This window comes from Pyrus communis, chromosome 7, assembly GCF_041283825.1.
Source record: "Pyrus communis isolate YQ-2024b chromosome 7, ASM4128382v1, whole genome shotgun sequence".
Classification (NCBI taxonomy): Eukaryota; Viridiplantae; Streptophyta; class Magnoliopsida; order Rosales; family Rosaceae; genus Pyrus; species Pyrus communis.
The window spans coordinates 7,774,916-7,844,450 of NC_142571.1; the positions used below are offsets into that span (position 1 = coordinate 7,774,916).

At 37.5% G+C, this 69,535-nt stretch overlaps 2 long non-coding RNA genes and 3 pseudogenes across 5 annotated transcripts; 4 read left to right on the plus strand and 1 right to left on the minus strand.

The window, feature by feature from the left end:
* Window positions 1-1,205: 1,205 nt before the first annotated feature.
* On the minus strand, window positions 1,206-2,624 carry LOC137733457 (uncharacterized). The gene is made up of 2 exons (XR_015963921.1): window positions 2,577-2,624; window positions 1,206-1,582 (listed from the first exon to the last, which is right to left on the minus strand). It is a non-coding gene; the product is annotated as an uncharacterized LOC137733457 (long non-coding RNA).
* Window positions 2,625-16,011: 13,387 nt separating this feature from the next.
* LOC137734206 (cytochrome P450 714C2-like) lies at window positions 16,012-26,347 on the plus strand (annotated as a pseudogene).
* On the plus strand, window positions 20,658-23,091 carry LOC137718821 (uncharacterized). 2 transcript variants are annotated; one of them, XR_015964790.1, is made up of 5 exons: window positions 20,658-21,187; window positions 21,794-21,950; window positions 22,194-22,348; window positions 22,600-22,695; window positions 22,903-23,091. It is a non-coding gene; the product is annotated as an uncharacterized LOC137718821 (long non-coding RNA). The 2 variants fall into 2 exon arrangements; XR_015964789.1 differs by having other exon boundaries at window positions 21,843-21,950.
* Window positions 26,348-30,148: 3,801 nt separating the features above from the next.
* On the plus strand, window positions 30,149-31,849 carry LOC137733446 (cocaine synthase pseudogene; annotated as a pseudogene). Its single transcript, XR_015964020.1, has one exon. The product of XR_015964020.1 is annotated as a cocaine synthase pseudogene (transcript).
* Window positions 31,850-59,436: 27,587 nt separating this feature from the next.
* Window positions 59,437-61,421, plus strand: LOC137734208 (cocaine synthase pseudogene; annotated as a pseudogene). Its single transcript, XR_015964032.1, has one exon. The product of XR_015964032.1 is annotated as a cocaine synthase pseudogene (transcript).
* The last annotated feature ends 8,114 nt before the right edge of the window (window positions 61,422-69,535 follow it).

Consider the following 69,535-nt stretch of genomic DNA (forward strand, 5'->3'; position numbering starts at 1 on the left):
ATTCAGCAACCCATGAAAATTATTTCCAATATGACTGTTACAAAATCAATAACCACATCATAAACGTGTAACTTCAAAAACACGAAGAACTTCGAAAAGAACTAAGTCAACCAAAAACAATTAAAGAACTAAATTTGACAAAGAAACACACTTGAGAATTAGGACAGTAGCATAAACGAACACACATTAATAGGTAACATACATAATTATTATCAAACACACAACACTTTACGAAAGCAGCAAAAGGCTAACTAAAGAAGAAACCAACTATTACAAACACTAAAACATTGCTTACAAAAAGCGCCAAAAAAATGTCAATGAGTTGTCCAGGAAGGAAAAAGCAGGGTGAAAACAGATAATCAAGTACTTTCCCACACTGCAAATGCATAAACCAAAAAGAAAAACACTCACTAAGTCAATTTTAATAAGTTAACAAAGAAACAAAAGATTACTATCTTTTTCGGGTGACATAAGCATAAAGTCTTCTTTTTATTTTCATCCACAAATATAACGTTATAAACTGAAGAGTTGTCATTTATTTGTTTACACTATGCACCACAGAAAAAATTACAAATCTTGAACAAACAAACAATATATGGTGTCAAAAAGCTAAAAAACTTGTAATACTCAATCGATAACAATATTATCAAGTTCAAAAGAAAAATGAACTTGCTTTATCAATCATAGGATTTACCACTTAAACATAGTTTGTTACAACAGGAACATGGACAAATTTAAACAAACAAATCCAGGTACAGTTCGGAGTTACATATGATAAAAATTAGCATAAATTAAAAACTAAATACCTCAGACGATGATAGGAGCAACCTTGGGAGTTAATTTAGTATGAAACATACAGTTTGCAAATGTTAGTAAAGCTAATTCCTCAGCTGATGTTTAAAGTGGGAAGCGCTTAAAAAATAAAACAAAAATTTGATCATCAATAAATGGAAAGAAAGACCAATAGGATACAATTTCACAACCAAAACGCTTGATCCATGCTAATTATAAATAGGTGCACATACACTTTTCTTTCGTTTTGATACAAATATGTCTCCAGCTATTTTTACAATCTCTATAATAATTTATAAAATATCAATTTACAAATATTATGTCTCTTGAAAAACATACTAACACCAATCTCTCTCTCTCTTTCTTTTTTTTTATTTTTATTATTTTTATTTTTTTGTGTGTGTGTGTGTGTGTGTGTGTGTGTGTGTGTGTGTGTACAAATTAGGTCATCATTCCATTAAAATACACCATTTCTTCTGTGTTTCCTATCTTTCATTTTGCCACCACTGATGGCAGTCATTACTTACTCAGCCAATAACCCACAATAACACCATATGTCAAACACTTGACATCTTTTAAAATCATTTTCTTACAAACAAATACAACCATAAGCTTACCATTACCAAGCTTATTACCAATAAAAGACATCTTATATTAAAACACCAAACAAAAACTAAACACAACACTACACATGACTTTCACAACACAGAAACGTAGAAAATTTCCTTCAGCATAAGGCTTAAACAGAAAAGACAAAAAGACTTACCTTCAACACACATGGGTTCCAAGCCTGCACATAAAAGCAGCAAAAAAACGAAGTTCAGACTTTGACGAAACTTAAAACAAAAGGAAACTTGTAAGTTCATTCTTAAAATGATCATCCAGCATATAAATTTTCAACATCAAATTACTCAAACAAATATGAATTAAATCTCGCTGTCATCAAACCTATCACCTAAAACGAACACCGTGCTCAGCAAAAAAGATACTTAAATGAAGAACACTTTTAAGGATTCAAATAAACAACACTGCATCTCAAACATTTGACACTTATAAAACCTGCATGACCTTTAAAAAATCTAACCACCTCGTTTAAAATCAATTCTCCACAAAGTGCATTATAAAAACTTGGATTCCATAATCTAAATTCCTGCTTTGCCCCTCAGAAGTCAGAGCAAGAAAGAAGCCATGTTTGAGTCAGTTCCAACTGTTAAATATTAGTACTTTCTCACAAAATCTTTATCTAAAATGAATATATAAATTTTCTTTTTAAAAAAATGCTAAGCACAATAGTTAACAAAGAGGTAAATCTATCTTTATTTACATGAAGAAAATAATACTACATTGTGATATTGATTAGCGATGATAGCTGAAGTAATATTGTCATAAATTTTTTGTGTCGCTTTTTTATTTGAATAATAAATGTTAACATAAAAAATATAAAAAATTAAATACCCTTATGATCAATCTACTTGGATCTTTATCATGCTAGATGTTTCATCTACATGGAAAACACTTGAAAACTCGAGGTATCAAAGCTAACATTTTAATCTAAAAGCCTAGAAATCATAAGAAAACAAATGTTGAGACGACAGTAATCTCAGACAGCAATTTCTAACAAAAATTTGACCATAAAACTGCAAAACCATCTCTCAATCAGTATTTTTCATCTTATAAAGCAACTAAACTGTTACCAAGGCTTCAAATCCTTAGGAGAAATCATTTTTCTACCAAAAAAAATTAAAAGGAAGAAAAGGTAAAGAAAAGTACGAATACATGCATACCTCAATTATGAAAATAAAGAGGAAACCATTTTTCACCAAGCTCTTCCTGTCAAAAGGAACAACAAACGGAGAAAAACAAATCATGGATTCCCAATATAAAACTTCGTTCTTCATGTATAAATTCAAGGTGTGTGTGCAAAGCTACTCACTTTAGATTCAAATGGGGCTTCATAAAAAAATTATTATTAATCATTTATCTTATGGTGTTGAATCAGGACTCAGAACACACAAAAATAAAAACATCCACCTCTGGAAAACCCCCAAAGGGAGAACGAAAAAACACTCACCTTTAATACACACAAAGCTTCCAAACCTGCACACAAAAACACCAAACAACCCAAGATCAGCTTCCAACGAAACCAAGAACAAAAGCATAGAAAAAATTCACACGGAACAAAATCGAAAACCCATACCCAAAAACTTAAGACAACAATAAAACCCCCAAATTTTCAAAACACATACCTAAACAGGAAACCCATTCGCATAATTGAAAACCACAGAAAACAAAACCAAAGACCTGTAATGAGAAACGCAGACAACTCACTAGGAGAATTTAGCTCTTGCAAGTTGAAAATCTGTCGACCCAATGCACCAACCCAAATAACCCATACAGGTTGATGAATTTTCCCCCAACAAAGTAACCGCACACCAGCAGACCCAAAAAGGAGCAAATGGTAGCAAAACAAAACATAGCAAGGGTTCAAAAATGAAAGAAAGCGATACGCGAGAGCAGGAGAAGCTGAGAAGAACAACGAAAAAACATGAAAAGGCAAGAAATTAAAAAACCAAAATACCCCCACACTATTTATGGAATAGAACAATATAAACACTATTTCTAAAACTTTGCGGTACATTCTCCATATAAACGTGACAGATGCGTTATTTTCTATTACAAGTGTGCATTTGTTATGTCTCACTAATTCATAAAAAATAAGACAAACTAATTCAAAAAAATTTTCTTTCTAATAAAAAGTCATTTTTAAAGGTATAATGAATAGTATCAGCAAAGGTATAAATGTGGTTTTTCGTTAAAAGTAAACAGTATCGGAAGTGTTTTGTTAAACCTCTCAATTAAAGATATAGAGCGAGAGTGACACACCAACAAACAACGAGCATTGCTGTAACCTTCTCTCTCTAGGTGAGTCTGGGTTCCCATTCTCTCATCACCCCTCTCTTCCTCCTAATCTGCAAAAATCTGCCACTAATCTCCTTTTCATTTCTTGGAATTTGTCACACAAATTTGCAAAGAACTCGATCATCACCTTTCCCCTCATTTTTATTTTCGAAAAATGTTACACACTGTCGCCATCAATAAAATGATTCAATTCAATCTATCATCAATATCATGCATGCTTGATTTACTTTAGAAAATGGATGCATGGTTTAAATTCCGTACTAATTGAAGGAATTCTTGAGATATTTATGCCTATATTTCAAAATGGATATAAGACTAGTTTCCTAGTTCGAGCCAGGCACTGGTTAAGCAAGAATCTACATTCTTTTTCTGTAATATTGTCGATTTCAATTTGTTTTCATGACCTCTGAGACTTAAATTTTCCTTAAATTTGATACTTCTCATTTCAAAATCACCATTTGCTTCTTTGAGATCCATATAGCCTTGTATTTGGGTTCGATTCTGGAAGAAGGTGGCTAACTGATTGTTATGGCGGAGGGAGAAGAAGGAGACGAATACGTAGAGAGAGAAACGGAAAAGAGAGGATGAAGATGGTGGGTTAATGCTTCTTGGGTTTGATGGAGGGGAATAGCAGGAAATAAAAGTAAATAAATAGAGCCTATTGGGTCGGCTATCAATTATCTCATAATATTTGTGAATTGGCTAACGGGCTTCGGTTAGGATCTGTTGGGGTAATTATGAAAATAGATTTTATTGCGGGTAATTCGGCTCATGTTTTTTAAGTTTATAGGGCTGGTACATAAAAAGAAGGTCTAATCGGATAAATGGTTTTCGTGGTGATAAGGAAATCGGAAAGTAATCTCCGTGGTAAAAAAATTAGGATCTAAACCCTTATGGCGTAGTTCGTTAACAAATTTAGTCCAAAAGTGATTTTTTGTTAAATGTTCGTGAAATACAAGGGTAAAAACGTATTTTGATGCGTGACTCAAATTCCCTGAACTTTTCCTTGCTCCATTCCCCGACTTTGTTATCATCGAACTTAGCTTGGTTTGCCCACTCCCTCATTCACATTATCGAAGCTAGCTTCCTCATCTCCCTTGGGTGTGTGGAAAGACGCAGATGAGGGAGCTAACTCCAATATCCTTGAGGTCCTCCAATGTTAACATGGGCAATACCTCATCATCCAGCTCATGAATTTCGAACACCGGCGCATACCGCCCTAACCCTAACCCATTGAGCCAAACCCTAACCCCATCTTCCCCACACCTTCCTCTTCCTTCATTCCCAATTCTATCCCCACTTGTCCCTCTACAATTCCAATCCCTGGCATCTTTATCCGGCCCGGATAGCTCAATACCATCATGGTTATCCCTACCCTCCGAAATCCTGGTCCTAATGGGTCTTCTACTTCCATGGTAAAGCAGCTCCCTTCCATTGGCATGCCCTTCCACATCCAAATTCTTCGAACTATTAATTGCCTTGCCCATCCACACATCGGATAAACGGTCTCCGTGGCGATAAGTAATCAAAAAGTAGAGAGACGAGGAAGGAGACAAGGAAGAAGAAGGCACACGTCAATGTATATTTTTACCCTTGCATATAACAGACATTTAACGGAAAAATCATTTTGAACTAAATTTGCTAACGGACTACACTACGAGGGTTTAAATCCTAATTTTTTTTTTACCACGGGGGCTGTAGACATCGAAATTTCACTAAAATAAATGTTAACCAATGTATTAAAATTACAACATTTATTTACTTCACCAACCTCATACACTTACTTCACCTACAACATCCACTTACTTCACCTACAACCTCCACTCACTTCACCTACAACCTCCACTTACTTCACCTACAACCTCCACTCACTTCACCAAAAAAATGAATGGTGGTGATTCACTCTCAAAACCTATAAATAGGCTTCTCCATCAAGAGGAATAGAAAACCAATTCACAAATACATTTCTCTACTCCCAAAATGGAAGAGAATACTCCCCATCAAGAGGGGACCAAAACCTTGAAGCCTTAAAGTTCTAAAGCTCTCAAGAAAATCCCGAAGGATCAAGAAAGCACTCTTCGTTCTTCGTCAAATCCTTCTTCAAGATCAAGCCCCAATGGCCCTTGAAGAACTCCCACCAACTCAAGATCAAGCCCCGACGGCCCCTTGAAGAAAGTGTTCATCATTCATCATCCGTTCATCCTAAGATCAAGCCCCAACGACCCTTTGGATCAACAACCTCAACAAATCCACACATCCAATCGTTCTTCAAGATTAAGCCCAAAAGCCCTTGAAGATCTGCTCATCCATCAACCTTTAAGATCAAGCCCAAAAGCCCTTGAAGAAATCCATACACCCATTCTTCAAGATCAAGCCCAACGCCCCTTGAAGATCTATTCATCAACTGTTCATCCTAAGATCAAGCCCCAACGGCCCTTTGGATCAACAACCTCAACAAACACATACACCCATTCTTCAAGATCAAGCCTAAAAGCCCCCTTGAAGATCCGTTCATCAACTGTTCATCCTTAGATCAAGCCCCGACGGATCAACAACTCATCCACAAACCTACACCCTACGAAGATAGAATCAGAGGACCAAATTTGAGAGAGATCGTAACCCCAAAATCATTAAACACAAAAATATTATTTTGTACACGTATTCTTGTTTCTTGTTTCAGGAATTTTTCGTGTTCACAAATTTGGCACGCTCGGTGGGACAATCTCTACCTCTCATCTTTGTCTCTGTTCAAGATATTCACGCACACTCCATGGTTTCAAACAAAGAACAAGTCATGACCATCGGCGCTACCTCCATTGAAAAAAACAACTGGTTCAGATGAAGGAAACAATTACAAGGCTGATAAAGACTGCGGAGGAGAAAAAAACTTGCAAACCACCAGACTCATTAACCGTCTGGAGGCGCAGCATGGCGTCAAAGTGAAACCAAGTTCTCTTCCAACTAAGAGGACCGAAGAAGGCTTCAACCCAAACGCCTACAAACTCATGTCAAAGGCCGGGTACGACTTCGCTTCTTCTGAGGTGGCTGGAAAGAAGGTTTCAAACACTGTCAATGACAAAGAACGTAACCTCACCAAAACTCAAAAGAAGTTGAAGGAGCATGGTTACGGAGTTGACAACAACAAAGCCGGACTTGGCTTCACACCAAATGCACCCGTGAAGATTTCAAGCAAAGTGAAGAAAGCTAGCGCTCAACACATCAGCGTGAGCATTGAACAAGACCAAAAAGAGCCTAAACCCGCCCCTCGAACGTCGGTCTTCGATAGGATGAGCCATTCAAGCTCCAGAATTTCAGTGCTTAATCGCATTGGTAGTCAAGACCGAACCTCTGTTTTCAAGAGGCTTAACGCGCCAACATCCCAAAGCTCTGTTTTTGAAAGGTTGTTAAAGCCTAAGAAACAAAGCAACACAGCTATCTCTCCTCTGCGACGATCAGCTTCGGAAAGATTTGAAGATAATGAGAAGCCTTTTGGAAAGAGGAAGACAACACCAAAGGAAGAAAAGTTCGATGGGTTAGCAGAAAAAGGCGACGTTTGAAGCTTGATTCCTTCAAGGATGAAGCGCCAAGCAATCCTAGAGGTCGACACAAAAGGACCATTGAAGGTAAGGAGGCGCATCATCGTCCACACTGGCAAATCTTCATGCCAACAAACCCAAGAGAACGGCACTGAAGATGAAATCCCTAAGAAAGATGTCACTTCTGGCTCTTTCGACTCAAAGTCTTCACCTCGACTGTTGGGGGCATGCTCCAAGTCAAGTGAAATTGAAGGATGGACTCATGTCACTCCGAAGAAACTGCACGAGAAACATATGTCTTCTCCACAAGTGCACCAATCAGAAAGGAGGGAAAGCAGCTTTCGCCAACCTCCAAAGCAATGTGAAAATGTTGAAGATAAGAAAATTTCAACACAAAGATCGTTCATGCGGGATCTTTTCTTCCTCGAAGACTTATTCAATTTCTCGATCAAGGCTCCTTGCTATGAAGATTGTGAGGAATGCATTTCGAAGATCGCTTCGAAGAATTTGGACAAGCAGTAACCATCTTGTCCACAAGTTTATCAGTCGAAAAGGGGGCAAAACAGCTCTTGTCAACCTCCAGAACAATGTGAAAGTGTTGGAGATAATGAAATTTCGACACAAAGATCGTCCATCCCCATTACAATGTGCGACCTCTTCCCAGAAGACTTCTTCAATTACTCGGTCAAGGCTCCTTCCTATGAAGATTGCGAGGAATGCCTCTCCCAGATCGCTTGACAAATCCACAACAACAACCAAAGCTCCTCGCTCGCACGAGCCTAAAAGGCGACAACAAACGCTCCTTGCCTGCATGAGCTGAAACTGCAAACGGCACCAAAAGCTCCTTGTCTGCACGAGTTGAAACTACAAACGACACCAAAAGCTCCTCATCCGCACGAGCCTAAAAGGCAATAGCCAAAAGCTCATTGCTTGCACGAGTTGAAGCTGCAAACGGCAATAAAAGCTCCTCGCTCGCACGAGCCTAAAAGGCGACAACAAAAGCTCCTTGCCTGCATGAGCTGAAACTGCAAACGGCACCAATAGCTCATTGTCTGCACGAGTTGAAACTGCAAACGACATCAAAAACTCCTCACTCGCATGAGCCTAAAAGGCGCCAACAAACGCTCCTTGCCTGCATGAGCTGAAACTGCAAACGGCACCAAAAGCTCCTTGTCTGCACAAGTTGAAACTGCAAACGACACCAAAAGCTCCTCGCTCGCACGAGCCTAAAAGGCGACAACAAACGCTCATTGCCTGCATGAGCTGAAACTGCAAACGGCACCAAAAGCTCCTCGCTCGCATGAGCCTAAAAGGCGACAACAAACGCTCATTGCCTGCATGAGCTGAAACTGCAAACGGCACCAAAAGCTCCTTGTTTGCACGAGTTGAAACTGCAAACGACACCAAAAGCTCCTCATCCGCACGAGCCTAAAAGGCAATAGCCAAAAGCTCATTGTCTGCACGAGTTGAAACTGCAAACGACACCAAAAGCTCCTCGTCCACACGAGCCTAAAAGGCAATAGCCAAAAGCTCCTTGCCTGCATGAGCTGAAACTGCAAACGGCACCAAAAGCTCCTTGTCTGCACGAGTTGAAATTGCAAACGACACCAAAAGCTCCTCGTTCGCACGAGCCTAAAAGGCGACAACAAACGCTCCTTGCCTGCACGAGCTGAAACTGCAAACGGCACTAAACGCTCCTGGCCCGCAAGAGCATAAACTGTGTACGGCAAAATCATTATCAAAATCACCAAAAAAAAAAAAAAAGAAAAAAAGAAAGGAAATAACACATCTTGGTGATATATATGTTTTATCTATATTCAGCACAATACACTGAATAAAATAAAGCATGTCCATTGATCTCCGAGAAATTACAAGTGCGTACAAAAAAAAAAAAAAAAAAAAAAAAAAAGATGGAGCTTTCACAAAGGTTGTTCACGTGAAGCCCCACTACTTGGCAAAACTCCAGGAGCGGGAGGCATCGAAGATAGATCATTCGAGGCCTCAATACTTGGTGGAACGCTAGATGACGCAGGAAAAAGGTGCCTCTGGAAGAAAGCCGCAAGCCTTTGACGGTCACTTTGAATTCGACCTTCAGATTCTTGCAGCTGATCAAGCTTCCTTTTCATGCTCGTCGAATAATTATTTGCAAGCACGTGCAAACCTCTATTCTCGCGCTTAAGCTGTTGGATCTCTTGTTTAAGATTTTCCACCTCCGCCATCAATGATTCAACTTGACGGGATCGAGCAAGTAGGCGTTGGCCCATGTTGGACACGGGGCCCGCACACTGAACACTGAGAGCTAGGGACTCTTGAACGGCCAACTCATCGGACCGTCCTGAAAGCAGCCTACTATCTCTAGGAGTGAGGAGGTTCCTAGCTACTATTGTAGCTATTGTTGCATCCTTCATCACGGAGTCTTCACCTGTAAGAGGGCCACTAGAAGATAAGAAAGACGGGCACCATACATTACCCTGACGCGGCGCACCCGTATCACTGCTGAGACTCAAATCTAAGCAAATGTTAGATAGGTTAGCCATTTTCAAAGGTGTTAAAAGATAAGGGTTGGATGGAGTAAAATCTCAAAGGGCCGTTAAAACAAAATACACCGGTGACGATTTTCACGAATGGGCAATCTTCAAAGTGTGCATGTTGAAGGTGATCAATACCTCTATAAAAGGAGAGGCGACACAACCACCGATTCAAAAAATTGAAGAGACACCACTCTTCAAATCTTAAAAGCCGGATTTTCCTGCGTAAAGTTCGGCAACGCTCTTCAGACACAATCTCGGCTTTTCAGATAACACGTGCAACTTTGTCAAAGATCTCTGTCAAAGTTGAAAACGCGTGGAGGTCATTATCCCAACTACCACACTTTTTCCGACAAGCGTGGGTGACAAAGCCGCATCCGCACTACTACTTGCCATTAAAATTTCTATATATGTCAACATTCATGGCAAGGCATACATCCAAAAACGCATGACTCTTCTTCTCGGCCGAGAATGTAGCTGCAACCAAACCTCTCAACATGCTCAGTTTTCTTCTTCCCTTGAAAACACCTATTCAACCAAGTCTTCAGAAGCAAAAGTATCTCATATCATCAAGGGCGAAAGCAAAGGTATCTCATATCATGCTTTTTCCCTGTCTTTTCCTTTGCCCTTGTTCTTGCCTCCAAGACAAAGAGAAAGAAAGCAATCAGTCGGAACCCGAAATCAAACTTCCGATCTGGAACTGATTGCCCAGAACCTTTGCCTGGTTGCTTACCTAGCATTGCTCTCGAGTGCTCGTCTTCAACTATTGGTGAGTCTTGAATTCCCTCAGCGCAGACTTCAGGACAGGCGACGAAGTGTCGGCTCTTTACACTGAAGCTGCCAAGCATAGATGAATCGCTGAGAAGTGATGCCTTGAAAGACCATTTAAAGGCAAAGGGTTGCGCACCACCTCGGTTATGTAAAAGAAACAAGCAGAGAAAAATGCGGTACAAGGAGCTGGAACAAACTGCTGAAGCACGACGCCTTCCCCTGCAGCACCATCCAGACAGAAGAGTTTAAGTCAAATCCAAGCTCGACATCATTGTTCTAATCAAAGAGCTCGAGAAGCCTCAACAACCCTCCGCTAGCGCCGTCACCAAAGAGCAAAGCCTCGCCGCGCGACGCCGTTAAATCGTCAATACTTCTTCAAAAAGAAAAAGTATCTCATATCATGTTTTCTCCATGTCCTTCCCTTTGTCCTTGTTCTTACTCGCAGGGCAAAGAGAAAGAGAGCAATCAGCCGGCACTTGGAGTCAGTCTTCCGATCTGGAACCGACTACCTGGAATCTATTCCCTGGTTGCTTACCTAGCGTTGCTCTCGAGTAGTCATCTTCAACGGTTGATACACTTCCAGAGAAGGGACCACATCTGCTTGGAGAATAGCTAAGACGAGTGACAATGAAACATCAATCTTGTGGATCGTCAGCAAACGCAACAACTGCATATGCTGAGTCATCCTCTAACCCTCTTCAAATATGAATTGGAAAGATTGAGCAAAGAAACAGGTCATCACCTCTACCTCGTGCTTGCCTGCCATGTGTCTGAATCCTGAAACCACTTATGGTCCTATTTTCACTCAAGATCAAGCCTCGATGGCCCTTGAAGAAATCACAAGTCCGATTCAAAATCAAGTGTTCACCACCCGTGAATCAAATTCAACTCCAGATAAAAGGAGTAAGTTTAGACCTTCGGGGGAAACCAAAAGAATCCTCCAGCCCAATTCAAGATTAAGCCTGTGGAAAATCAACGATTGGAGGAAACCAGAAAATCTTCCAGTCGAACTCAAGATCAAGCCTCGATGACCCTTGAAGAAATCACAAGTCCGATTCAAAATCAAGTGTTCACCACCCTTGAATCAAATTCAACTCCAGATAAAAGGAGTAAGTTCAGACCTTCGGGGGAGACCAAAAGAATCCTCCAGCCCAGTTCAAGATTAAGCCTGTGGAAAATCAACGATTGGAGGAAACCAGAAGATCTTCCAGTCGAACTCAAGATCAAGCTTCGATGGCCCTTGAAGAAATCACAAGTCCGATTCAAAATCAAGTGTTCACCACCCTTGAATCAAATTCAACTCCAGATAAAAGGAGTTAAGTTCAGACCTTCGGGGGAGACCAAAAGAATCCTCCAGCCCAGTTCAAGATTAAGCCTGTGGAAAATCAATGATTGGAGGAAACCAGAAAATCTTCCAGTCGAACTCAAGATCAAGCCTCAATGGCCCTTGAAGAAATTTCTAGCCCAATTCAAGATCAAGCCTCGACGGCCCTTAGGTTGACATCTACATTAAGGGACTTCAAAACGCATCTTCTACACGTGACAAGCACATGTCTACGACGCGCCTTGAAGTGGGGGCATTTGTAGACATCGAAATTTCAGTAAAATAAATGTTAACCAATGTATTAAAATTACAACATTTATTTACTTCACCTACAACATCCACTTACTTCACCTACAACCTCCACTCACTTCACCTACAACCTCCACTTACTTCACCTACAACCTCCACTCACTTCACCAAAAAAATGAATGGTGGTGATTCACTCTCAAAACCTATAAATAGGCTTATCCATCAAGAGGAATAGAAAACCAATTCACAAATACATTTCTCTACTCCCAAAATGGAAGAGAATACTCCCCATCAAGAGGGGACCAAAACCTTGAAGCCTTAAAGTTCTAAAGCTCTCAAGAAAATCCCGAAGGATCAAGAAAGCACTCTTCGTTCTTCGTCAAATCCTCCTTCAAGATCAAGCCCCAACGGCCCTTGAAGAACTCCCACCAACTCAAGATCAAGCCCCGACGGCCCCTTGAAGAAAGTGTTCATCATTCATCATCCGTTCATCCTAAGATCAAGCCCCAACGACCCTTTGGATCAACAACCTCAACAAATCCACACATCCAATCGTTCTTCAAGATTAAGCCCAAAAGCCCTTGAAGATCTGCTCATCCATCAACCTTTAAGATCAAGCCCAAAAGCCCTTGAAGAAATCCATACACCTATTCTTCAAGATCAAGCCCAACGCCCCTTGAAGATCTATTCATCAACTGTTCATCCTAAGATCAAGCCCCAACGGCCCTTTGGATCAACAACCTCAACAAACCCATACACCCATTCTTTAAGATCAAGCCTAAAAGCCCCCTTGAAGATCCGTTGATCAACTGTTCATCCTTAGATCAAGCCCCGACGGCCCTTTGGATCAACAACTCATCCACAAACCTACACCCTACGAAGATAGAATCAGAGGACTAAATTTGAGAGAGATCGTAACCCCAAAATCATTAAACAGAAAAATATTATTTTGTACACGTATTCTTGTTTCTTGTTTCAGGAATTTTTCGTGTTCACAGGGGCTACTTTCCAATTACCTTATCACCACGGGAACCGTTTATTCGATTAGGCCTAAATAGAAGGTTAAATCTCAAGTCTTTTTGGTTAAATAAAAGTTTATGGTTGTTTTTGGTTAAAAAAAAGTTGGCTCAGTCTCTTTTCATCAAAGCTTCTTTTGTTGTAAGGCAAGCCCTTGACGACATTGAGCTCAACAACACTGTAATTCTGAAAGGAACAAACATTCAGATTCCAGTCCCAGTACTGCAGCAACAGCCTGAAATCTGGGGCTCTGATGCCCTTGAATTCAATCTGAAAAGATTTAAGCATGGAATTGTTGGGGCTTTCAAGTGTCCCCAGGTTTACATGCCATTTGGATTTGGTCCTTGGATTTGTTTTAGGCAACACTAATTGCGTGTCAGTAGTTGTGTTTCTGCAGCAGTGTAGTTGCAATCATATGTATGGGTAGGGCACATAGATTTGCAACACCTGTGTTTCAATTTTTTTTAGAGCTGATTTTCACACATCATTTTTGGTTTCTTACCCACCCTTTTTTAATTTCTTTCATTATCAAACAAAAGCAACTGACATGGTACATAAAGGGTTTGCATGACAAGCTAGTAAGCTTGTATGAATCAACTATATATATGAACTTTATCCAACTAATAAGTTAATATTTCTGAAGCCCAATTATACCAATAGGTTGTTAGTGAAAGGAGGGTGGTGATCATACTTTATCAGTTTATTTATCCTTTCCAAACCTTAACAAAAAATTAGATGCTAAACTGCAAGGAAAGGTTAGAAGTAGACCCGGCAGTTTCTTACACGACATGATGACACGACAAGAAAACAACATGAAAATAACGGATTTCGGATCAACACGATAATTAATCGGGTCATTATCTGGTGACCCGTTAAGAACCCGTTAATAATGGGTACTTAACAGGTATACACGCGGGTAACACGTGGGTAACCCGTTTTGACCCGTTAAGAAAAATAAATTCTAATTTTAAAGTTTAAATACTAAAAATTTTATTATAAAATACAATAGCCATATTGTATATATTGTTATATTCTGTATTAAATATATATTTTTGTATTATTATTCTATTAAGTTAAAAAAACTAAGTTTAATTCATTTATTTATTTTTATTATGAGAGTTTCTTATTATCATTAATAGGATAAATTTTACTTAACCTGTTGTTGTCCAAAATTAAAATCAACTAGTATAGTATTAGTATAGGAAATAAGACATCCCTACAAGTATGAAAAATGTGAAAGAATATATAAACACTCGTGATTCATCATTCTTCCACGAGTAGACAATGGTTACACTTACATTATCGTTTAGATTTTTAAAACCCTCCAAACCGTCATAAATAATATTTTTTATTTGAGTGTAAAAGTAATAAAATTAATAATAATTATTGTAGAAGTGTAAGAAATGTAAAAAAAAAAAAAAAAAAAAAAATATAATCACTCGTAGTGACAAGCTTTACAACTTTCTTGAATGGGCCAACTTCGAAATCTGACACTATAATCCATAAACCTTAAATTTGTATTTAACCATCAATTGTCGTTTAGGCCTTTATTCTTTATATTGAATTTCATTTTAAAAATTTTATGTTTTGAAAACATGATCTTCTGGGGGATGTAGGAAGATGAATGGTTTGGATCTTTGATATCACGTCTCGATATTTCTGGTTAATTGAAATATGAGTCGATGTTATATGGTTTGTAAAGACTTTATAAACACCAAGCAATATTTTCACTAACGGTAAAACTCTGAACTAAATATCAACGATCCAAACCATTTATCTTCCTGTATCCTCTAATAGATCATGTTTTCAAAAAAGAAAATCTGAAAAAACAAAATTTGATGAGAAAAATGAAGCATAAATGTAAATAACAATCGATGGTTAAATTTTAATCTATGATTTATATGATTATAGTGGCACATTTCAAAGTTAATCTTTCACGAAAGTTGTAAAGCTTGTCATTACGAGCGTTTATATATTTTTTCTATATTTTTCACACTTCTACATTAATTAAAAAAAAAACTATTAAAGACTTTACTTAAACAATAGCCATAGAATAATTGAGAAGAGAGTGCTAATGTAGAAAGCCTCACTGAAAATATCATCAATATAACTCTTGAAGATAATATATCAAGCCAAAGTTCCGATACCATTTCCCATGGTGATTGATGAAAATTGAAGAGTTTGATTGTAAGAAAATGTGCAAGGTTCCAAACCTTGAAACATAACTCCCTTAATTTTGCAAATATTTTGAACATTTGATATTTTGTAATGTTCTATTGTTTTATTATTATTTATTATGCTCTTATTTTGGGTATGTAAATATGTAATACTTGAAAGACAAATGCGTTTTCATGTTTTGAATGTGATAAATGGTATGTATATACATATTTAGTATTATGTTTTTTATTTGATTATTTATTGGTTTAAAGTATATTTTCCTTAACGGGTAACGAGTCGAGTCATATTATCTGTTAATATTATCGGGTCGGGTTATTTTACCCGTTTATTTTAACGGATGTTACACGACACGACCCGTTAAGATATCGGGTATGATACGAAAACGATATGAACACAGAAAATACCACACGAATACCAGGTCTAGTTAGAAGAGGCCAAAAACAAAAGGATGCTATATGTCGATTTAATCCAGCTAAAATATTAATATTGCTAAACTCATCAATATTAAAACGGATGTTGCTACTTTATTACTCTTCATTTGTCCCTTCGCTACTTAATAAAAAAAAAAAAAAAAAAGAGTTGTTTTTAGTTTGCCAAAAAATTTAAAAAGAGTTGTTTGAGTTTCGAAGAGTCCGAAGAGAGATACCGAGTAGAAAAGAAAGAAAGAAAGAAAGAAAGAACGAAAGAGGAGGCAACAATGGCAGCAGCAAAGATAGTACTATCGACGTTGTTGGGTGGATTTGTGATATTGTTTTTGTTTCTCTACGAGACTTTGGTTTTAAAGCAAAGGAGGCAGATATCAAAGCTTGAAAAGCAAGGAATCAGAGGGCCTCCCTCTTCATCAATTATCTTTGGAAATATCCCGGACATGAAAAGGTTCAAGCTCGAGGTGATGAAGAAGTCAACAGCTGCAGAACCCAGTAGTAGTCCGATCTCGAAAGACCATCGTGTTTCCATTAGTCATGAATGGCATTCGACCCTCTTCCCTCATCTGGTGCAATGGCGAAACGAATATGGTAAATCCCATTTCCGTAAATATCTTAAAGTTTGCACTCTCAAATGTTGGTTATTGGTCCGAGAAAATCGGAATACTCCTTTAAAACTTTGACTCAATTTGAGCTTTGGTCATTAACTAAAAATCCATGAGTATTAGTGTACGAGCTTGTAACAATGGGAGGCAATGGTTCTTTTGAGAAACATCGTTAGAACTGTTGTCCACAATAATGGATTTAAAGGGGCTAAATAAGGGACGAAAGTTCTAACCAAGTTATCCAAAAAGACCATTGCTCCACATTGTGGTAAATTAGGAGCCAATACTTTTTAGTTCAGGACCAATGTCCCAATGCACCTACAGTTCAAGACCAATGCTCAATATGGTTTGTAAGAAAGAAAAGAATGAAAAATTGGAGAATCTGCTCTTCACAGCTTTCGGGAGTGAGCAATGCTTTTCATTAATCTTGGAGGTAACTCTCCAATCGTACACCTTCTAATATGACAATTTTGACTAGAGCAAGTCTCTACCTATTGTAGATATTCATACACGAGACCAGAAAACTAGAGAATGTAGGACAAAAGACTTTGCAACTATCCGATGCACACACATTAATTTGTCAAAGCTCTTATTTATCCTAAGTTACAAGACATTAACAAAGGGGAAGTGTTGTAGAATGAGATTTTTGGAGTGCCAATAACAATTCCATAACAAAAACATTTCAGAGTTTTTAAGGATCAAAAGCAAATATTCTTGTCCAAAATTACAACTTGAAATATAAGAAGTCCTGCTAAAATTAACCAGACATTCTTTTTTCCTTTTCTTTGGACCAAGTAGTAGTACACATATATTTACTTTGATTGTCAGATGGTCATTGAAATATAACAAGTGCTCTTGTAGATGTAATTTGATTTAAAAGAGTGCTCTTCCTTACTAGTATCTTTTTATCCTTCAACAGATAAAAGAAAGCCACCCAAATCTTCATCATTTATGCAAATCCTGTGTATATGTATTGGTTGCAGGGCCAATCTTCATGTATTCAACTGGAATCATTCAACATGTAAGTGTTTCAGATTTGGATACGGTGAAGGAACTTAGCCTGACATATTTGAACTTAGGGAAGCCTGCTTACAAATAGTCTAAGGATCGCAAGCCTCTGTTAGGCCAAGGCATTCTATCTTCAAACGGCCCAATTTGGTCTCACCAAAGGAAGATTATTGCTCCCGAGTTCTACTCCGACAAGGTTAAGGTGAATCACTAAATCTCATACCAGAAGTAATTCTAAATGTAAGATATCACTTGGATGCATGTTTATTTTTATGCATTTTCGCATATTTTATTTATAATCAAATGGATCCAACTTCACTGTTTAATTTCAAGGGTATGGTGGATTTGATGGTGGCCTCTACAACAATGATGGTAGGATCCTGGTAGCACAAAATCGAAAGTAAGGGAGGAAGTTCAGTCTTTAGAGTGGATAATGATTTGAGAAGCTTGTCAGCAGATATCATATCTAGAGTATCCTTTGGAAGTAATTCTTTAAAAGGGGAAGTAGTTTTTTTAAAGCTCAGAACTCTTCAGAAAATCATATTGAATGGAAACATCGGGGTTCCTGGTGCAAGGTGTATATATTTATTACAAGAAATCCAATGTTCATTAGACTACATATTGGCATGATCTCGTCTGTGTGCTAGATCTCATCAGTCGAAGGATCTAGTTCAAATAGTTTTACTATGTACATGAGACATAAATCATGACTATTTCTGCATTCTGCATTCGCCTTGTCATACTCATTTTTCATAATTAAATGTCTCAAAAAAAAATGCTAGATACTTGCCAACGGAAAACAACAGACGGATAGGGAGATTAGAGAAAGAGATCAACTCAATGATATTAGAGGCTGCGAAGCAACGCAGTACTGAAGCTACTCATGAGAAGGACCTTACGCAAATGATACTAGAGGGAGGCAAAAATTATGATGATAACCTATTTTCAGGTTACTCCTGTGATAGTTTTGATAGGGATTTTACTATTTGCAAAAGTAGGGATAAAAATACTTTAAATACTTGGAAAAGTACAAAGTTATCGTAGTATAACAGCTCTAGCAATGTCATTCTCCACAGGGATTGAATGAATAATTTGTATCAAATCAAATCTTAATTAATTACTTAAAACAAAGTTTGAGAAAAAGTTGATTTTTGATTTCAAGTAATAAAAACGAATTTAATAGAAAATAATTAAATAAAGTGATAAAATAAAATAAACTAAAAGAAAATAGTTTTTGAAAATTAAATTGTAAAAGCCTAGGGTTTCACCGTCACCTTAACAGTCCTATGTAGTTCTTACAATTACTTATGAATTACACATGCATATTTTGAAGGTTAGGTTTTCCTAATATATGCCTACTTGGACCCCCAACATAGAGCGTTTATTAAACATGCAAGCCGTGATATTCAGATCAAATCTAGACATGCATGACTCATTAAGTTTTGTGAAACCTTTTGAAAAACTATACAACCCGTAAGACGTGGTATTCATCCTAAGTGAACTTGCACATATTAATCACAAGAAGCCTTCGTTAATTTCAGGGACTGACCTCTGACCAAAATTGCATCAAATTACTTTGATAAAGATCCTAGTGGTAGCTAAGCATTAAGATAAGTACATAGTTTAAACTGGTAATTAATAATTCAAAATCTACATGCATAATATCATAATCTAATTGAAAAGAAACTACATATTCTTGTTGAGACTGGTGGCCTCGTCCTAGCAAACAAGAATTAGTTACTAACAACTATAAAACAAAATATTAATAAAAAATAAGGATAAAAAACACCTTGAAAATAAACTTGAATTCAAAAGCTCTCTAAAGTGTGTGCGCGTTCTCTTCTTTCCCCTCTCCTCTCTCACCAAAAAACCCTAATGGCTAAAAAGCTTTATTTATACTATTAGAATATAAAACCCTACCTAGAAAAGGTCTTAGAATAAAACTAGGAAACCAAATAAATTAAAATAAATTAGGAAACATAATCCTAAATTGACTAGTAAAATTCTCCCAAAATCTGCACAGCCTCAAAACAACGACGCTTCTGGATCTTCAAGACTCCAAAACAGGCCCAAAATGGCTAGCATTAAAGCTTAAGATGTCCCGAACATAATTGTAGGAGGCCTCGAACCCAAAAGACATCATCTTGGACGTCAAAAAGCCCAAAGAAGCCCAAAATGTTAGCACTGCACGCTGCTCCTTTATTTGATCGCCATAAATAATCTGCTTGGTAGAAAATTATGAAACTTTGACATGATAAAGTCAATAAACTCACAAACATCATCCAATTGGAATCACTTCAAAATTCATCCGTTTCATCACGTTTTGCACCAGAGGAAGCTTGAATGTCCTACATTAAGAATATGAATCAAAGTACAAAAAATTCTCACAAAATAACCAATAAATTAATACTAAGAATAGGGTAAAATATATAGTATAAAATCGACTCATCAAGTTTCATAGTGGATAATTGCAAAAGTATTTACTTTGCTGGCCACGAAACCACTGCCGTCACAGCATCATGGAGCTTGAGGTTGTTAGCTACACATCCAGAGTGGCAAGCTCGTGTCCGTGCTGAGGTGCTTGAAATTTTCAGGGATGGTATTCACCATGATGCTGATATGTTTCGAAGCATGAAAACTGTATGTTACTTTACACACACAATAAATCTTCATGTATTTTGCTCAATGCAGATGCTCTGTTGACGTCCTGTTTCAAACTATTTTCGCAGTGCTGCTAAATGCGCTCTTTATGGGTTTGATATAAAAATAGATAAAAGTTGGGTGACTTTAGCTCAAGTGCTTCTTGAAGAAGCACATGCTAGGTGCTTCTTGAAGAAGCATAGTTTTAGGCAGTGAATATGTGTTGAATATTAGTCAAAAAATGTTTAGGACAGTACTTGCACTACAAGAAAAATGGCCTATGGATACAAAATTGAGGACACAATTAATTATTTTGTGGGTAACTAACCAATTTTACACACAAAAAAAATTGTATTTGTTTCCTTTGTATAAAGGCACTAATTAATGTGCCCATTCTTCTACAAATTTGGCACAAATATATTTTCAAGACATCATTATAAAAATAATGGACTCAAATTATCATTTGTGCCAACATTTTACTTCTAAAGACACAATTATTTATTTTTTATTATTTTTCAAATACTTAAGGCCCACACATACCCCACTTTCTCTGCATTTCTGTCTCTCTCAGTTAACCCACCCACACCCCACTTTCTCTGCATTTCTGTCTCTCTCAGTTAACCCACCCACACCCCACTTTCCTCCTTAACCCACCCACACGCCACACCCCACTTCCCTCTCTCTCCCTTTAACCCCTCCCTCTGTCTCTCTACCCAAATTCTCTCTATCTCAACCAAACAAAATCTATGCATCTCTCTCTACCACTCTCACTTCTCTCAGATCTGAGATTTTCTTTCGTTTTTTTCTTGGAAAAACACCTGTACATCAGATTTGAGAAACACCAACGCCTCCGCATCTCTCTCTATCTCAATCGATCCGTCTCTCCCTCTCGTTGCATCTCACGCTCAGATCCCAACTGTCTGTCGTTTGAGAAAGAACTTGAAGAAATGCAAGAGAAGCTTCAGGCAACGAGGCTTTAGAAGGAGAAACCGAGAAGCTCCTTAATAAGGAGGAGATCTTGAAGTTCAAGAAGGAAGAGCTCCAAACAAAGGGCCAAGAGCAAGACAAGCTTCAGATGGAGTTGAAGAAGCTGCAGGACTTCAAACTCGTCGAGTCAGTTAAGTCTGAGATCGGATCTAAGATTCTGAGGAAGCACCATCGTCTTCACTATTCCTCAGATCAATGCCATAAGGAGGTAGTTGTTTTATATTTTTCCTAATTAGCAATCAAGTTTTCCTTTTTTTTTGTTTACTTTTTCAAATTTATCGTAATTTTTTGGGATTCCACAGTATTTGGAGGCAAAGGGGTTTAGATGGTTTAGGGGTTCGTTTTTGACCTTTGATACCTTGTGATCGATCAACTGGAATTTCAAAATTGGATAGTCTGTATTTTTGTTAGCTAGCTGTAGAGTTGTATGATAAGCTTGGAGGTATTTGAGCTCATCTCAGTTAAATTTATACAATTATGTCCTATAATTTTTTAAGTTTTGAAAACCTGAGAGAAACAGAGTTCATTACCCTGTGGTTTTTCACGTGGGATGTAACCCTACCTCTATACTTCTGCAATTTTAAAACATTATCTTATTATGACTTTAAAGTTTTTGTTAATTAATTCTTTTTAATCAAATAATATCTGCATTAGTTTCCTTTCCATATTTCTAGTGTTCTAGAATTTTTAGTTTGTGTGTAATGTTTGAATTGATTGTATTAAAATTGGTTGTGATTTTTTCTTTCTTTTGTATTACAGTACAACAAAGACATAATCTAATCTATAAAGTTGTTTGTTTACATTCTTTGATCAGGAGCTGCTAATCAGTTATTAACACAACTTTATATTGTTGGGTATTTAAGGACTTATCATTGTCGTGATCATCAGTACCTATATGGCTATCTAGCTTGTGGCCTTGCTGGTCTCTCTACCGGTATGGCTATCAGCATTGTCAATGATGTTGGTGTTAGGTAATATCTCTCTTTCTCTTGGAAAGGATTGGCCTTGCTCTTGCTAAGGGTGTAGATATCATATCTCTTCAATTGTTTCTTAATTTATTTTTTGCACTTGCTCCTTTGATCAATTATTTAGCTACATATATCAGAGTCATGATATGATGTGCATTTTCAGGTGAACATTTTCAGTATTATTTTAGATAGTATACAATACCAAATAATGTATTGAAATTTGATATTCTGAACTGAATTCGTCAGATTGTAAATCAGCATGAAGCTACAAGTAGCAACATTGTCAGGCACAAGGAGTTTAATCTTCAAACACTTGGAATTGGTGGCTTAGGTGCTGGGTTTGCAGATATATTTCGAAGAGCTTTTGTATCCCATGTTTTCCCTCCTCACGTGACAAATAAGTAAGATAACTGATTCTTCTAGTTGCGCTGATATCTTTTTGGTATAACTTTATACCACACTCCTTTTTGGAAAGACATTGAACCATGTCGAATCATGATTTAACACATCATTTTGATGCTAGTACATTATTTTAACAAAGCTATTTGAGCATGTCTGAATGATTTTGGATATGCAACTTATCCTTAGAGATAAGTTAGCTATTATCTGCATTGGTGATTGATGAGATTTCTGTTTTTGTGAACTGTGCTAGATTGTTAATGGCCCTGAAGTTTTGAGCAAGTTGGTGAAACTAAGAAAAATGTTAGGAATCTATTTGCTGATGCTGAGAATGATCAAAGGGCTTGCGGTAAGGGAAATATATACATGTCAAGTGCACTTAGGCTGGTTTTTCAATAATTTCTAATCTCATTATGTCCTTAATTCCCCTGGAGACCAGAGTGGTTTGCATGCGATAATCTTTGATGAAATGGATGCTATTTGTAAGGTATAAATATTTCCTAGTCTATGCTTTTTACTAAGATTCTTATTCAACTACGATTTATTTTCAATTCAGAAAAAGTTGTGGGACTCTCAGTTTAAGCAAGAGAATGTGGTTTAAGTGAGCTTCATTGCACGAAGAACTTAGGTCCATCGGCTGCAGTGTTGTGGGGGAGGATAGGATTCTGAAGGACTTGGTTGTAAATAACTGAAATACGTGTATATTGTGGGATTTGTTGATTTAAAAGAAAATTCAATTTTTCTACATTAATAATTTTTTTTTAAATAGAACCTATTGGGCACGATTTGAAAATTGTGCACGTATGATCCTGTCACCTGACAATTTGACATGGTTGTCAGAATTAAGACACAAATAGGCTGTTATATGTGCTGAACTCTTTGAGCACAAATAGCGATATTGTGTGCTATCAGCAATGGTGACGCCCATAGAGGGCACAGACATAAAGATAGTAGCTGCACTGTTGCTATTGGTCTATGAGCACAATTGTTGGTGCTTTTTGATCTCAAAGGGCACAGATAATTTATTGTGTGCAGTGCTCATTTTTTTTGTAGTGTTGGTTACTGACTAATCAGTACCAAAGTACTTTACAAATGTTTATAGGGACAATAGTTTTAGTAATAAATGCAATACTCAATAAAACATATATACTTAGGTAATGAAAGCAGTATGTTACTATACGTGTACAAATTCATAATAAGTTTTTATTGAGGCGATCGCTTGAGTCTATTGGCTACCAAGTACTGATTTCATTTTAAACCCATTTATATATGTTGGCAGTTGAATATGGTGATTCAAGAAACCAGGTGGATGACTTCTTTTATGGAGCACATCCAAGTGGCAGTTTTGTAAAATCAAATATTTTGGTAGTATTGGAGATGTGACACCCTACTCCTTTTTGAACCTAATTATTTGTTTCAAAATGTGAACTATGGTTATGAGCCATTTCTGGTGACGGATTAACAATTCGAAGCAAGCAAGTCAGCTAGTCAAGATAATTTTGTTTATTTTTTTAAAGGTGCATTTTGTTATTGATATGTTATGGACACGTAATCGTTATTATATATGATGGCTCATAACTTTTTTTTTATTTTTTAATTTTTTTTATTTTATACAAATGATATTCTACTTTAAATTATTCTAAATTGTAGAAATAAAGATTCAAACTCGAGTATAGTTAGACGTATATTCTCTCTAACCAATGTAGTCACATTCGTAGCTTTTCGTTTTTTTATACGCTTTAGTAAAAAAATCTAATTGTCTATAGTCTCATATTTACATTCAAATTATTTTGTTTAAAGACTCATATTTACAACGAGTTTCTAAGTAAAATGTAATTATCAATCCGAAAAGATTTAAGCTTCACAACATCGTAGTTCCCAAGGGAACGAACATTCAGATTCCAGTCCCAATATTGCAGCAACTGCCTGATGTCTGGGGCCCTGACGCCCTTCAATTCAATCCGAAAAGATTTAAGCATGGAATCGTTGCTACCTGCAAGTCTCCTGAGGCTTATCTGCCACTTGGATTTGGTCCTTGGATTTGTGTTGGCAAAAACTTAGCAATGACAGAATTGAAGGTGATTCTGTCTCTTATTCTTTCCAAGTTTTGCTTCTCAATCTCCCCGGCATACCAGCACTCGCCAGCTTGTAGGTTGGTCATTGAACCTGAGCACGGAGTAATTCTCCATCTTAAGAGAGTGTGACAGCAGTTGTGTTTCTGTAGAGGGTGTAATCGCATGTTAGACGGCTGATTTATCGTAGGGCTTATAGATTGGCAGTTATTACACCTGTACACTGTAAACATTAAAACAAAAAGTTGTCTAGACGTCTTTCAATTTGGATGAATTTAAGTTATTAAGTTTTTACTTTATTTTGGTGTATGTTCTATGTTTCGTTGGCAGAATAATAACGGAAGTTGTTCAGTGAAAAGGCTTGTTTTGTTCATCATCTAGGTAAGATGTCCTTCTATCGGCTTGCAATTATAAGGAAAGAAATTATAAGATCATAAGATTACACGCATTCATAAGGATCATAGGTTAGGTAAGTTTAGAAGGGTCACAATAATTTTATATGCGAGGAAAGTATGATATCTCTAAGAGGTGCCACATGCCGAAGTATGTTGGCAACGACAGGTTTTATATTTTTTTACCAACACCCAAAAAAAGTGGAGACTAAACATGTCACTGTACCAAATAGTCATCGGAGGTAGGATTTCCTTGTAAAACATCTATCTGATCATAGGTTGCATGCGTTTACGAGGGTCATAGGTTACAAGAACTACTAAGAATCATACGTATACATGAGCCTTGGAGGATAATACTCATGTGTTTAAGCGATGAAATATGAAATGGTTGTGGTAACCTTGTTAAAAATCAATTTTACATGTATGGATTTGACCGACCTAACAAATAAGTATTTCTTAAGTCCAATAATTCAGATTCCAATTCTATATATATTTGAACAAACTTGAATGTACATGGGATAATCCATTAGTGAGAAGAGCTCTGTGATCTCATATAGTTAATTAGTGTTTGTGCTTTCAAACCCCAGAGGGTGCTACTTAACAATCATAAAACAAACAAATGGTTGTTAGATATAAGGAATATCAGAAGACCCCAAGCAAGTAAAAGATAACACAAGTAGTCCAATTCTTTTAAATACAATAATATTATGTATTGCTAAAACAAAGAAGGAAGGAAGAAAGAAGAAAGAAATAATGGCAGCAGCAAGGATGACAGTATATATCAGTGTTTCTAGGTGGGCTTTTGCTATTGATGTTATACATTTATGATTCTTTGGTTTTAAAGCCAAAGAGGCTAAGATCAAAGCTTGGGAAGCAAGGAATCAGAGAGGGCCTTCTCCTTCATCAATTCTCTTTGGAAATATCATCTATTTAGTCAAATAATTTTGTAGGTACCAAACTCCAATGAAAAAAGCTAAACTCTGCACATGAATGCAGTATGCATTCCACTAATATATATAGATTATGAAAACTGATTTCTTTTCTACCAAAATGATATGAACTTCATTTTAAACTCATTACGAATATGTTGACGGTTGAATATTTTGATTCAAGAAACTTTGCGCCTGTATCCACCAGCAGCATTTGTTGTAAGGCAAGCCTTTGACGACATTGAGCTCAACAACATTGTAATTCCGAAAGGAACAAACATTCAGATTCCAATTCAGATTCCGGTCTCAATACTGCAGTAACAGCCTGAAATCTGCGGCTCTGATGCCCTCGAATTCAATCCGAAAAGATTTCAGCATGGAATTCTTGGGGCTTACAAGTATCCCCAGGTTTATATGCCATTTGGATTTGGTCCTAGGATTTGTTTTGGGCAACACTTTGCCGTGACAGAGTTGAAGGTGATTCTGTCTCTTATTCTATCCAAGTTTTGCTTCTCACTCTCGCTTGCATACAAACACCGCCCAGTTTTCAGGTTGGTTATTGAACCTGAACATGGAGTAATCTCCATGTGAGGAGAGTGCGACAGTAGTTGTGTTATTGCAGCAGTGTAATTGTGTGTTTTTATGGGTAGGGCAGATAGATTTGCAACACCTGTGTTTCAATGTGTACATTGAAAGAAAATGTAATCTAGATGTGTCTCTTTTTGGATGTAATTTGCAATGTGTAATTGTGTAAGTTTTAAATTTTTCTTAGAGCTGATTTTCACACAAAATTTTTTGTTTTTTACACACCCTTTTTAATCTCTGTTATTGGATTGAATAAATCAAATAAAAACAACTGGCATGATCTAAAAATGGTTAGCGTGACAAGCTAATAAGCTTAAATGAATCAACTTTATATATGAACTTTATCCAACTAATGAGTTAATATTTCTGAAGTCCAATTATACAAACAAGTTGTTAGTGAAAGGAGGGTGGTGATCGTACTTTATCAGTTTATTTGTCCTTTCCAAACCTTACCAAAATAATTAGATGCTAAACTGTAAGGAACAATTAGAAGAGGCCAAAAGCAGAAAGATGCTAATACTATTCATCTAGTTTTATTATGGTAATTGTAATTGGTTCTCTAAAATTCTCATTTTCCACTAACATTTCAACTAATAAAATTTATGTTTCAACATTTTTAACCATTTAAAGATCTATTTTAATAAGAAATAACATTTGACAATTCGGTTAAAAAAACATAAAATTTGACATAAGACTTCAGTTGCCACGTCATCCATTAATTTTAATTTGATTATTCTAATTTGATGTTTCCTTTAAGATGGTCTCAAGTTTCAGTTATTTGGCACCTCTCTCTCTCTCTTTGTTTCTCTCTCATTTTAGAAAATATCATCATTTATTATTTACATATAATAGTGAAAATTGTTTTTTTTTTTTTTTTTTTTTTTTTTTTTTTTTTTTTTGAGAAAGTTCAAGATTCATTGATTCGTAAAATCGAAACACTTACATATCAAAGGATAGGGTGCCCAACAGTGGGCCTTGATAAACACTTAGCTGGGGATTTCAACCCGATCTGAGAGAAAAAGAGCGTCCTGTACCAAATTCAAAGCTGCAATAACCAAACTTGCATCACCTTCAAACTCAACCATATTGGCTTCCCATTTTTGAGTAAACAGCACCGCCGCCCATGCTGCTTCCATCTCTGCGTGCAGGGGTGAGGTCACTCCAAGAATTTGCATAGCCATTGCCGCCACAAACTCACCCAAATGGTCACGAACAATAACTTCCACCCCGCCGATTCCTTCATTCTCCACCCAGGGCCCATTGAAATTACATTTAAGCCAATGATTCACCGGTTTCTTCCACTTCTGCACCTCACGAGAGCTTATGAATTTCTTCCCATGCCATTTCTTGAACTCATGTAGCCAAGCCGTTGTCCTATATTGAATTTCCATGGTGGCATGACCTTCCCAGTCCATACGAATGCATTTCTTTCCTTCCAGATACTCTAGACAGTCATTAGCAATAAGTCAAAACTTTCTCGTGCCAAAGAAGATGCCTTGTTTGCCAACCAATCATTCCAACCATCTTGTCGTCGATCTCTCCCCTTGAGTCCCAACGGACTCGCAAACCACACTGCAGCAGCCATGAGACAGTATCTCATGATGTGTTCAATGGTTTCTTCCTCTTCATTACAAAATAAACATGTTGGCGTGATACACCTCTTGAAAAGATTAACTCTTCTAGATAAAGCATTCGAACAACTTCGCCAAACACAAATCTTAACTTTACCCGGCACGCAAGCCCTCCAAAGAAACTTTGTCTCTAGTACCATTGATGTCATGCCTCGATCCCAACATACATCTGGATCGACACGTGATGTCACCAAGTACCCGTATATCTAACATACCCCGCCTTCGGGATATGGACAAAGCACAACTCAAGATTCGAATTACGTAGTAATTTTCGCATACTTTATGGTTGCATTTAACCTCCTCGTTAGATTGCCTTCATACCCTCAGACGGGATCAAGCCATTCGTAGTTCACCATTTGTTAAACTTTGAACTTCTCGTAAAACACTTCCTAGCAGAAAACATAAGAGTTCCACACTACAGTCATCTTGCCATTCACACACACACACACACACACACACACATGCTTTCCAACACCATTCCATAATCACATTAATTAATAACTCATACAATACACCAAAATGCAGGGCTAGAGCAACACAGTTCAGCCGAAGCCTACATCTCTAAAGCTTTCTCAATTTAGACTGAATCCAACGAATCAATGAAGTCAAGGAATGTGATTTCAGACCACTCAACGAAATCCAACGACATTGGGTTCCGGACCACTCAATGAAACCAAAATTATTCTATCCAATAAAGCATGGGTGTGCAAAGCTGTGGAAAGACAGCAGAGCATGGGTGTGTGCAAAGCTGTCTTTCATGTGTTTGAAAGGCAGAGCTGGGGGATCCCATCCGAACCCCATATATTATTGTATCCACAATAAAAAACAGGAGCTCCTTCTTGGGGGATGCCCATGAGCCTCTTGGACCAGATACAAAGACTTGCCTTGTATACATTTTGAGGAGGACGGAAGACTCACGGGAGAAGGCTGTTCTTGGAGAAGTTCTACATTAGGATTGCTTCAAGGGTTTTCCTCTCTTGAATCTCCACTCATGTTGTGTATTTTTGTTTTAATTTCTGTGAACACAATGTGTAACTAAGTTCATTTATGGAGATTTCGATGTAGCTTTGCAAAACTACTCTATGTTATTAAGTTAAAGTATTCAATTACCAATCTGTGTTCGTATTTCATTCACCGGTTTTATAGTCTAATTTGTTTGATAATCTTAATATTTGATCACCATTAGGGCTACTTATGAACTATTTGATCGAGGTTGTAGTAAACATTATGCTCAATCTTGGTAGACATGTGAATGAATGAAGAGACTGCTATGCGTACATCTTGCCATGTGATTTCTTTGGTTCTTTGAAGTTTTCTTGTTCTTAATGGATTCTTATTTAGTAATCTAAGTTGAATATCACAACTAGGTTGCAGATTAAGAGTGCTTGATCACAACCACACATCAAATGGATGATCATAAATGTGTAAAACGAACCCTAGTTGCAGATTGGAGAGTTGAATGCGTTTTGACTTAATTTTCATGGAATTGGCTTGTAATGGTGAAATCGATATCCCTAGTTCTATTCCCATCGTTTCCGAATCATTCTATTGTTCATATTTACATTCTCTTGCATTTTAAGTTACTTTACTTTTCAAATCAAAATCCGAACTCAGCTTGTTAGTTTCATTGTTTAGTTAGGATTTACATAAAGCTCGTAATTCATAGAGGTCTAATCAGTCCCTGTGGTTTCAAAGAGGATTTCATGGAAGATTAATATTAAAGTGGATAATGATAGAGATTATGCACCGGAGCGGTTTTGAGGCGTGGTGGTATTGCGATGGTCGATGACCGAAGCAGGGAACTAGGTGTCGGTATGGCGTGGTTTTTGAGGGTTTTGGTATGTTTGAGATGGGGTTTTGGGGGGGGGGGGGGGGTGGTGATATTGGGCTGAGGGTTTGGGGGTGTATTTGGCAGTTTGGCTGGGGTGTAAAGAGATGATGAGAACAAATTCACGTCAGGGAGAATGACACCCATCCTCCATTGTTGTAACTAACTATGGTCTTAATAATAATTGCTTTTCAAAATTATATATCTTTTTTAAATCTAACAAAAAAATATGTAGGGTTGTTTAGGGAATATTGGTGGGTGAGGAATTGTTTATGTGTTTTTTAACTTTTTATGGAGGGTGGGAATATAAGGTGGGGGTATAACACCAGTCTATAAGAAACTATCAGATGCATGTTTCCCGGTATTTCTTTTTGGTCAATGAACACTAAAAAAATAAAATAGAGAAATTATTCAAGGATGTGGAGTACAAACATTCCCTATGCTTTTCTATAAAGACATCTTCAAGCTCTCTCTTTCTGGCAAACTTCTTCCTCCTAATTAATTTTCTACCTTAGCACTCTAGAGCACCAAACTATGGTGATTTTTCTTTCAAAGTTTCGGAGAATAGTAACCACCTACAGAAGAAGTCTCCATCCCATTAGACATGGAATATTATTCAGTTGTAATATCCATTCACTGGTAGAAATCACCTCAAGAAAAATCATCAAACCATCATCTCCAACTCCTCATCACAATAGATTTCTTAAGCTCTCTCTTCTGGACCAACTTATTCCTCCTACTTTAACTGCAACTATCATATGGTTATACAAAAACCCCAACGGTTCTAATTTTGCTGCCGAAACTTCAGAGACAAAATCTGAACGGTTGCAAGAGTCTTTATCAAAAGCTTTAGTTCACTTCTATCCACTGGCTGGCCGGCTCAAAAGCCCTGCATTGGTGGAGTGCAACGATGAAGGGGCTCATTTTCTTGAAGCCCAGGTTAACTGCCAGCTTTCAGACTTTCTCAAACAACCTGATATCAAATTACTCACCAACTTTATCCCCGACAATGATCCTAAAACCGCCCAAGAAGCCTTGGGATCTGTACTTTTGTTTATTCAAATCAGCGTTTTCAACTGTGGAGGAATTGTTGTTGCTGCATCACCTTCACACAAGCTTGCAGATGGAACATCACTCCACACATTCATGCGAACATGGGCAGCGATAAATTGCGAAGATAGAGTGCTCGGAGCTCAATTGGTGCCACCGGAGTTTACTGGAGGGTCTTTGTTGCCTCCTAGAGAGTTGTCCTTGCCATCCATCAACGCCGGAATGGAAATCCAAAGTTTAACTACAAGAAGGCTTGTATTCGATATTTCGAAGATAGCCAGCCTCAAGTCTAATAATGGGGGTGTGGTCCAGACCTTCATCCCATCAAACATAAATCTAGTTTTGGCTATCATATTGAAATGTTCTATTGCTGCTTCCCGTCATTTCAAGCCTGAGAGTTGGATGAGACCAATGGTGCTGACCCAGATGATAAGCTTGCGAAGAAGTATTGTCCCGGAGATACTGGAAAATGTCATGGGGAATTGGTTTTGGTCACATCCATTGTTATTCAAAGAAAATGAGACCGAACTACACGAGTTAGTGAGCAAAATGATGCAAGGATTGACAGACTTTCGGGCCAAGAAGGCCAACAGATTTAAAGGCGAGGAGGGATTCTTGGTGGTATCTGAGTCTCAGAGAGAAAGGGCGGATCTTTATAAGAGAAATAAGGGCTTATATGGATTTTGGGCCACGAGTCTGTGCAAGCTTCCTCTGTATGAAATCGATTTTGGTTGGGGGAAACCTGCGTGGGTCACCAGCCCAGGTGTCAGAAAGAACCTAATTCTGTTGGCTGACACAAAACAGCAAGATGGTATCGAAGCGTGGGTGACCTTGGATCAACAAGAAATGGCCATATTTGAATCTGATCCGGAGCTTCTTGCATTTGGTTCCGTGAACCCCAGCATTTCCCTTGGTTAAACACTGATAGATACATCGATTCTCACTCCAGTATGTTGATTGATATCTTCCAAGTTTTCAATAAAGCTATCCCCTTTGTTATTAAAAAAAACAAAAAAGGGATTCAAATGCAAATCCAAATGCAAATCAATTTGGAAACAGTGATGTGGAGTATTGTAGTTTTCTGTTGGTTCATTTTTAATATTAAATAAATTAAATTGGTTATAATTGTCATTATTTGGTTGTTAGAGGGAAAGTAAGTTTTTTTATTATTTGTGGTTGGTGGAAAATAGAAATGGAGTCTTCAGCCTTTCATTTTTTGTAACTCTTGGAGTCTTCAGCCTTTCATTATTTGTGGTTTGTTAGATCTTTCCCTCTTTTTATTTATTTATTATCCCACTATCAAATTCTAACAACTACAATCTTTATACCTCCATACTTTCTATCTTTTACTTGTATTGCCAAAGAAGGGTGTTCTTTGGTGGAGCTTTGGACTCTTCTATTTTTTGTGCAAAAAGGTTTGAGTCAAACACAATTTAGTTGGACTGCTATATTCTAGAGGGAACAAGTCAAAAGGTATACTGCTGCACCGATTTGTGAACTTTTGTAAAACCGCAGTGGGCTTGAATATCTTTAAAGAGAGTGAGATACCCCACACCTTAGCCTATTTGTTTACGTGCTTCTTAGAATTTTCTTGTAATTTCCCAACATTTCCTCTTGATAATCAGGTAAAAGTGTTGTTCATATAGTTGATCCATTTAGAATAGTCGTTGGAAAACAATTTGAAATATTGTAAGAACTAAGTAAGAGTGTACAACTTGCTATATTTTCACTAAGGATTGTGAAAATCACCTTCAACGTTTGATGGAAAAGCTCCTATTTTCTTCTTTACCGTGTGTTTAATTAATTCATGATCTTAGTGTAAAATACGACTTTTTTGGAATATTTATACGACCTTATTGAAATATGAAAACATATATTGTCCACAATATAAATGAAAGTATGATCAATTTCAACACGCTTATTTATTATGATCCATTGTTATAAAACCATCATCTCCAACTCCTCATCACAATAGAATTCTTAAGCTCTCTCTTCTGGACAAACTTGTTCCTTCTACTTTAAGTGCAACTATCTTATGGTTATACAAAAACCCCCACGGTTTTAATTTTGCTTCCGAAACTTCAGAGACTACAAAGTTTGTGTTAGTGTTTTTAGGTTTTAAATCATAAAACAGGAAATTTATTTTTTAAGAAATGAAGTATGAGGGAACTGAGAATTGGAGGAGTTCGTTGCTCATTGGATTCTATTGCATAATCATTCACACGAGTGTGTTATTTTACAAAGGACAAAAGTGACCGTTGTGACTCCACACGAGCCAACGGGAAAAAAAAGTACCCCACGTGAGCTAAACATGACTCACTTAAACAATTTAACTAAAATGACAGGTGGCAAAATACAAGGCAATGGGATATTCTAATCTTAGCCATACATTGAACTAAGAACATTACATTCCTTGAGAACAAATTCAAATAAAACCAGAAGAAACCTTCAACTCCAAGCAATGTGATATGCGGACAAGTTTATTCTTCAACACTCCCTTCTAAGGTTGTTGCAGATTTGACTCCAAGCATGCTCTTGAGCATATAAGAACTGTTATTTGGAAAAACTTTTGTAAAGATATCAACCAATTATTCCTCGGACTTGTAGAAAACAAGATTGAATATGCTGTTTTGCAAGGTATCCCGGATGTAATGGTATTATGTGATATTGATCTTTGATGGAAGACATGATTCTTTGTCATTGCAATGGTAGATGTGTTGTCATAGTACAAGGCAGTTGCATTGGTTTTTTCTTCTCTAATATCCTTAAGAACAAACCTTAGCCAAACTGCCTAAGTTGTAGCTTCTGAAGCACTAACATACTCAGCTTCAGCAATTGACAATGCAACATTGTGTTGCTTCACAAATGCATAACAGAAATTCCATTGCCAAACGTTATATCAGGCCTTGTTGCAGTAAGATCTAACAAACTCCTAACAATTTGCCTATATATTGCTTTAACTGCAAGTTCACTCGCATCATCATTCTTTAGCTTCTCATTCGCTGCTAAAGGAATACTCACATGTTTGCAATCTTTCAAACCAAACTTTTCAAGAAGAGCCAATGCATATTTCTTTTGATTTATGAAGATTTCCTTGCTCAAATTGAATGATTATCATTCCTAGGAAGTGATATACCAATCCAAGGTCTGTCATCTCATAAATTTTCATCACGTTAGCATTGAATTCATCGATCAGTTCATACTACTTCCAGTATACACAACGCCATCAACCTAGATGGAGACAATGAGTTATTACCTCCTTGTTTGAATTTGATGTACAAAGTGGCATCATTAGGACTTATTTGAAAGCCACATTTAAGCAAGTACGGGTTGATCTCTTCATACCAAGCTCTAGGAGACCTTGCACAATTTATGTTCAGAACTTGGAACAATGAATCCTTCAGGATGATCCACATAATTTCTTCATTTAGCTTTCCTTTTAAGAAGGTTGACTTAACATTAAGTTGATATAATTTCCAATCTGAGCTACAAGTGCAATGAGGGTCCTTATAGTGTCTAGTCTAATAAAAGGAGAAAAAGTCGCATCGTAATCCACTTTGGCTTTTGAGACTAACTGCATACCGCACAGTCGCACACGATACTACATTGAGGGAAAATATTTTGATGGAGATTCACCACCGTTGTCGTTCATGTATGGAGGAGATGGAGAAGCTTGGAGACGAAGACTTTACAAGGAAACCTCATTATCTCAAAAGGACTGGACACCAGTACATGTTTTGCACAAGGTGTCTAGCAATAAGAGAATGGGTGATGTGGTATCTCAACGAGATTTCAAACACTCAAACCACATGATGAACATATGGGCGAGTGTTTGAATGAAGAACCACCGCCATCACTGTCAGCAAACATCAGATGAGGAATAAAGTAGCAAAGGAGGAGCCCTTCATCGGGTCCCCACGCCTCGTGCAGATCCAACCTTTCCGTATAAACCACATGGAAGCCTTATGAGGGGATGGATGTTATAGGACAAGTTGCAAGAACTCAGAAAAGGATTAAAAGTTAGGCGAATAAGGCATATGCATCATGGCGGAAAATGGGAAGGGTTTGAAGGAAACCGCTGCTTGATGAGGCTATATAAAGGAAAACACCAAGAGATATCACCGTTGAAATTGAAGAGATGCGTATCTCGGGGTCGATATACACGAAGATTGATGATAATTAATTAAACGTGTGGAAAAAGTTACCACATAAAACGAAGGCGTTCGTCATCATTACAGTGTATCTTTTTTCATAATTCCAAAGATTATGCGATGGTAATCAAAGTGACTCAACTACCCAGCTTTAAATGATGATCCAGACTTGATTGTAGGAATTAGAACAGCAAATGGTACGTATTCCAGCTTACTTCGAAATGCATGGTCTTAAGTAATAATCCATCCTCAAATGGAACAGGTTGCCTCTCAGATGGATAGTTAGGGGTAATTGTGGGACCATAATTTTCCAGGGACGGAGTGAGGCTGATCTGAACACTGCTAGCTCAAAAGTCCAGTCATGGACTCACTAGCTCCGAGTGAAATTGTATCAGACGAAACAGGATGCCATCATCATTATGCTCCAGGGCACTAGGAGGAGCCCAAACGACTCCGCTGGATGACTATGCTTGTTCCACATGACACACAATTTGATCTTGATATAGACTCAATCAAATCCTATAAGTCTTGGAGATTTTACAATCTAGGAATAGGCATGTGCCACAAGTAATCACACTCTTAAAAGGATGCATTATCTATTTACTAGATGTCCTCTCAGATTCTCCCGGCTTAGAACAAGGATTCTATCCTAAAAAGGTCATTCTCCCACACTATAAATACACTTATCTAGAGTTCATCTACGGTAACACAATCTATACACTTGAGTTCTCTTACCCACTGTTTGAGTTTCAAATCATCCACTAACTTGACCGTTCGAGAGCTTTTGGTTGGTACACACACCTTCAGCCAAGTTTTGGCTTACGGTTGTTTAATATTTTGCAGATTGTTCCAAACTACAATGATTTATGCTCAACCATCGCTTACGAAGATGTGCAGATTTAGTGCCAACACAATAGAGTCCTAGCGACTCCGTCAGATACAGCTCCACTCAAAGTTGGTAGGTCCATGATTGGACTTTTGAGATAACTATATTCGGATCAGACTTACTCCATCCCTAGAAAATCATGGTCTTATAATTTTCCCTAGCGATCCGTCTGAGAGGCAACTCATTCCCTTTGAGGATGGATTGCTATCCAAAGATCATGTCATTCGGAGTAAGCTGGAATACGTATCGTTTGGTCTTCAAATTCTTGAAATTTGGTCTGGACTATTAAAAGGAAGTAGTTGATTCGTTCAATATTCCCATCCTTTATTAACCGTCATGATGATGCATGCCTCCGTTTTGTGTGCACATCTCTAAAAAAGGAAACTATATATCTCATTGATTGGCTTTGATCTCTGTTCATGATGATCTAGTGACGACCTTTTGTCTTCTAAGGTGAGATCTTTTCTTGATCTACCTTTAAATAGCCTCCCCAAATCACAATTCTCTTCACCTTATGTCATTTGTGCCATAATGTTTGTTTTTCTTTTCTTTAACCCTAGGTTTCCCTTTAGTTCTTTGCCGAAGAAAATTTTAGTCCCAGAAAATCATATTGCCTACTACGAGTCCCTACACATTCTCAAAGATACCTCTTTATTTCCTACAACTCGCTTTATAATTTTCCAAGCTTTTTGCAACTCGTTCTATAACATCCATCCCGATGTGGTATTCATGATGCAAAACTTGCATTGGAGTTGATCCTCTGGATTGGCTTGTCACTCTTGTGGGGATGATCATCACCGTTTTCTTCCCCATCAGGCGCTTGCTGATCGTGTGATGCTTCTTTGTTCAAACACTTGCCCATGTGGCACTTGTGTGGTTTGAGCGTTGAAGTTACATGGGGGTGTCTCTTCTCCAACCTTCTTCTTTTCTTGACTCTTTGTGCAAAATCTATATCGTAGTCAAATTCCTTTAAGGTGGTGGGATGCTCTTGTGAATTCTTTATCTCCATCTTTTTCTATTTCCTCTACTTGTGGATGGCGATGGTGGCGAATCTCCATTTGAGTTCTCGCCCTCAGAGTAATGTCGTGCTCGGAATGCAGCAAGGTGGGCGTAGCTTGCCACTGGCTTAATAATGGTATTCTCTATTGGATTGGATGACACATCCCGACCAGAGTTAAGACGTGTTGGCCGTCATGTGAGGGTGATGTAGCCAAGTGCGCAACAGAAGTGATAATAATAAGAATACACGTATATCAGAGCATAGGTAAAACAAAAGTGCACTCGAACTAACTAAGTACTAATTATACAAACAGGGAGAAGATCCCTACTTTTATTTATGGAAACGTCAGAACCACCGTGTAGTTCCCGTGATTCACCAAAGAAGAATAGCTACCTAGAATCTGGAGGGGCGCAAAACAGAAGGATGAGTGGGCAAAAACAAAGCGTTTGAAAACATATTTATCTTTATGAACATCACAACCCCTGTCTGTAAAACCCGTATAGTTTCCAGAAAATACAACTATGTAGGTATGAAAACCAATGCACAAGAGTAGCGAAAATTGAAGTATGCCATGTCATAATATCTTAGCAATAATAATTGTAAGCCAGGTGCAAAACTAATATAAAATAGTATGCCAGTTGAAGTCACCTAACGTGACCTGTACGACTGGACCTATAGCTTATCAACATATGTCTGCACATGAGTTGGAGTCACCTAATGTGACCTGTACGACATGTTGGGTGGAAATAAGTACGCTCAAGTGAAAGCTGTGAGATAGATCAAGGGTCACCTACGAGTTCGAACCACCTATTGTGGGCTGTGCGACAAGCTAGCACCAAAACTTGGATCCAAGGTAACCGTGTGGTGCGGGAGGTGAACAATCACGTGAAAGTTGTGCCATGGCCTCGGGCAGGAGCACTAACACCGGGGTGCAGCATAATAAGCTCTAAATGCATAAATGCATACCAATATGCAATGCAACAAGACCTATCACATGCTAACTAACCTGAAGCTTACCTGAGACTCAGCAACATCAAATAATATAATTCACAATTCATACTAATGCAACAATATAGTAATAAATGGTACAGACATCGCATACAAGGCATAAATTCATTCAAAACGTTTTCTGGAAATCGTAAAGCACATACATATATATATATATATATAAAACAAATGCCCATTCACTGATAAGTAGCAGGATCATAGCCCCTAGCTTCACTTGTCCATGCTCGTCCGTGGGGTATGTCTCAGCTATATGTGAAATAACTAATTTAACGTTAATTCGATAGCACATAAACAAAGCCTAGGATTAATTCCTCATACGTTGCTCAAATGAGATGTTTGAATATACCAATATGATCTACTCAACAACACGAACACCCCCAAATTTTTTAGAAATTTTTTTGGATGTCGGACGCGCCCTCACGCGCCTGCCACGCACAAGCACTTGCTTGGCAAACCCTAATGGCGTTAGGAATATTCCATTAAAATAGTAGAATATTCTGTTAAATTCTAACGGTGTTACCTGATGCCGTTAGAATATTCTGCCAACTTTGATGGAATACTCTTCTTTTTCTTTGGTGGACCTCACCAGGCTCCACCGTCCATCGCCGTCTGGTGCACCGATTTCTGGAAAATTTTCTAAAGCTTATAACTTTGTTATTTCTCAACCAAAATCCATGAAATTTATATGGATTTGAAGGTCTTGAAGAGTAGAACACATTCGTACCTAATAAAAGTTCAAAATCCAACAGAAAAACGGTCGGAAATTCCCTCCATACTTCCGGCCAACTCTGCAACCTTCCAAGCTCGCCTATACCAATGTCCACTTCACTCCAAAACTACTTCAAATGGTTAGGAAAGTTGGGTGAATACCTTTCCAAGCCTTAAAATCTCGAAACCACACCGGGATCACGTCAGAGCAAACTTGACTCCTCACTGGAGCTTTTGGTTTTTCACATTCTTGTCGTCCGTTCGAGGAGCTAAGGGTATAGCTAAGTTCGTGAAGTCGAGAGGAGAATGATGGTGGTTTCCAAAGACTCGATCCGTGAGAGTTTGATGATGATGGTGTATGTGGGTGTCACGGTGCAGAGAGGAGAAGAAGAGAGAAGGCTTGAGAAGAAGAGAGAGAGTGTGTACGTGTGTGTGCGTGTGTGTCCTCCTGATTGGGCAGAAGAAGAAAATGTTAAGCCTTGATTGGGCTGTCGTGAGAGAGAGAAAAATGACTAATTTTTGATTGGTCCATATGAGATAACAGCCCAAATACCTAATTAGGTCAAAGGAAATAGGAATTATGGTGATTGGTTTCTTATTTTGGTCTGTTTATACTCTATACGTTCGTAACTTCCTTGTTACAACTCCGATTCGGTCCTAACTCATGTCAATGCGCTCGTGACATCGACTACAATCTAATTACATTAGCGAGGAAATTAATTTAAAACTACATGTGTACATCCATGTCACTAAGCCGACGAGGACAATATCGTCACTTTACACACTAGGGGAGAATATATATATATATATATATATATATATATATAATAATAATAATAATTTAGGACGGGTTGTCACAGTCTGCTCTCATTAAGAAAATTTCATCCTCGAAATTTCTACATGTTAACACGTCAATAATAAAAAAACAGACGTGGATACAAGTCTCGCATGCGCTCTTCAGTTTCCCAGGCTTATCGACTGAATGGTTCCTCCACAAAACTTTCACCATATGAACAGTCTTGTTCCGGAGAACCTTATCTTTCCAGTCCAAGATCGTCACCGGATCCTCATCGTCGGTCAAATCTGGGTTAATCTCTAGTGGTTGAGGATGAATTACATGTGATTGATCAGAGACATAATGATGAAGCATAGACACATGGAAAACATCATGTACCTTTGATAGCTCTGGAGGTAGCTTAAGCCTGTAGGCAACTTCACCAAATTGCTCGGTGATCTAATACGGTCCAATAACTGAGGACTTAACTTACCTTTCTTACCAAATCGTACCACACCTTTCTTACCAAATCGTACCACACTTTCAAGTTAGCTTTAATCACCTGAATATTCTGCGTAGTCTCATCCACAATCTCCAGGGCCCACTAGCACTTTTTCGCCAACTTTAGACCAACATAACAGGGTACGACATAGTTTACCATAATGTGCCTCGAAAGGTGACATGCCAATGCTAGAATGATAGATGTTATTATAAGAAAACTCAATCGAAGCTAAACGCTTATGCCAAGCGTCTCCAAACTGCAAAACTAAGGATCTCAACATATCTTCCAGCGTTTGAATGGTTCTTTCAGATTGTCCATCCGTCAGTGGGTGATAAGCTGTGTTGTAGAGCAATCTCGAACTAAGATCTTCCTGGAAAGCTACCCAAAATTTAGAAGTGAATTTGGGATCCTGATCAGAAATGATACTAACAAGAACACCATGATATTTGACAATTTTCAAAATGAACCATTTTTCCAACTGACTAAACGAATAATTTTCTCGAACCAGTATAAAGTGTGCTGACTTGGTGAGTCGATCAACTATCACCCAAATACCATCATAACCATTTCGCATATAAGGGAGCTTGTAGACGAAATCCATGGTAATATCCTCCAATTTCCACTGAGGTACGGGAAGTGGTTGTAATAACCCAAAAGGTTTCTTCCTTTCTGCCTTAACTTGCTGACAAACTGCACAACAACTCACATACTCAGAAATTTCTCTTTTCATACCCGGCCAATAATAGAAAGGTCAAATGGTGTGATACGTTTTGGTATTCCCAGGATGCATCGCATAGGCCGAAATATGTGCCTCATCAAGTATCTCTTTCTTTAATTCTGCTATGTCCGGTACATACATCTGTTTGCCCTGCATAAGCATACCATTAGGTCTCCGAATCTTGAGGTCTCTCTTTTTCCTGTCTGACATTGCTTGTATTAACTCCTGAGATTCCAGATCATTCGCCTTAGCTTCGAGTACACGATCCAACAAGATTGGCCTAACTTGAAAATTAGCAAGTAGAGTTCCTTGGTAATCTTCCCTTAATGTGACTCCAGTAGATCCCAACTCCGTCAAGAGTGGAACACTGCGTGCATAAAGTGTGTTGAGTCGACCTTGGGATTTCCTGCTTAAAGCATCAGCTACAGAATTTGCACGACTATGATGAAACTTAATCGTGCAATCATAATCACTGAGCAACTCAACCCATCTCCGCTGTCCGACATTAAGATATTTCTGAGTAAAAATATATTTTAGACTTTTATGGTCGGTGAAGATCCAACACGTTTCCCCGTACAAATAATGCTTCCAGATTTTCAATGCAAAGATAATAGATGCTAACTCGAGATCATGAGTGGGATAATTCATCTCGTGGGGCTTTAACTGTCGCGAAGCATAAGCGATCACCCTGCCATGCTGCATTAGTACACAACCCAAACCATTCAAAGAAGCATCACTATAAAGCTCAAAGTTCCCACTGTCATCCGAAAGTGCCAACACCTATCCACGAGTGAGACAATACTTCAGTTGCTGAAAACTTCTCTCACAATCATCACTCCACTTAAATTTAACTCCCTTCCTGGTTAACTTCGTCAATGGCAAAGCTATATCTGAGAAATCTTTCAGAAAACGTCGATAATAATCGGCTAGACCAAGAAAACTTTGCACTTCCGTGACAGTACGAGGTTGTTCCCAATTCTCTACTACAACTACCTTTAGAGAGTCTACAACAATACCCTGGGCTGATATCACATGTCCTAAGAACGACACATGATCTAGCCAAATTGACATTTACTAAATTTTGCATACAACTGATTTTCCCTTAACTTCTTCAGAACTAGAGTGAAATGTCTAGTATGCTCCACCTTAGATTTAGAATATACCAAAATATCATCAATGAAGATAATAACGAACTTGTTGAGATACGGGCGAAATACCCGATTCATCAGGTCCATAAAGGCTGCTGGGGCATTTGTTAACCCGAATGGCATCACGAGAAACTCGTAATGACCATAACGAGTTTGAAATGCTGTCTTCAGGAAATCCTCACGCTTGATCTTTAGTTGATAGTACCCTGATCTTAGATCAATTTTTGAGAACATACGGGCACCCTGAAGTTGGTAAAAAGATCATCAATACGAGGCAACGGATAACGGTTTTTAATCGTTACCCAGTTCAACTGTCGATAATCAATGCTCAAAGTATTGTCTTTCCTTCGTACAAATAAAACTAGAACTCCCCAAGGAGAAGTACTCGGCTAGATAAAAGCCTTATCAACCAGTTCTTGCAACTGAGTTATCAATTCCCTTAATTCTGCAGGAGTCATTTGATAAGGGGTTAAAGAAATAGGATATGTACCTAGAATTAAATCAATAGTGAATTCACTTCTCGATCTGGTGGTAGTCCAGGTAAATCATCAGGAAAAACATCAGGAAAATGCCTGCTACTCGAACATCCTCCACACTGGTAAAAGTATCCTCGTTCAACACCACATGAGCCAAGTAGCCCTGACAACCTTTCCTAAAAAATCACTTCACCCTCAAGGTAGAAATAACACCATGTCTTAGTCCTCTACGCTCGGCTACAAAAGTAACCACAGGCAATCTGGTCGATGGAAAATAATCGTATTCTATAGTGCAACCAATCCCTACCCAGAATAACACCGAAATCAACAATATATAGTGGAACAAGGTTAGCTGGCATGATGACATCTTCCACAAGAACAGGACATCCCTGATATGCCTAGCCAACATAACAAGTTTCCACTCTAGGCATGGAAAACTCTAATTCATAACCGAGAGGTGTGGGATAGGGCTACATCTTTTGAGCAAACATATGAGAAATAACAGAATGTGTGGCACTTGAATCAATTAATACTCTAGCAAAATGACCAAGAATATTCAATTTACCCATAATTAAATCAGGATTATTTTGAGCATTCTGCATAGTGATGTGATGGACACTGCCCTGCGTCTGTTGTCAACCTCCACGACCTCTGTTTCCTTGATTACCTAGTCCTTGACTGGGCCGATTAGGCTGCCTCGTCGAACCAACACTGCTAAAAGTAACATCAAGGTTCTGAGACTGTCTTCCAGTATACCACTGTGGTCCACCACCTTGATATGGCGCATACAGCGTATAACCTCCCTAGTACTATGGATAACTACCCTGATACTATAGATCAACTAGATACTGGTATGCTCCCCCATAATACGAAGCTACATCTCTTTGACAGTGGTAAACATCATAATAACCTGTCGGGGTATAGCCACTAGGTCCCTGAATCTGCTGAACAGGTACAACTGGTGGTAACGCAGGGGGCTGAGGTTTCTACTGATTATGTGGACACTAGTTAGCCCTATGCCCCGTCTGACCACAAGTGAAACATCTACCACTACCACCTTGTCTACACTCCTTAAAATGATGATTATTACACCTACAACAAAGTAGGGCACCAGAACTGTAAGGATTTCTTTGCCTCTGGAATCAGGAACCACCTTTGAACCTACCGCCCTTTCGCGAAATAGCAGAATTCGAACCACCACTGAATGAACCAGAACTGTTGCCACTTCGCTTAAAATTCTGTGTTTTACAAGGACCCTAGGATGACTGCCCTTTATTATTATTATTATTATTATTTTTTTTTTTTTCTGAGCATTACCTTTTTCTTCCTTTTCATCACTATCATCTAGAGCATTCTTGGAATCTTAAACCCGAAGTAGAACCTCAAAGAATTCTTGATATGTAGAACAGGGAGTCGAAGTCGCCATAGAACGTAACTTTTTACAAGTACCCTTCTTAAAACGTCGGAGCATCTCAACATGATTTGTAGCAATCTCTGGACAATATCGGGACAAATTAGTAAACTTTCAATGATACTCAGTGCCTGACATTTTCCCTTGCTTCAGTTCCAAGAATTCATCCCTTTTATGATCCAAATACTCCGGAGGTATAAATTTCTTCTTAAATAGATGCTTGAAAACCATCCAATTTGTGGCATCTTCAGCTGATAGCTGATAGGATTCTTGTTTCCAACATGATGTAGCCTCCAAACTCAAGAACCAAGTGGCTGTCTCGACCCATCTATCTTTTGGAAAATTTCCCTGTCGCCGCATCACCCAAAAGGTTTTCTCAACATGGTCGAGCCAAAGCTCAGCTCCCTTGGACCCCTCATTGCCAAAGAAATCATTTAGCTTTAAGTTATATACAGTCTCCATGGGGGTCCTCTGGGAAGCACGAAGTGAGGACTGAATAGCACTAGCAATAGCTTCACCAAGTTGTCCAATATCAGGAAAATCAGATTCATAAGAAGTACGTGGCTCTTTACAAGGCGCCATGGTTATGACATAAGAGATCAAAATGATTAGGACTTCAGCAAAAATATAGGATTGCCCAACCTAAGCTCTGATACCAAACTGACACACCCTGACCGGAGTTGAGACGTAAGGGTGGATTGGAAAAATCGAAAAACGAAAAAAATCAAACTGAAAACTGAATCGAGATAAAAAAAAGCCGAACCGAAGCTGTTAAACCGAACTGAACCAAATCTCATTGGTTCTGTTTCGATTTTTGAGGTCCAGAAACCGAATCAGACCAAATCGAACCAATATATGAAAATCATATATAACCGATATATGAAAATCATATACAAATACCTTAAAACCTGGTAGCTTGAGGATTCGAACCCCTTTCCTCTAGGTTCGGATAGTTGCTTCAAACCAACTTGCTGTTGGCTTTGTGTTCCTATAATTGTACAACTAAATTATTTAAAGGTATTCTAATTTTTATGCTTTATAAAATTTCAAAAGTTTACAAACCCTAGCCGACTTCCATTTTAGTTTTCACTTTTCTTATACACACACTCTCTCTCATCTCCGCTACTTTCTTCGTATATGCTTGATGCTTCCTCTGTTCCTCAGTCTCTCTTTCCTTTCTCTCTTCCTCCAAATCACTTTCTCTCCAATCTTCTACTGTCTTCCTCGTAGGTTCCTTCTTCCAAACCATCATTTTCCCTCGCCCCATTCGAATCGGAACCCATCTAAATTGAAAGATTCTAATTCAGATTTTCCAATCTTTCACAGGTAATTTTCGAATCAAAACGAATATGATTTATATTGTGATTTTGCTGAATTAAAATGGCTTTTTGCTTTTAATTATTTTGTAGGGGTTTTGCATATTATAATCTTTCAATTTGGTAGCAAGGAGAGTAAGCTACCCCAATTCCACCATCTTTATTCCCGATGCAAAAGAGGGATCGCGGGAACAAAGCAAGAACATATTTCTTTATAATTATTGTTTGATAATTTGTTGGTAGCAGATTTCCTTTAGATTTTCTTTATAATTATTGTTTGATGATTTGTCTTTGAGAAAAGAAAACCAATTGAAATCGATGAAGAACAAAGAGCAAGCTCGGTTCCTTAATGGGATTTCGCTCTCTGACAGACCAAGATGGTAACAATTGCTCCTTTGCTCTTCTGGGTTCTTCTTTGGCTACCTCTAGATTTAAAATAAAAAATAAAAAAAATAATTTCATAGAAAAAACCTAACTGGATTGAAACCGAACTGAAAAAACCCAAAACCGAAAAAAATCGAAACGAAAAAAATCAAACCAAACAGAACTGAACCCACCTCTATCGAGATGTATTGGCCGTCACGTGAAGGTGACGTAGCCAAGTGCGCAACAAAAGTGGTAATAATAAGAATATGCGAATAATTAAAAACCAAAACTAAACTTATTTAACTAGAGATAATATGTAAGTGTGTGAAAGTGACCAAGTATAAGATACACGCATATCAGAGCATAGGTAAAACAAAAGTGCAGTCGAACTAACTAAGTACTAATTATACAAACAAGGAGAAGATCCCTACTTTTATTTATGGAAACGTCACAACCGCCGTGTAGTCCTTGTGAGCCACCAAAGAAGAACAGCTACCTAGAACCTAGAGGGGCGCAAAATAGAAGGATGAGTGGGCAAAAACAAAGCATTTGAAAACCTATTTATCTTTATGAACATAATAACCCCTCTCCGTAAAACCTGTATAGTTTTCCAGAAAATACTACTGCGTAGGTATGAAAACTAATGCACAAGAGCAGCGAAAACTGAAGTATGCCATGTCATAATATCTTAGCAATAATAATTGTAAGCCAGGTGTAAAACCAATATAAAATAGTATACCAGCTGGAGTCACCTAATGTGACCTGTACAACTGGACCTATAGCTCATCAACATATGTATGCGCATGTGTCGAAGTCACATAATGTGACATGTATGACAAGATGGGTGTAAATAAGTACGCTTAAGTGCTACGATCACGTGAAAGCTGTGCAATAGATCGTTGGTCACCTACGAGTTGGAACTACCTATTGTGGTCTGTACGACAAGCTAGCACCAAAACTTGGATCCGAGGTAAACGTGCGGTGCGGGAGGTGAACAATCACGTGAAAGTTGTGCCCTAGCCTCGGGCGGGAGCGCTAACACCGGGGTGCAACATAATAAGTTCTAACTCACCTGAAGCTTACCTGAGCCTCAGCAGCATCAAATAGTATAATTCACAATTCATACTAATGCAACAATATAGTAATAAGAGGTATAGACATGGCATACAAGGCATAAATTCATTTAAAAATGTTTTCTGGAAATCGTAAAGCATATACTATAACAAATGCCCACTCACTGATAAGTAGCAGGATTGCAACCCCCTAGCTTCGCTTGTCCACGTTCGTCCTTGGGGTATGTCTTACCTTATACGAAATAACTAATTTAACATTAATTTGATAGCACATAAACAAAGCCTAGGATTAATTCCTCATACGTTGCTCAAATGGGATGTTTGAATATACCAACGTGATTTACTCAACAACACGAAGATCCCAAATTTTTTACAAAATTTTTTGGATGTCGGACGTGCCCTCACTCGCTGACCACGTGCAGGCACTTGCCTAGCACACGGGATAGAAACCTTAACGGCGTTAGGAATATTCCATTAAAATAGTAGAATATTTTGTTAAATTCTAATGGTGTTACCTGATGCCATTAGAATATTCCGCCAACTTTGATGGAATATTCTTCTTCTTCTTTGGTGGACCTTGCCAGTCTCCGCCGTCCATCGCCGTCTGGTTCACCGGTTTCTGGAAAATTTTCTAAAGCTTATAACTTTGTCATTTCTCAACCAAAATCCATGAAATTTATATGGATTTGAAGGTCTTGAAGAGTAGAACACATTCGTACCTAATAAAAGTTCAAAATCCAATGGAAAAATGGTCGGAAATTCCCTTGATACTTCCGGCCAACTTTGCAACCTTCCGAACTTGCCTATACTAGCGTCCACTTCACTCCAAAACTACTTCAGAGGGTCAGGAAAGTTGGGTGAATACCTTTCCAAGCCTTAAAATCTTGAAACCACACCGGGATCACATCAGAGCAAACTTGACTCCTCGCTGGAGCTTCTGGTTTTTCATGTTCCTGTCGTCCATTCGATGAGCTAAGGGTATAGCTGAGTTCGTGAAGTCGAGAGGAGAATGACGGTGGTTTCCAAAGGCTCGATCCATGAGAGTTTGATGATGATGGTGTATGTGGGTGTCACGGTGCAGAGAGAAGAAGGAGAGGGAAGACTCGAGAAGAAGGGACAGAGTGTGTACGTGTGTGTGTGTGTGTCCTCCTGATTGGGCAGAAGAAGAAAACGTTAAGCCTTGATTGGGCTGCTGTGAGAGAGGGAATTATGGTGATTGGTTTCTTATTTTGGTATGTTTACACTCTATACGTTCGTAACTTCCTTGTTACGACTCCAATTCGGCCCTAACTCACGTCAACGGGCTCGTGACGTCGAGTACAACCTAATTACGATAGCGAGGAAATTAATTTAAAACTACATTGTACATCCACATCATTAAGCCAATGAGGACAATATCATCACTTTACACACTAAGGGAGAAAATATATATAATAATTTGGGACGGGTCGTCACATTGGCGATATTGCTTCAACTCTCGATAATTTCTTTCGCTAGGGGTGAGGTCTTGTCTTCCCTAAACCATTTGTACAAGTTTGATCTTCTTTGTAATTTTAACAGCAGTGGACCACTTGTAAGAGAATCCTCTTGCCTTACGTATCTTTTGGCATAAAGAACTTTCAATCCGATGAATGTTCCAAATTAAACGAACTCGAGAAATAAAATAAGCAATAGAGCAAAACACTTTTGTAAGTGATGTATAAAAATATTTGCATGTACATAAATTAAATCACAAAAATTAAAAAAATTAAATTAAATTACTTAAATTGATAAAAATTAAATTAGTGAAGAAAATACCTTCAAATTTGTTCTTCACCGATAATCGTATACAACAACCCTATAGAAAACAAATTTAATTTTGTTAGTTTGAATTCACAATTGAAATTTTGTAATAAAAATCATATCGCTTACTAGATAGAGCAAGATAGATCGAGGAAAAGAGATGAGATCGAGATTGAGGTGGAGGTGAAGGTGGAGTTGGAGATGGTGATGTAGGGAGATGGACGGAGTGAAGGACGAATTTGAGAGAGATGGAAAGGAGATGGAGGGAGTGGAAGGTGAATTTGAAAGAGATTGAGGGAGTGGAGGATGAATTTGAGAGATGAAGGAAATTGGAGATGAGGCAGCTGCTGCAAATAAAAGTTTGCAGTTTCTACCTCTCACGGCTGGGTATTCTTATTATAAACACAGAATCTTTGTGTGACGAAGACTTCGTCACGCATTCATAAACTGTCGATAAAAAAATCTTAACCTAATTCAATTTATGCAATGAAGGATTCGTTGCGCAAATCATATTCGTGCGACTAATGTCCAATTTGTCCAGCGAAAAACCTTTGTGTGACCAAACAGACTTTCGTCGCTCAGTCTACCTTTACACGACAACAGACCTTCGTTGCGTGTTATTTATTTATTTTTTTAATTTAGTTAACGTGGACTGAATTTTTACTAAATTAAAGGCAAAAAATGAGATACTTAAATCCCCTGTATAAGGTAAATCAAATTAAGCAAATAAATACTTAAAGTAAATATTTAATTCAAATACAAATTAAAAAAATATTTAAAGCTACCGTCCACGAATTTTAATATAATCCGACTACATACTAGAAAATTATTTAATTCGTCCATAACATCTAAATAAAACACCTACTGTGGTGGTTCTTGTGCATTTTGGTTGGCGTCACGTTTCCACTCTCGGTAATGCCTCTAGAATATGTCATCAATGAAATTCATCAGGTTAGGGTCGTTTCATCAACAATAAAATCAACCTGTTATGGACAAATAATTATTAAATTACTAATTGGCACTTATTGATAACTCATCCAACAAAGACTTCTTCAGGTCCTTGGACACTTTTTTTCAAGACGCCCACTCCGTAAGATATTTGTTCCGCAATAATGCCTTCATGTCGTGGACAAGCATGGCATGCGTTTTCCACTCGTATTCCTTAAGTTGCATATCATAGTGGGATTCTTCTGCGGTCTAATGTTTTCAATAATTTTTTATGGCCCTCGTTTTCACGAGACGATACCCTTATTTTGTCCCGCAAAGGACACTTGAGCGACGAAAGCTGCTTCATCGCCTAAAGTTTTGTCATGCAAGTAATTTTTTCCACTAGTCTAATAGATCTTCTCAGGTGCCTTGATGTTTGTCGATTGATTGAGTAAATTGTTGTACCATTCTCTCTTCTATGCATACCATTTTTGTTTCTAATAATTTTCTACTTCTTGTTAGGGTTTGGCTTCATGTCTCCTCTAACTTATTCTATTTTTATTTTTTTCTTCAATATTCACAATAATGTCTTTTTCCATGATAGCAATGCTGGAGAAAGTGACATTATTGTTTTAATTAAAAAATAAAGAACATCATGATCATCATGGAGGTTTTTGATCATCAACCGTGTTTGTAGCATTTGAGTGGCCCTTCTCTTGGACGATACTATCCATTGCAGTGAGATCTCCTAACACAAACGAAGAAGGACCTAGAATTCCTTGCTTTTAGAGATTTGACTGTATCCCTTTAGGCCTCAACACCAGATTTTCAAAGAGATATATCAACACCAGATTTTCAAAGAGAGATAAGAACAAGACCAAAAGCCCGCTCAGCATTACTGACAGTACCACATTTGCTGCTAATGCACCTGCAGCTACTTCTGCTTCTGCCCTTTTTTTACTCTGTCTTAAAGTTGTTTCTTGTGTGTGGTGTTGGAACTTGTGTTTTATGTGGGACTTGGAGTCCCACACCGCCCAAACCTTCTTTGAACATCACCTTTATAAGTGAGTGAACTCACTTATAATTTGAATTGAATTGGGCCAAAGCCATGGATCTTGGACCTTAGACTTGGAGGGTTTGGGTGTATATATTAAATGTCAAAGATGGGCCTCTTGGTCTCGGATGGACGAAAAACACGAGTTACGTTTTTGATTTTTTGGATTTAGTTTTTTCCGAAAGGATAAAACTGAATGTAACTGTTACATTCAGTTTTTATTTTTTAAAAACTGATAAGCATGAACGGTTGTATTTGTTCAATTTATGCCATTATATATATGGCAATAAAATCAGAAACCGATGATCAATTTCATTTTTCCTTCCTCCATATTTCACAGAGAAACGCTTAATCAATTCGTCAAGAATCCAAGTTCGTGTGCAAGAACTTGGATTAGATAGTTGTATCCTGCAAGATAGACGTCCATTTGAACTACTGCACTGGTGTAGGGGTGTATTTCTGTCTTAGGAGATTGCTACTGGAAACCTCTATCTTCCTAACCAAGTCAGTGTTTCGTGGTTTATTAATTCAGTTTTATTAATTATTTATATTGTAAAATATATATATATATATATATATATATTGTATCCTTGTGAAATTTCTATTCGAAATAAACTGTGCAATTGTTGTATAATATATACTTAACATATGATTGGTTCTAGCTGAACTGAACTATTATGATATGAAATGATTGAACTTTGTTAAACTGGTTAAGGCTACCTTTGAGTTTACCATCAAAGTCAACCTTTTTTTCGTAAGCTTACACGCCAACCCTTATTTCTTAAACAAAGTACTCCAAATGGGGGCAAAAAAATAAGGAGGAAGACTCTCTACCATCCTATTCACATTCCCTTCCCTCCTCTTCTTTCACATTTTATATTTTATCTTTCACATTTTATATTTTATCTTATTGTCTTTATAAAAAAAAATTAATATAAGATGTTGATGCAACTTAATTGTAACCGTTTAAATAAGAGTGACGGAAGAAGAGAAAGATTAGGAGGAGAGAAAAGTCTCCTCCAAAAAATAATCCACACGCCACATTTTCTACTGCAGAATTTTTTTTGGTTGGGGGGGGGGGGGGGGGGGGGGATCATATGACAACATTATTATTATTATTATTATTTTTGTTTTTAAGTAAAATAGTAGATCGCCTGCCCTGGTAAACGCTCATAACCACTATAGTCATAAGGTCCTTGCATCATCTCATGTTAAATTTTAATTCCGAATCTCACAAGACTACATAAAATACAATACTTCGAGAGGGATGGATGTATTGAATTTTGATGTTATATGTTTACCAACTCTTTCCGCATATCTTTGAATGGTTCGGATATGTATTTGGAATAGTTTATGATGAAGCAAATGCTTCTTCCATCCTTTAAGTGAATATATTGTCAAGTGTTGCGAGAGAAAAGTTAGACGCTAACACTCTACCTTCTTTTTCGATACATACAAAGATAAATTTACATTAAATGATGAAGGGTATAAATTAATACTCTATTCTAAATTAAACTAAATTATACGGATACATGTGAGAATGACATGTATTGAGAAGATATATGATCAAGTGAGGGTCAACACTTGCTCACAAGGAGAGATTTTTCAGTGTGACTTGGCACACAGGGTGGTACATCATGTGTCACTATACAAATGATGTAATATGTGTGTTAAATGGTTAATAATATAAAAAAAAAAAAAAAATTTCCCACCGCTTACATAAAAACACATGGTATACAACCTGTGTTCCTGTCACAATAAAATCAACACGGGAAGTATTTAAAGGGAAAAATGGTCAGCGGATGTTAAACCATCTCTACGGTTTTTTATAAATTATCTATATATATATATATATATATATATATATATATATATATATATATAAAGTCAGAACACTAAAATGGTGAAGTTTTCAAATATACAAAAAATGCCCCTCTCTAAGAGTGCTACTAAAATCACCTTATTGTCATATTTTTCCATCTACCTTTTAACGAAAACGTTAATCACATATTTATCCTTTTAGCAAAATACTTTTAAATCCATATTTACAAAATCGTTATATTTAATTTTAATTAAATAAATTAAAAGAGAATAAAGAAAAAATAAAACTAAAACTAACAAAAATAAAAATAAATCCATCACCCTCCCAAATCATCCACCATGGACCCACGACTATCATATCCCCAATCATCCATCACCCTCCCCAACCACAAACACCACCCGATTCTCCCTTTGAATTCCAATCCTACACCTCCACCCTCTCTTCCTATTCTCATATACGAACAACGACGACAACCTAGATTTCCAAATTGAAAAATACCCAATTCCAATTGGAATATAAATCCATTTGGAGCAGTTTGCCTCTGTATTAGAGCAATCTCCCCCATGTTTCTCTCTCTTCGCTTTATGTGCTTCTCTCTTTGTCCCCCTTCTGTTTCTCTCTCTTTCCTAAGGAGATGCTACCAAGCAGGTGTCAAAGGTTTTGGTTTTTGATGAGGGGTTGGGAGGAGATTTAGGGTAGTGGCAATTACAGAAGCATGTTGGTTTTCTTTAAACACATATTAATATTACTCTTTGAAAAAAAAAAATACATTAGAGGTTGGTGGAGGAATAATTTTATAATTTTTTATGACGGGTGAAATTATAATGTGGGTGTAGAAATAGAACAATGAGTTGAGTTTATCAGCACTCCTCTCTAATTAGAATGTTAAAATGAACTTCAAATGGTGAACTTCAAATGGTGAACTTTCAATTTATCAAGAATGCCCCTCTCTAATTAAAATGTTAAAATGAAAATTAATTAAAAATTCTCAAAAATAAAAAGATTCTTACTTAGTGGGCATTTTTATGGTTTCTTTCTCTGAATTTTTAAAATAATTATAAAATCAGTATTTTAAATAAATTAATTAAAAATTCTGAAAAATAAAAGATTCTTACTTGGTGGGCATTATTTATTGTTTCATTCTCTAAAATTTTAAAATAATTATAAAATCAGTATTTTAAATAAAATTAAAAAATAAATTAAAATCAGTATTTTAAATAACTTTGGCAAGGCGTAGGTCTGGTAATTTATGACACGACCCGTTAACCCGACATGAAATGGCACCAAACTAACAAATTATCGGATCGACACGATAATGAATCGAGTCGTTATCGGTAACCCGATAAGCACTTGTTAAGATAATGGGTTAGTCCGGGTATACACGTGGGTAACCCGATACACGATAAGCAAAATATTAATTTAATAATTTTATACCTCTAAAAATACTATCATAATTATATATATATATATATATATATATATATATTAAATTAAATTTAGAAAATTTGAAAAAGGAGGTAATATATTTTAGGAAAAATTAGGTTTCCATCCCTTTTTTTCCTACCCCATTGATCAAAACCTTATTCCCTTTCAATTTTTTATCAATGTCCTTAGATTTTAATAAACGTCGTTAATTATTTCAATATAAAATATTTTTTTATTTCTAAATATATTCATTAAGTTTTTGAAACGTTACATTTGGTATATTTATATTTATGGCTAAATTTTTTTTCATATATTTTTATTTTTAGTTTGTACCCATGTTTAATTTGAAACACTTTTTTTTTTTTTTTTTTTTAAATTTTACCATTTTTCTTTTCAGTTTTAATTTGTACCCATATATCAATTCCTTTTTGTACCCATATTTTTTAAAATTTTATTTGTATTTGTACCCATATTTTTAAAATTTATTTGTACCCATTTTTAGTTTTGCTAAATGTACCCATGCTAATTATATCTATTTATTGATGTTTTAAAATATATCAATAGTTATTTTTAAAATATGTTAATAATTATGCAGGTACATTATTTTTTCTATAATTTTTGTGAAGATCAATATTACACTAAAATTGTTTTTAAGTATTTATTTATAATTTAAAAATATTATTTGAATTTGTTTAAATTTAACGATTTGTTGGACATTAAATGCATAAATGCATGAGTTAAATCTCTTAAATGAGGCTAAGAACCTCGATCAAAATATTTAAACAAACAAGGTTTCAGTCTAACAATTAAGTTGATTAGGGACCGGAATCAAAATGGCTCTATATTTTAATATATTTTTATAGGTATGGTACTTTGTTTTATTTCCTTTCATAATTATTTTGGTAAACTTCTCATAATTTGAATGGTTTTTCTATACTTAGTTTATGAGGAAGAGAGTTCTGATGTGGAAAATCTTACTAAAAACATCATCAACATAACTCTCGAAGACAATAAATCAAGCCAAAGTTCCAATACAATTCTCCCATTGTGATCGACGAAAATTGAAGGATTTTGTAAAAGGAATAACATGCAAGCTTTGAGTTCATTGGCAAGGTTTTAACTTTTGAGAAAGGCTTTGCAACCTTGAAAAGAAAAGCTCCTTCACTTTACATGTCCTTGCACATTAGATTTTTGTAGTAGACTAGTAGTGTATTGGTGCTTTTTTATTAGGCTCTTATTTTGGAGTGTAGATGTAGTACTTAACGACAAATGTGTTTTTATGTTTTGAAGTAATATTGAAGTGACAATGTGGTATGTGCAAATTTAAGAAAAAAATATTTTTCATAATAGGTAGGATCATTTTACCTGTTGGGTAAAGTGGCCCGACCTGTTAAGATAATAGGTGTGACACAATACGACCTGTTAAGATAACATGTGTTACACGAAAGTGACACGAAAAAAAGGCAAACATGACTTGTTTGCCAGGTCTAGCAAGGGGCTAGTCTATATATATAAATCCAGCATCCTAAAATGGTGAAGCTTTCTAAACCCCCAAAAATACCTCCGTCAAAGAAAAAAGCAAAGCAGAACTTATAAATGAGAGGTCTTAAATTCGATTCTCGCCTTGTTACCCTATTGTGAGGCTTAGCCCCACTCCTCCACCCCCTTAATATACATAATATCGTTTGCTAAAAAAAAATTAGAGACAGTAAGCCAGTTTCAGCATCGAAGAGATGAAAATAAAAACTACCTAAAGTACCTAACCCCCAACGGGAGCCGCCGCCCCCCTTGGATAGAACTCCACCCCTCCATGCATCTCCTTCCATTAGCAGAAATGATTACTTGGTGCAGATTTTTCTCCTTATGTTTGTTGTTAGTCAAAGAATGCCGACGAAGGAAGGAGGAAATTTTCCAAATTGGCGGACTGCAATTTCAGATTGCAAACGATTCATGAGTTTGTTAACGCTACATCTTATAGGCCATTTTTTTTTTATTTAATTTAATAGGGGTGCAATGACTCATGAAATTGGGGAGTGTTGGATAATATAAACATTAGAATCATTGTACACATATAAATTCAATCAATTCGAGAATATCCAAATGCATCAAACAAATATATCAATAAACAAAGTAGTAAATAGAAAATAAAAAAGAATAATTTGGTCTGTGTACCAAGAGAGGCGTGTTTTTCACTGTTCTAAAGCCGTAGACGCCTCGTTATGTGCTGGTTATAATGGCTATCTACAACTCCAAGATACAACCCTTGAATTTTACAGAGTATCTAATCCATAAGCACGATTACAGTAGACGGCTGCCAAGTAGTGATCAATTGCCCATTGATGATAGAGATGAATAGGAGAATAATTGGGATTATAGAGGAGGATTACTGTAGTAGGAAGAAAAGGTAAATAATTGAACGTATCTTTTAGGTTTGAGGAATTCTTCATTTATTAAACTTTTTGTTAAAAAATAAAAATAAACTTTGTACATCATTTTGTAAAGGACATGCTTATCCGCATTAGACATGACACTGCATATTTATTGTTTTAAATAAATAAATGATAGGAGCATATTTAGGCGACTTACTTAGCTTGTTTTCGTGCATTTATATTGTTAATTCATAGTTGTTTTAGTAGTTTAAGCCATTTTCGTGTGTTTTTAGGTTCATATGGCTAAGGAAGCAAAAAGGTGCATTTTGGAGCAAAATTGGGCTTGGAATGGATAGCATATGCTTGGAGCAAAAGGAATGGACGAAATTGAAGACCTAAAGATCTTATGTTTGAGCAACATTGAAGACTCCTATGCATTTTAGAACACAAATCAAGTTTTCCTTGCAACCTAATTGCCTTGCCGTGGCCTTCCATAAGTGGTTCCCTTCCTTGCCATGCAAGAGAGGTATTTGTTGCCTATTCTATGTCATTAAACTACATTCCTTTTTACCTTAATCTCAGCCACACTTTACATACTTTTTCTATCCTAAATCCTTCCCTAATTTCAGCCTTAAAACACATTCCCTTTTCTTACAATTCAATGCCGCAAGTTACTTTCCCTTTTTCCTTTGATTTCTGATTTCATATCTCCTTTTCCTTAGGGATTTGGGGGTCCAATCCTTTCCTAAATTATGTAATAAACCTTAGGATATTTTCTGCCCAAAATTTCCCACCATAGCCGCACCCTACATGCATTCACTCTTCATAATTCAGCCACATGCACTTCCCCCTTTACCATTGCAGCCACCAACCAACCTAGCTGTCACCCACATGCTATCCCATCATCATTCCCTCTTTAATCCATTCAGCCACATGCTTTCCCATTTGATTATTCAGCCACATATTCACCCATCCTCTCCTTGCCGTGCTTCCCCCTTCATTCCAGCCATTCCACATGCATTTCCAACCTAGCAGCACCCTTTAATCATTCACCCTAGCTGTCACTCCCATGCTCTCCCATTAATTAATTCAAGTCCATATCTGATTACCCTAGGGTTTTAAGTGCCTATATATACTCATATTAACCCCTAGATCAGATCACCATCTCTCATACACATTCATTCATTCCAGAAATTCGTCCAAAACTCCCCACACCCTTGCAGCAGCCACCAAACACTTTTCTCCTCCATTGCAGCCACTCCAACCACTCCCCATCCCTCCAAAACACTACCCTGCCATCACACATCCATTCCTCCATACAAATACCACCCCAAAACCTATCCTTAGACTTTGTGCAGCAACAAAGAGAGGAGAAGAGGGCCTAAACGTTCATACAATTCAAGTTTGAGTTGTTGGAATTTTTAGGTGTTTTCCTTTCCTCGATTTCAATGGTTAAAATTACTTATCTTTGTCTTGTACGTATGAGGAACTAAACCCCCCCCTTGGCTAGGGGGGGATTCGAAATACATGTTAATGCTTGCGATATGATTTGATTACTTCTAATTGCGTTTCTTAAGTTGTGAATTCAATTTACTTATCTATGTGAATTACATTGATTTGTGTGTTTGAGAGTGCACGCTTAATTATCATGCATAAATTGGATGCTAGGATATAAGGAAATTTCACCTAATCTTTATGGAATTATATTCACAAGTAGTAAAAGTTGATGATCTCAATTGCGTTAAGTAAATTCTTGGCATAAGTTTCATGCAATTCATAGTAACGAGTGCTTCGTCAATGCTTATGGTTTTCAAAGAACTTAATGATTCTTGCTTGTATCTCTATTATGCAATTCATATAGGGAACTTGTGGGGAATGTTTTGGGTTGTCGTATGCAATCATCCAATTCAATAACGTTAGGAAAATCTGAGGGTTAATTAGTGCAATTCACGGTTAATCTGGGGCGTTGAGAATTCATGGTTTATTGAAAAGCAATTGGAAATCGTTTTATATGCAAGTATAACATGTGTGGAGATGAACCCCTTAGCTAGCTTCCCATCCATTCAATTCCATCACATTCATATTTACATTCTGCCTTTAAATTACAATCTGTGCATTTAGTTTAACTTCGTCAAAACCTCAATCCCCCTTTGCTTTAGTGTCCAATTTAGTTAGAAAGTGTCTTAGTTTGTGTTTATAAGTGTTTTGATTCAATTTGTTACACAAATTCGTCCAAATTCACCAAAGTGCTCAAAACTGCCCAGATTGTGTTTTTAAGGCAGTTTTGAGTGTTTTGGTGCTATTTTGAGTCTTTTGGTTTGTCTTAGTGTTTTAAAGTTTGGTTTTGCATTCTTTGAGTCTAGTATAGTGTTTTAAACTTGTTTTACGTTTTTGAGTCAGTTTCCAAGTGATTTTGCAATCCCTCCTAATCCCCGGTTAAGAACGATCCCTACTTACATACTTACTACAATTGTCAAAAAGAGGGTTTAATTTGTGTGCATATAATTCTCGCATCAATAAATAAAGGTTGAATTTTTGGTAAAATAAATTAATTAAATAACCAACAAAGAGTTGTTGTTTTTCTCCTTAGACCATCTCCAATGGTTGGGCTAAAAGCCAAATATTTTAGCCCGAAAAATTTAGCTTTTAGCCCAGAAACAGTTTTTTTACTCCAACCGTTCTAGCCTAAAATTTTAGCCCAGGATTATTAAAGAATGAACTTAGGCTTTTTTTTTTTGTTAAATTAATTTTTTTTTAAAACATAAATATGTAGACTATCGTAAATTCATTTTATGAACATTTTAATCTAAAAAAATTTAAATTCAGATAAATATTGGGTGAAGTCCACTCCGATTTCTGAGCTGAATTTTGGGAGGAATTTGGCCTTGGTTTAGCATTTAGCATTTAGCCCAAATTTTCCCCTTGGGTTGGAGTGGGTTTGGGGGAAAATTTTGGGAGGTAATTTAGCTTTTAGCCCACCATTGGAGTTGATCTAAACCCATTTCTCACTCCAGTAATAAAGTTCTCTTTTCTCCTTCATACAAGTGAGGAGAAAACAATTGTTGTGAGATATGCATTTAGTCTTTTTCAATCTCATGAATAGAAAATTGTATTTAGCCTCAAACATCAACAAAACAGAAATAAAATCTCATACATTATTAAAAAGAGCTATCAAATGTTGAATTTTCATTATTTGCAAGATGTTGGATTCTAAGAGAGTCTGAATGAGACTCTGAGGATGAGAAAAGGTTTTTGACTGCAGCCTACACCATGTTGGACATTTGTTGATGAGTTGCATGTAATATTGTTTGTTCAGGTTTTAATTACTCTCCTTTTCTATGATTTTTCATCAACTTGATATGACATATGTTCAGTTTTGTATTCTATGGTCATAATGTGTAATGTTGTTTTTTTTAATAAGAACGTGTAAAGTTGTTGCAGAAGTGTAATGCAAATTGTGAAGTGTGATATTGTTGCAAAATTATCTTCACAAATGAAAATATCAAAAATAAAGTAAAAATTTGTAAATCAAACCTAGTGTGTGATTAAAAAGGTGTAAGTAGCGGGTAGCAAGTGGAATTAATAAATGTCTCTCGAGTGCGTGTAGATAGACTAGTATTAATTAATCAGATGCACATCTACATGAGGGGAACTATTTAAAGGGAAAAAAATGGTCAATGGATGTTAAACAATCTCTACGGTTGTCTATAAATTATCTCCAAATCGCTCTGACAAACTACTTCCTCCTAATTAATTTTCAACCTTAATCAAGACCCCAAACCTCTCAAACCCTCATCTCCAACTCGATCAAGAATGGCAATTAGACATGGAACAATGCTCAGTAGTTGTGATATCAATTCACTGGTGGAAATAACCTCAAGAAAGACCATCAAACCATCATCTCCAACTCCTCCTCACAACAGAATTCTTAAACTCTCTCTTCTGGACCAAATTATGCCTCCTACTGTATATGGAACTATCCTATGGTTCTTCCCAAACCACAATGCTTCTGATTTTGCTTTCAAATCTTCAGAGAGTACTACAACAAAATCTAAGCGCTTGCAGGATTCTCTATCCAAAGCTTTAGTTCAATTCTATCCAATGGCTGGCCGAGTCAAAAGCCCCGCGTTAATTGAGTGCAACGATGAAGGGGCTCATTTTCTTGAAGCCCGAGTTAATTGCCAGCTTTCGGACCTTCTCATACAACCCAATCCGGAGTCACTCAACCACTTAATGGCCCAAAATGATCCTAAAACAGCCAACGAAGCTTTGGGATCTACACTTTTGCTTGTTCAAATCAGTATTTTCAACTGTGGAGGAATTGTTATTTCTGTGTCAGCTTCACACAAGATTGCAGATGCAGCATCACTTCTCACGTTTGTGCGAGCATGGGCAGCGATAAATCGTGATGGAGTCCTCGAACTGCAATTGGGGACACCGGAGTTTACTGGAGGGTCTTTATTGCCGCCTAGAGAGCTATCCTTGCCGTCCAGCAAGGTAAATTTGGAAATCCCAACTCAAAGTTTAGTTACAAGAAGGTTTGTATTCAATGTCTCGAAGATAGTCAGTCTCAAGGAAAAAATTGGAAGTTTTGTCCAAGCCTTCATCCCATCAACCAACCATCTTGTTTTGGCTATCATTTTGAAATGTTCTATTGCTGCTTCCCGTCAGTGCAAGCCCGAGAGTTCAATCAAGCCAACGGTGCTGTCCCAAATGGTGAGCTTCCGCAAAATAATCGTCCCGGAGATATCAGAAAATGTCATGGGGAATTGGTTTTGGCCAATTCAAGTGTTGTTCAAAGAAAATGAGATTGAATTACACGATTTGGCGAGCAAAATGAGGCAAGGATTGACAGAATTTCGCAATGAGAAGGCCAGCAGATTTAAAGGTGAGGATGGATTTTTGGTGATATCTGAGTGTCTTAGAGAGAGGAATGATATTAACAGCGTAAATGTTTATAGAACCTCAAGTTTGTGCAAACTTCCTCTGTATGAAATGGATTTTGGATGGGGGAAACCTGCGTGGGTCACCAGCCTAAGTGTCCTCAAGAACATAATTTTGTTGGTTGACACAAAAGAGCAAGATGGTATCGAAGCTTGGGTGACCCTTGATGAACAAGAAATGGCCATATTTGAGTCTGATCAGGAGCTTCTTGCATTTTGCTCCGTCAACCCCAGCATTTGCCATTCAGGGTTGGTCCTGGGTTTTCCAAGGCCCATGGCGAAGATCTAAATTACGCTCTTTAGGAATTTGGTCTATTTTTATGTTAATGTTGTGAATATATTTTATATGATATTGGTTGTGTAAATCTATTGTAGATTCGTATAGAATCCTATGAGATTTGGAAGTTTTTTCTTTGTACAAGTTGTATTACTTGGAGAGCAAGTTTCTCTCTCCCTACTGTTTACCATAAATAAGGGCACAAGGCATTGAGAAGTAGAATTCCTCAAGGCAATGAGTAATATTGGGAATTCCAGTTCAGTATTTCTTGCTTGTATTTCCTCGCACCCCTACAATAGAGCATCATGTGTAGATCCTGGACGTATGTCGGGATCGAAGCGTGATATTTAAACACTTAGGGGGAAGTGTTGTGAATGTATTTTGTACGATTGTGTATCCCTTGATACATATATTCATCTCATTCATTAATTATATTTTGATGTTTTATTTATCTTTTTCTTCCTAACTTTAATGTATTTATTACATTTAATCTATTGTAGGCCTAATTTACTGAACTATATAAAGGACAGAGAGAGGGTGCGGCAGATAGAGAGAGAGAAGAGAGAGATGTGCAATTGTGAAGTGTGTGTGTATGTGTGTGTGTGTGTGTGTGTGTGTGTGTGTGTGTGTTTTAGCCAATTGTGAGGTGTGTGTTGTATTACCCCATTGTGCCCTTATTTATAGTAGTAGGGAAGGTTAAATCCTTACCTATTAGGATTACAACTCTAATAGGAATTAAACTACTAAAGGGAATATACAAGATATCCCTAGGTTCATAGGATTTACATAATCACATTCCTAATCTAATAGGACTGCAACACTCCCCCTTGAGTGTGTAAATATTCAAACAAATGGTGCATCAGGTCTTTAGTGATGAAGTAAGTACAGTTGATGAAGTCGTCGGCACAATAAACAAATGCGAGTCTCAAATCAACGGAAGAATGCATAAAAGGTAAACTCACAAAACCTTGCTATGGTAAAACCCAATGTGGGATAAAAACTCATAGACTAAGGAGAAAAGTGAGAAGTTGCATTAAGTCAAAACTATACGTCTTCTGGACGCAAGTAGAAGAGCAAGGTATGATCAGCCCAAGATGGGTGCCTAGTCAAAACCTAGTTAGGTAGCAAAAACCCCAGTGGGAAAAATGCTCTTAATCGTAGGGAAAAAAAGTACATTAAGATCAAGTGAGTATACTTCTGGATACTCCCCCTAAGTTTGATAGAACTTCCAAATGAGAACTACAAGCATTGCATATGAATAGTTAGGGATACCAATCCTTTGGACAAGCTTCTGGAAGGTTGACTTCGACAGTGATGTAATGTAGAGGTTGGCAAGGTTGTCTGGGATTGACTTGCATGACTTCAATCTCCTTATGCTTTGCTGATGTAGATGCAATATGTCTTGGTGTTGACTACATCGATGTATCATGTCTTGGTTGGGTTGATACATGCAGCATAATCTTTATGGATCACGCGGTGGTCCAACAATGTTGCCACGGTGGTGCGGCGACAATGCCGCTTAAATCCCAATATTTTTTTTTTCGAATTCTAGGGTTAAAAACCCTAATTGCTTCTAAATTAATTTCGATACTTTGACTCACAAATTCCACATAGCATAATTGCGTATTGCATGAACAAGTATATATGTTGACAAAATAGAGGGAGGAGAGAGATGTGTAATTGTGAGGTGTGTGTTGTATCACCCCATTGTGCCTTTATTTATAGTAGTAGGGAAGGTTAAATCCTTATTAGGATTACAACTCTAATAGGAATTAAATTACTAAAGGGAATATACAAGATATCCCTAGGTTTATAGGATTTACACAATCACATTCCTAATCTAATAGGACTGCAACATAATCCTAGTTTTCATTTCATTCATCATAATATATTTTTTTTGTAGACATTCAAGTAAACTAATTTTTTATGTAATATATTCCTATACAATTTGTGTTCTTCATTTAGGTACATTAATTCATTTAATATATTTCGGTATATCCATTGATACAGACATTTCGGTATACATTGTGATATTGACATTTAGGTACATTAATTCAATATAATGCATTTTAGTACATACATTTTAGTACATACATTTGGGTTCATTATAATATATTTCTATATAAACATCAATTACAAACATTTTGGTATAGTCATTCGTACATTTATGTATTTACATATTATTTTTATGTGTCCCTAAAATGTGCATATTAATAAAAACAAAATTGTAATGTGGATACATTAAATATAAATACACATTAAATAACAAAAATCATATATATATATATATATATATATGAATTTTAATAAAAGTACATTTCAAATGATTAAAATTAATATGTAATCTAACACTATTTTTTTAATTGTAAATTTCTATCTTTTCGAGGACAAATGTTAAAAAACTCCCATTATAGTATTATTATAGCAAGTTCGATCCCTCGAGTTTCAATCCGCTCGTCTTGTATCGCTTTGATTCTCGCTTTTTCATCTCTTCTGCATCTTTTCATTTCTCTAGTTGTAATCCCTTTTTTCATTTATTTTTTATTTTTTAATTTTTTTTAAGGGATAAACTGATGGCTTCACTACGACAGTCTATTTTTTCAAGGCCAAGAAGACTCACAAAAGTATTTCAGTCTCCTCCTGACCACCATCGTTTGATTCATCAGCGTCAGAAAATCGAACCAGGAAAAACTCACAGGCTCATTCCAGGCTCTCCCTAGTTTATTCCTTGATGTTGGTTAGTTTTCAGCATGAGGTTTTATTTTAAGGAAAACTAATGAAAAATGCTTGAAAATTTGAGTTTTAACGAAAATGACAAAATAAATGATAAAGTGAATAGTATCAGGATTGACTTTTTAGTGTAAAAATGTGGTTTTTCGTTAAAGTGAACAATACCGAAAACTTTTCGTTAAAATTCCCTTTATTTTATTTTCATGTAGCTTCCGCCTCTATTCTTTCCTTGTTCTTGTTTCCATGTGTCGGTTTTAGTTTATTTTATTTTTCTTGGGTTTGGCAAGTGCTATTTCTATTTGTTAGTATCCTTGGTTGATGTTACGAATTCTTAGGGCCTGTTTGGTATCTTATTCAAAAAATTTTATTATTTCTCAAAACATTTCTTAAAAACATTTGTTGAAAACAACTTTCTTTAAGACTCAAAAACTTGTTTGGTATGCGATTTAAAAAATTTAAATCTTACAACTTAAACTACATAAAGAGATCCAAAAAGAGGGAGTCCTAGGAGAGGGAGAAAGAGGAGAGAGGAGGAAAGAAAGTTAGAGTTGATTGAAGGAAAGAGAAAGAAGAGAGAGGATCGGAGGAGATAGAGAAGAAAATGAATGAGAGAAAGAACTGAGATAATGAAGAGAACGGATTGGAAAATAGACAAAAAATGTCAAAAAAGAGAGGAGGACAAATAAAGAAGAAGAAGAAGAAGAAGAAGAATAAGAAGAAGAAGAAGAAGAAGAAGAAGAAGAAGAAGAAGAAGAAGAAGAAGAGAGAGAGAGAGAGAGGAGGACAAATAAAGAAGAAGAAGAAGAAGAAGAAGAAGAAGAGAGAGAGAGAGAGAGAGAGAGAGAGAGAGAGAGAGAGAGAGAGAGAGAGAGAGAGAGAGTTGGAGTGAGAGGGAAAGAGAGAGAAAAGAAATGAGAGATTTTAAGTTTAAAAACTCTAAAAACTCACTTTTTGTATTTTTAGAGAATAGATTATATTTTTGAATTAGTCTTAAATTCAGTTTTTGAAAATAATCCTGCCAAACAAGTTTTTAAGGCCTAAAACTTGAAAAATATTTTAAGTTTAAAAAATTAAATTCAAGTAGAGTACCAACAGGTCCTTAGTTAGTTTCTTAATTGTCTTCATCATTACCGTACTGTGATGGTGTTTTCAAGTTGTCAACTTGTCATTGTGAAGGTACAAAGAGCAAAAAAATGGGGTCAAACAAACATTGCCCTCTCGTGCTTTGTCTGGACAAGCATTGGCTGCATACGCTTGATCCAAGATGGATGATGACCGTGTCATCTTCAATTGACAACAGCATGTTGGACCTTTGATGAAAATGTATTGACGGCTGCAGTGATGATTTGTAGTGATGGGGGCGCTAGTTTTCTTTCCATACACTTCAACGTTAGTATTGGTTTCGCCATTGACAAGTATATAATTAAAACTAAATTATCAATTTTGCACCTTGGATGTCAGGGGAGTTGTTACATTTCCAGTTTTAAATGAAGTTGCTCTAATTAGTAGTTGACTTGTGTGTTTAAGAAACGAGAGTGGACTAATGACTATGATGGTACACCTTAACAATAACATAATTCAATAAAAAATAATTTTGTTCTTATTGTAGAGTAAAAAATAATCAAAAAAATTATAAAGGTGACACGTGGACTTTTGGGTAAAAATAACAAAATTACCCTCGAGGCATACCGGGATTCCCACGCACATGCAACGGACAATAACAGCTCAATCAAGGAAAAGTCAATGGTGATCAAAATGGTATTTATCCAAATCCCTCTCATCACTCATCATCAAATCCTTATTCAAAAGGTAACTCCCAATTTTCCCATTTAAATTAGGATTAATTGCCACGTTAATTGCAAGATATTATTTCACATAATATCTCGCAATTATTCACACAATTCCACCATATATGTCCGACCACTATTCTCCAAATAGTGTCGGCCATTTCCCTATAAATAGCCATATTCTCCCACTAAAAAGCTAAGTCATTTGCTACCCACAAACTCCAAATTCGAAATTTACAATGACTAGAAATTCGGAATACACAACGAACGAAACTTCCTACGTTCAAGGATTTTGACCAAGCGATGGAGATCGAGGCATAGCCCCACCATGACAATCCACGAGGCTTAACATAATGGCTAGTGGAGCAGCACCACCCCTATGGGGAACCACTGTGGCGGCTACCACAGCAGCAACCACTGTGGCAACCCTTAGCGAGCCTTTTCCTTACGGTGAACAGGCAACCATGTAACAGCAAGCCCAGGCCCACACTACCTCGTAGCAGCAAACCCAGGCCTGCACCACAAGGACACAAGCCTAACGCAAAGCAACCCACATTCAGTAGGCCCACGACGTTGTAATGACAGCTGAGGCCTAGGTAGTTGCTCAATTGGAGTAGCCCAGTACGTGCGGGCCCAAGGTCAGTGCGAGCCCAACATACTCCAAAGCTGAGCCCAAGACCTGCAAGCCCAAGGCACAACGTAGGCCCGAGGAGCACCAAGGGGAGCCTAGCGCACGTGCACTCCTATGGTCCGATCCACTCAACCGTTATGACCCGCTCCGATGACCCAACCATCTCTAACGGTCCAACTCGGGGTCCAACCCACTCCCGTGGCCTTCCTAGCCATCCAAACCGATCCAAGATCGGTTCAGCCGTCCCAGCTTCATATTTCTAGACTGACCATTGAACCGGGGGTATTTTCACCCCATTTCACCGTTGATTTAACATTTTCCAACTCAAATCTCACTCCCAAAGTCCTTTACACTTCCATTACTAAAGGAAACGCATATCGTCCAAGCTTTTCCAACACAAATGGCGAACAACACTTGTCTCGACAAGTCATAAGTTGACAAGTGCCCTAGCACTGCAGACGACCTTGGTGATTAGCTCTTGTAGCCTACCCTAGACGAGGTGTCCCGAAGTAGGACGAGGACAGACAACGAACCTTTCTAGCAGCGTCCCGGCAAGCAACCACTCGACCAGTCATAAACCGAGCATTCTGGTAGTGTACATTCTCGACTGGACCCCCGAGATAGCGTATACTTTTGTCTTAGCGCGTGGAGAAGCGTGCACTTTTAGTTAGGCCCATGGACGAGCATACATTCACAGTTGGGGCCATACTCTTATAATCAACATGAGCAACATTCTAGGCTAAGTGTTCATTTGCAGCTAGGCCTGCAAGGAGCATCCTCCACCTTACATTGGAGTAAGTAGCACGACGGACGGAGAGAAACAGTCACTCAATCTGGCTCAAGTTCAACCGCCAAATTGCATGGAACTCGCTCACCTGCTAAGAATGTACCACATGCACTGCAGCCGCAATATAGACGAGTTGAACATATGGAAGAGCAGCCTAGACAAGTAGGTCACGACTGGGGGCAGCAATTGCGCGATTTCCAACGCAACGAGATCATTGACGAGGCATTACGACGGGACATGACCAATATAAGTAGGTTATTCTTCACAAACGAGATCGAGCAGGTAGATCCTCTCATGTGCAAGATATTCGCCATCACTCTACGAGGTGAAGCGTAAGATTGGTTCTATACCTTGTCGCCATAATCCATCTGGAGTTTCGATGAGCTTACTTTGGTGTTCACCAAGGAGTATTCATCTTATAGCTCGATTAATAAGAAGTTCGATCATTTGTTCAACGTTAAGAAGAACCCAAAGGAGTCGCTGCATGATTATGTGAAAAGGTTCAAAGTAGAGAAGACAAAGATAGTTAGATGCAGCGACTCGATAACTAGTGTAACTTTACAAAAAAGACTCCCAACAAACCACCCACTATTTGAAGAATTGGTCATGAAAGAAGATCTAACTCTGGCAGACTCTTTCGTTTTGGCAGAGAAACGTGCACTTTGGACAAGTCTTGGCAAGTAGACAAAGCACCCGAGCAACCTTGAAAAGAATCGGCAGTAACTCAATGACCGATCCCCAACTAAAGGAAGACATGAAGCAATACAACAAAAACAGGCAGGAGGCCAAGTGCAATGATAAATCCCCAACTAAAGGAGGCTCGACGTCGAAGAACTATTCTAAGTTCTCGATCCCGATCTACCAAATCCTTTGCGACATCAAAAACGAACCATGGTTCAAGTTACCGAAGCAATCAAATAGAGATACTTCCAAATTGGACCACACCAAGTACTACGCAATCTATCGAGGTCCTGGTCACAAAGCTAACAACTGCTGCACTTTGAGGAACTACCTAGAAAAGCTGGGAAAAAAAGGTAAGGTCAACAGATACTTGGACAAGTCAGCTGCGCATCCTAGAAAAAACACAGATGCCAAAGAAGAGTTGTCAACCAAGACAATTCGGATCAATAACATCTTCCCTGAATCCGAGCACTTGGGGACCACCAATAACTCCAAGAAGAGGAAGATCCAGCAAACTCTACTAGTTGCACAGGTCCAGGCAGTTAAACACCCAGCCTAAACCCATCATTGGTTTCATCAAGCAGGATACCGAAGAAGTTGATTTCCCATATGACAATGCACTAGTGGTATCTGTCCAACTAGCACACGCCATAGTCGACAGAATGATGACTGACAACAGAAATGGGGTTAACCTACTTCAGCTCTCAATAATTCAGAAGATGCGTTTGGAAAACATAATTATACACATAGTAAGCGACCTATCTCCGTATAATGGGATTCTGGGGCGACCTTGGTTGATAAAACTGGACGCCGTAACCTCTGTCAAGTATCAAAAAATCTGATTTCGTATCCCGGGATGAGGAATCGGAGAAATCAAGTCTGACCAGGCCACATCTCAACGATGCACTGTGAAAGTATTGAATGAGTAAGAAAAAGAAGACCTTTAACCCCGTAGAGGCTACCGAAGCCCAAAAGAATGACAAAACTACCAAATAACAATTACAGCAGATGTATCATGAAGATGGTGCCCAAAATCAATACGCCAGCAGATGAGACGGGACGGAAAACCGAAGAGGACATCGAGCACATCATTCTTGATCCCCAACAATTGGAGAAGACTGTTAAATTTGCTCACATCTAAGCCCCGAAAAAATGAAGGAACTCACGGCTTTCCTTAGGGAAAATGATGACGTCTTTGCATGGTCACCTTTCGACATGCCCGACATCAACCCCAAGATAGCTTGCCACAAGTTGCACGTCGACCCCGCTGCCAAACCAGTGATCCAAAAGAGAAGACATTTTCACACATGAATGAGTGACGATCATTGAAGTGAAAATCGAAAAGCTATTGGAGGCTAGGTTCATAGAAGAGGTAGCATACTCAGCATGGCTTGCCAACGTCGTGCTAGTAATGAAGAAAGAGAAGGGCAATGGAGGGTTTACTTAGGCTACACCGACCTCAACAAAAGAATACCCAAAGAACCATGATCTAGTTCCCTAGATCGATCTACTTGTACATTCAACTTTCGAGAACCAGTTACTTAGTTTCTTAGATGCATACTCTGGCTACAACCAAATAGCCATGCAAGAGCTCGACAAAGAGAAAACTGCGTTCATGTTCGAGCGAGGCACCTACTGTTAGAAGGTCATGCCTTTTAGCCTTAAGTACATGGAAGCCACTTACCAACGATGGGTAAATATGATGTTCAAGAAGCAAATTGGAGTAACCATGGAGATCTATGTCGACGACATCATGGTGAAGGGCAAGCAGCAATCAAACCACATCGATAACTTGGCGGAAACTTTCGACATCCTTAGAAAGTATAAGATGAAGCTCAATCTCACTAAATGCACATTCCGAGTATTTTCAAGCAGATTCTTAGGGTACCTAGTAACCCAATGAGGAATCGAAGCACATTCCAAGTAGATTCGAGCAATCCTAGAGATAA